Raw genomic sequence first — 70,312 nt, 5'->3', positions numbered from 1 at the left:
CTTGCTCTCCAGCAGGGTCACACCAGCAGATGGTCGAGGTTGACCTTCCATATCAGTTATACGACTCCTCAGCTCCTTCACCTTTCCAGCGGATACACACAACAGGAAGACATTTGCAAATCATGTCTTCCCCCAGTTAGTTACAATGACCTACATGAAACTGAGGTGCGTGTTTGCATACTTGTCTCTCTAGTGAACTCTTGTCCATCTCAAGGTCGTGTCTGCCCGAGCGCTCTTGCATCAGTTCAGAGCGAAGCTGGTCCACCTTAAAAGAAAATACAGGAGTTAAACCCTTCAAGACTGCAAAACTGTAGGAAAAGTAGACATGACACTTTTGAAATCCAGGTCCACAGCTATTCATACTAAGCTGTAATAAACTGTGAGAAAGCAACGGAGCCTGGAAGCACCTGTTCACGGCTGCGTGTGATGCGTTCATTCAGTAGCTCTACTCCACTCTTTTCTTCATCTAGCTCGATCTCCATAGTCTTCAATTTGTCCTGATAGGCCGTACACACACGTATACACGTACACACGTACACACGCCTATTACACTCTAAAACAAAATTTCTGCAAAAATATTATTATTATTATTATTATTCTCTGAAAAAAATCCCATACTCTGCCAATGTATGTGAACTTATGAGCCAAATTATAATGCATATATAATCTATGACGTGAAATGTGGGTAAGAGTGCTCAGAATTATTATAATGTCATGTAATGTCTAAATACTGCTATGTATACAACTTAAAATGTATTCCACCCTTTTCTCATATAAAAACAAGGGCCAGAAAAAAATTCACTACGTCATTTTCATGTTTTCCCATTCTTATCTTTGCACAGAGAAGACCACATCAATAATGAGCCTGCACTCTTCCCTACACCTTAAACATCTGAAGCCATCTGTGAAACCAGCAACTGTCCCTATATGGACAAAGGTGAGGAGGAATTGGAGGAGAGAGTGACACAGAATATACATGACCACACACATCCCCCACCTCTAGAATCCGGATCTCCCTGTTACGGTCCGTCTGGGACGTCCTTTCTGTGTCCAGCTCACTCTCCAGGTGTTTGAGACGACTGCTAAGTAATTCCTTATCCAACTGAGCGCTCTCCTTCTCCTCAGAACACGTGAGCAGCTCCTTCTTCAGACGAGACACCTGACACACACACACACACACACACACACAAGACCGTAAATAAACCTTTTCTACAGTATGTGCCAAAATTAATTAAAAGTTAGAGTTAAACTAAAAGTTCCAAGTAAAAACATTTAGATGAAAGGGGTTTTCAGCAAAGGTCTGTCTCTGGACTGAAACCACCATTGCACTGCCATCAGAAGGAGACTGACCCCAAAAATCAGAGAGCTGCTAAAGTGAGAGGAAAGAAAACACCTCCAAGAAACAGGGCCCACCATCAGCAACATTTGTACACAAACAGCACAGTGGATCAGGTCTGTAAATGGTCAAATCTATTACACATGGCTGCTATCTGCTTTTGTTAAATCCTAGGAGCAGAATGTGATTATTCAATTCAATTATTCAATGAGTGGGGTAGTGCTAACATTGGTTAACTAAGGTAAAATGTTGGCTTTAGCTAGCCAATGTTAGTTAACTAAACTGTACCATCATGTAAATGTTAGAAACTAGCTAATGTTTGCGTTATCAGTAGACACTTGCAAGAGACACTTGCAGTGGTATGAAAAAGTTTTTGCCCCCTTCCTGAATTCCTGATTTTTTCCATGTTTGTCACACTTAAATGTTTCGGAACATCAAACCAATTTAAATATTAGTCAAAGACAACACAGGTAAACACAAAATGCTATTTTTAAATGAAGGTGTTTATTATTAAGGGAGAAAAAATCCAAACCTACATGGCCCTGTGTGAAAAAGTGATAGCCTCCTTGTTAAAACATACCATTACTGTGGTTTCTGACACCTGAGTACACTGTCTCTAGTCACACCCAGGCCTGATTATTGCCACAGCTGTTCTCAATCAAGACATCACTTAAATAGGATTTGCCTGACCAAGTGAAGTCCACCAAAAGATCTTTAAAAGCTACACATGCCGAGATCCAAAGAAATTCAGGAACAAACACTTTTTTACACCACTGTAAGTCGAAGTGCATCAAACAATGTAGACAGCTAGCTACTTACACTAACCTACAGTTAATTAAGGGAGCCACCATCAGTGGGACTAGGGCAGGCAGACAAGACATAAAATGAAAAAAAATGGTATAGTCATCTTTATGGATGTCATATTACAAGATTCTTCCATGCATGAGTATTGTAATATTTACAATTACAGGTAATATGGATATATAAATCTTCAACCCCTACATTTGATTTGTTGATTTCACTAAAGAGTACAAGCAGGTGCAGTGGAGACGGAAAGTGCCATTATGTCTAGGAACCGTCTAATGTAGGACAGTCAAGGCTTATCCCCACCCTTTAGGACCATGGACAGGTGCTTGGGCAATGTCATAAAGGACAAACACAATGAGGCACCCTACCTCAACATGGCTTCAGTACATCAATCCAAAACCACAACTTTATTTCTTCACACATCCACTGCTGTAGACTGATAAGACCAAGAATAAGTGACAAGTTGACGCCACTGGAATCTCCCCAAGTCAGTTTAATTGAGAAAAGGTCTTTACGTCAGTGATGGCACCACGACATCAAACACACCAAGCTGTTAAGCAGCAAGCGAGGGCTGGACGAGCCAGGAGAAGGTGACCCCTGAACCCCTCACCTCTTCCTGCACCGCTTTGAGACTGCCCTGTGCCCTCTGCAGCTCCGTCAGACGCTCCTTGCTCAACCTCTGAGTTTCCTGCAGCTCTCGGCGAGAGCGATCCCGAAACTCTTCCAGCTGAGTCTGTAGTGCGTGCACAGAGAGGCGGGAATCTCCCATCATGGCCTCCATCTGAAAGGCACAATCAAATATTACTAACAGAACGCTGTTGTTTACAACAGACACCCGGAACCATGTGCACACCCGCACATGCTCACCTCCTTGTTCATCTTCTCCAGAGCTCGGTCGAGCAGCCTCTTCTGCTCCTCCAAGTCGGATTTGCCACGGCGCAGAGCCTCCCTCTCCTTCTCCCGCTCTTCCATTCTCCGACTGAGCTCCTCCTTCTCCTGCCCGAGCCGGGATGCAGTACGCCGGGCTTCATCCAGCTGAATCCGCAGGCTCCGGTTCTCCTCCTCTAGGACATCCGAATTACCGCTACTGCTACCAGAGTGCAGTCGGGACTGGACCAAGAAAAGAAAAAAAACAGGGGGGGTGCAGCCATGTGTTAAAAGTGTCTGGAGCTGTATTGCAGTTGGTTGCTCTTCACCTCATGCATGTGTTTTATTTTGCTTGCTTAAATAAGCGTTTAAGCTGGTATCTCCATACTGTCATATTGTCTTTACCACGCGAGCTAGTCTCTCTCTAAGGCGAGTGTTGGCCTCTTGAAGCTCCAGAACACTCTCACTGGTCGTGCCACCATCTTGAGCAGAGACTGGGAACTGGGGGAAATGACAAGGACAAGTTGGGGAGAGCACACAAAAACAGAAACAGAACTTCAGAGTAATTATACATTAAAAACTGTAACAAAAATCTGTTAAAGGGTTTCAGGTACATATACGATTTTTATAGAACTTCAATATAAAACTAACAATTACACTATGGCAATAAAGCATTTATACTGGTAATCACTCTCAACCTGTTGTGTCTCAAGCACTTTGGCAAGTTCCTCTTTGTTCTTCTTTGACTGGTCCGTCAGTCTTTCAATCTCGGCCTTCAGCTCCCATTCTTTGTCCTCGTTCGTCTTCTTCACAGACCTGAGCTCCTCCTCCTTCTTCGTCAGCTCCGCTTTTTGCTCAGCGAGTTTTAACTGTGCTTGCTCCAAATCCCTGCGATAGTGCTGCAGTTCCTGAATATAAAATACATGAAATTGTGACATTCAATTGGAAAAATCACAAGACTAAAATGTACATGTATTTAAAAGTACATCTGTTAAGGTGTGAATATGGGGTGAATCATAAAATCAACTTAAAGTGGCTATCACTATCAAGTATGTTTCAATACCAAAAAGCCACTTTATGTTATGTTTTAAAAAAATGTGTTCAGTTGAATAAATGCTGGTAGACTCAGTATGGTCTTAAATCAAAATGTCAAAACATAAAAGCAGAAGTAAGTCATTAAGTTTCCGAGTACTTCATCTACAACTATCAGTTGCTGCAGAAAAAGGCTGCCCTGGGCTAATCAGCAATTTAACATTTCAACATGGCCTGACTCTGTTAACCAATCAGAAAATGTTTCTACAAAGAGCCAGTCCCCAATCCCTATCATTTATTTTGCATGAGCACACAGGTAAACAGAGTTACATAAAGAGGTAAAGTAATCGCTGAGCTGTCTTTGGAGGGAGACTTTCAAAACAGGTTTGGGGAGGGAGGTCTCTATGACAGCAGCTTAATGTAAATACCTTCAAAATCAGACCCTTCCCAAACATCATAATATTTAATTTTCATAAAATTCCATTTTAATGCTCATCAGTACTGCTTTATCAAATGAATACTTGTTTTTTTATTAATTTTGTGGAATAGTGAATATACAATAGTATATTAGTAATTCCAATATAAAAAATTCTTTCCATCTTACCACATACAGTGTAAAATCTGTTTATGCTAGTCACTGGATACCAACCAGCAATTACAATACCATCCTTTGAACTTACTGGATATCTGCATACATGTACATTTCAAATTAACCAATGAAAATGTTCTGTGTGTAGGAGTGTGTGGTGTGTGTGTGGTGTGTTACCTGGGCTGATGAAGGGGCGTCTGTCTCACACGTCTCCCTCATGTGTGTAGGAGTGTGTGATGTGTGTGTTGGAGTGTTACCTGGGCTGATGAAGCATCTGTCTCACACGTCTCTCTCATGTGTGTAGGAGTGTGTGGTGTGTGTGTTGGTGTGTTACCTGAACTGATGAAGGTGCATCTGTCTCACACGTCTCCCTCATGTGTGTAGGAGTGTGTGGTGTGTGTGTTGGTGTGTTACCTGGGCTGATGAAGGGGCGTCTGTCTCACACGTCTCCCTCATGTGTGTAGGAGTGTGTGGTGTGTGTGTGGTGTGTTACCTGGACTGATGAAGGGGCGTCTGTCTCACACGTCTCCCTCGTGTGTAGGAGTGTGTGATGTGTGTGTTGGTGTGTTCCCTGGGCTGATGAAGGTGCGTCTGTCTCACACGTCTCCCTCATGTGTGTAGGAGTGTGTGGTGTGTGTGTTGGTGTGTTACCTGGGCTGATGAAGCATCTGTCTCACACGTCTTCCTCATGTGTGTAGGAGTGTGTGATGTGTGCGTGTTGGAGTGTTACCTGGGCTGATGAAGGTGCATCTGTCTCACACGTCTCCCTCATACTCAGCAGTTTCTCCATTTCCTTCTTCTCCTGCTGAGCTTGGAGCAGCCTACACAAAGCACACAGTCCAGCACCACAACACACGTCACGGGCAGTCACTTCAAAACTAGAGACCGCACGCACACACACACACACACCTCAGTATAAAACCTAGGTGCAAAAATCATTCATTGAAATGTATGAATCATAAGGCCAAATTTTGTTCTTGTATAAGAAATGAAATACAATGAAATATGCAAAATATAGAAATATTTAATATTAATATTTATTTAAATATTTAAATAAATATTATTTAAATAAACCATGATGTGTGTAACCATTAAGTTCACAAGTTACACTTCAATCATGTATGATTTATGTGGTTAGTGGTAATCAATAGTGATCATTTAATTTTGATTACATTTATGTGATTATAATTCAAGACTTCAGTAATCACTTTGATTTTAATTGATTCAGTTATTTTTTGTCAAAACCCAAAATGCTAAATAGTTATGTGATAGAAGCATTAATAAGAAAGGCCAGATTCATTCAAACCATATTAAAACTCAAACAAACTAATATCACAACCTTTAATAAAATCAAAAGACCTTCAACGGTCAAAGGTTGCATTATTATCTTTGTTAAAGGAGCAATACATAGCATTTTCCTTGAAAATATATTACACATGAAAGAGTTCCATATACCAAGTAATATTTCTGGTGATTCAACTACTTTGGTCAATGTGACTAGCAGAAAAGCAGACACGTGCTGCACTGGTCAAAGTTAGAAGCTAAATAAGAAAATATTGTATTGTATGTATTGCTTCTGTAAGGCAGTCAGGCCCTTCAGTGAATCTACAGATCTCACTTTTGAAACGCGCTGTGCTGCCCTCGCCTGGCAAACAGAAACCACAGGGGCATTAGTCATGCATTAGACAACAAACACCATGATACATTCAATTAAAAAACAGAAAATAACCACACAACACAAGAGACACCTGAAATTACTGGATAGGAAATTAAGGCCAATTCCCACAGAGCTGAAACACTAATGTTTGATGGTTTATTCACTCTCAAACATTTTAGAAAAATGCCTTCTGGGACTGCCATATTGGTAGGAATATTTTGCCATATTATTCTCCTTTTCATAGGCTGCTTTCATAGGCATAGAAGCCACATTTTATTATAAAGCTTTCAGATTTTAGACTGGCCATTATTCAAACAGCTTCATCTTGCCCCAGTCAACGGAGGGAATGTAAATTCGAACAGAATCCCCTTTAGAGAAATCAAATAATCTGGGTCTGAAAAGCTGCCTACTTAAGATTTTTGGGATATAAACAGCATTATTACTACAAACAATTAAAACCACTCTCTCATAGCAGCATCAGACTACAAAAACATGTTTGTGTTGAGAACGAACGGAACAGAGCTCAAATGTTAACACACATGAAGTAAACCCAATATCTGACAGCTCGGACCGTCTCTCTTCAAAGGATAGACAACAGTGACTAATACACAGGAAGTGCCCTACCAGTCAGTTGTGTGTACATATGATAACATTTATACACAATCCTAATAAGGGAAAATACCCACTACACCTTTAATAAACATTAGGCTGAACTTTGGGTGAGGATAGTATGTGTACGTGAAGCCAGACACTTTGCAACACACTTTACTAGCTGAACACATACTGCCCTGTCAGTATGAACCTCAAATTGTATATGTATATATGGCACCCAGTTAACATATGGTACAATAATTTGTGTGATTGCAAGACCAGTCTTGCAAGACTTGCAAGACATGTGGAGGTTTTGTTCCCCTTTATTTGCTACCATACCAAATAAACAGCAGCAGTTGGGCTCGTGATGAGGAACCTGAGCATTCCTTGTAGCATCTACCCAACACCGTGTGCTTGCTGCCATTTTCCCCCACTTCCCCCGCTGAAGGGTCCTCCCAGCTACTCCAACACTCCAACACGTGGTGTTTGTGCAGCGCGGGGACTCACTCTTGTTTGACGGAGGTCATCTGAGACCTCCACTGGTCGCCCTGTTCTTTGTAGCTGTCCAACTCGTCCTCCAGGGCCAGAATGGAGGCATTCACCTTCTGCCGCTCCTCCTCGATCTCCTGCTGGGACTAAGAGAGATGGGGAAGAACGCAGTGCAGCGTGGTGATCTACACCAGCCCTTATCCTTTCATTTTACTACAATCCACAACTCAAGAACAGAACTAACCTGACTCGTGAGTGCACTGTATAGATTTTAAATAAAGTGAACACTGTGGACTGGACAGGACGGTGTATGTGCAGCTATACCTGTGACACATGTTCCATGCTCTGCTGGAGAGCCTCCATATCTTGCCTATACTGCTCTCGCAGCGCCTCCATCTCTCGGTCATGAGAGGCCACCTCATCCTTCAGCGCCCCCTTCAGGGCGGTGAGCTCCCTCTCCCTCATTCGCAGGAGCTCCTCCTGCTTCTGACGCAGCATCACTGCCTCGGTCAGCTCTGCCCGAATCGCCATCAAGTCCTGCCGACGTGCACACAATGCTCAGTGACACAAGGCATCTGTAACATCACTCTGCACATCAGCTGCACGTCTGTGTACAGCGGTCTGCTTATCATTCACTTTTCTCAGTTCAATGCATGAGGATATTAAGGAGAAATCTGGATTATGAAATAATTGCATGCAACAAATATAGTCCAATTGCTGGGCATTTCTTCTGACGTCTGTAGTGATCCATGTGCTGTTTTGTGGGTATGTGGGGTGTGTGTTTGTGTGTGTGTGTGTGTGTGTGTGTGTGTGTGTGTGTGTGTGAGTGTGTGAGTGTACCGTGTGCAGAGTGTCCGTCTGAGGCGGGTTCTCCGACACTCTCCTGAGCTGCTCCTGCAGTCGAGCCAGCTCATCCTCCTGCTGATGTAAACGAGACTCCGCCTCCTCCTTCTCCACGCGCAGCTCCACCAGTCTGAACACACCAGAACATCACACACTTGTAGTGGATGAACAATTTTAAGAAAAATGCTACACAAATAGTAATATGTTATACAAATATTGTTAATAACATTCATAATTTCGATGAAATAGCTGAAACTAAGTGATATATCATTAAACAAACCATTTCTGAGGAGTTTCTAAAGAGTGTGCACATAGACACACACATGCCACCCACCTCCACACACCTCCCCACCTCCACACACCTCCCCACCCAAGTCTGTGCTCTTACTGCTCCTGGCCATGCAGCAGTTCTCTCTTGATCTGGTCCAGCTGCTGCTGTAGCTGTTTGTTCTTCCTCTCGGACTGGTCTGGCACAGTCTTCACACCACTCTCACCCAGTGTTGACTGCTGAACACACATACACACACCCACCATTCTTTTCAATATTCACACCACAGTCCATTTAGTATCACAAAATCATGCATTAAACTAAATATAAAAATGACACATAGGAAGAAACCAAAGATGCTTCCATGGACAAAAACAGGTGCAGTATTTGTGAATATAATACAGTAATTTGAATATTATTCTAGTATAAAGTATACGGGTTGTATAAAGTCTCATAGCTGCTATTATATCTAATAAATGTTCTGGAGCATGCATGAACATACATGCATAATTCAGTCAGCTGCCTCTCGATTACACCCTGGTCATCTCTACGGTTTCAGCGGGGACAGCTGGCTGGGCAGATCCTACACTGCAGATGTATGTTCTGTTGCCACTGCTGTCATAGCAACCACATTTGACCACTGTGCACCTGTTTTGCAGCAGGATCATGTGCTGCTGAAAAGCATCGCTCAATTGTTTTGTCAATTTTTTATCCAATAATAATCATTTTAAAAAACCTGATGTGAAGCAAAAAATTATGAGGTATGTACACTGACTGCAAAGAAATTACTGCTAAAAAATTAAAATAAAATGAAACAATGAGAGAATATTAAGGAAGTGTAACTGAAGATCGTTACACTCACAGAGGGTGGTTAAGCTAAGCTAAAGAAGCCATTACATAATCAGTTAATGTAAGCTGTTAACAGCCTAGCACTACAGTACTCGAATGACAAATCTCTGGGCCCAAACTGTTTCTTGCAATTTAATATTATCATGCAAGTAGCAGTCAAAAACTACCATACAGTGAAATGAGGTCTGCATCAGGACGTATCACACATAAAACATGAACATCTATCAGACTGCTAGAAGCAGCGGAGTTACTATATACTTCAACATCACTGGCCACAGTGATTAATTGTGTCTCCACTTCTTAAAAAGTAATATTTAAAAATGTTACAGATTTTATGTGTTAATTACAAGTAATCACCCAACAGCTAACCTTCACGCATTGCCTTTTGTCTATCAGACAAACTGTAGACTGTTAGAATACAAAGGAAATGTATCAGGCTTTGTGAAAGTAGCACATTTTTTGCACATTCTAAAAAAGTTAACATGGTTCTTCATTCAGGGGCAAAACCAGCCCAAAGAGTTAAGGCCTCCCACCATGGCTTCAGACCTTCACTCTGCTCCACGGTCACAGGTGCTGCGGTTCCTGGCAAGCATGTACTTTAACCCCAGAACTGTGGTGGCACTGTTGGGCAAAGCTACTCAAGTAGGAAGCCTAAAACTACTCTCGCCCACACAGTGAATGAGGAACAAGAGACGAATACCCCAATGTAAACACACACACACACACAGACACACACACACACACACTGTTAAACATCATGCAGCTGGTTAGAAAGCGCTTGTTGTTTTAAACAGTCAGAAGGACTGTACGGTTAAGGCGTGCCTCCATCACCAAACAGACGGCGTCACGGTTCTCGAGCAGCATGCCCCCTCATTCACGGGCCTTTACTGCGATCCCTCAGCCCAACCATCTACTCTTAACTACGTCACACTGGGCCGTGCGCCTTACGGCGGGTCCACGTCCACGCTCGGTTTGAACCAGGATTATGTCATCTAGAAGTGCATTCTGCTGTAGGTCTCAACCCCCACAAAAGCAGCACAGAGCCATGCCTGCAGGACGGAGGAGGCCAAGACCATGAGAGGTGCCACCCGCAGCGAGAGAGGCTGGCATGCAGAAGTCCATGTGGGCAGATGGAACACACTCCTGTCACTTTGCTCTTGTACATTTTACTCTTGAACAGACTAACTATGTATAGAGAAACAACGATTTAACGGATAACTGACGAGATGAAAGCCTGTCTCATGAAAACGCCCATGTGATGTCTTATATTCGCTGTGCTAATTCACCTCATTATGAGCCTCATTTTTCTATGCCTGAATGAACACCCAGTGCTTCAGAACCAGAACACAGGACAGCAATCACAAAGTCATTAATACTGCAAGATGCACACATGAGAACAGCAGCATGGATGATAACCAGTATGTGCTCCTGGTCTAACTCTATTATTGATGTAGCACAAGGACTCTAAACCAGCCCCTAATCAGCTTTCCTCATTAGGACAGCTGTTGCCAAGCTACAGTAGCGAGATGATCTGTATACAGGAGGGTTTATGAAAACAAATAGTGCAGAAATACCACAAGAACATTCACACGAAACACACACACACACACACACACAGACGTTCACTCACACACAGAGACACAACCACTGAGACATGCTGCTATTCTTGTAGTGTCCTCTTTCACGCATGCTGACAAAAGTGGCCCAGTTCCACTGAGCTCTGGAGAATGCCAATGACTCAGGTGAATGTGAGCATGCTAACCTTCACCCCACTGAGGCACTCCTGAATGAGACTGGCCTTGCGCCTCAGGAATGCGTCGCTCTCAGAAGACCTGATGGGGAGAGGTAGACAAAGGAGAAATGAATAACATATTGAGCCAAACATTTTCTCAAAAGGATACGCCATCTTTAAAAAAATAATAAAATAATTTTTTTAAGTCTTGGCCCAGTTGAAAGTGGTAAATTAACTGTGATGGAGAGGTACATTACAACATAGTAATTTACTGTACAGACAAGACTCCATTTGTTATAAAAACTTATTTGTCCTAAAGGAAAATATAACTAATTTACCCTTCTTGTAGGATGTTGTAAATGGCTTGTTTGAGCTGATCTTCCTCACCACTCACTGAATTGGTATTTTGACTTTGGCTCTTCAGACGTTCAGGTGCCATCTAAAACAGGAGAGCAGACACTTCATGGGTGCTAGCGCATTGCATGTTCACTATAATAGTGCATCACTATAATAGTGTCTTCATTAAAGCAGCTGGAGACAGCCCATGGTCTTTGGGGAAGTCCATTACCTTTTCAATCCAAACAGTTCTTAGGAACTTCCACCCGTAGATGGCATATGGCATACACGGAACTCGGTTATTAAAGTTTAAAAGGAAGTTCTTTCTGGGGTTGCCACCTGTACTTGAACTTATAACAGGGTCAGGACAAGGGGGTTGCTGTCAGCGGTTAGCAGGGTATCTAGATATTCTCTGCCATGGTAGCAGATTAGTGTAATTCGTTCTGTCCATAGTGTTAACAGAACATTGGCAGTGCCCAACAACTGTTTAAAGTTAGTTGCCTAGTTACAGAATGAATCAAATATATACAAACCAAAAAATATTTTAAAAACAAAATATTGCTGATTATATTTTAATGTTTACACATTTGCAAGAATATAAGCCAAGACATATTTAAATATTTAACCCAATTACATTCTGTCCATTTTATTTTGGAATACTTTGAAGGTGCTAAAAGGTGAGAAAGGCCATGATGTGATCTAAGGACCATGGAGTATAGCAGACCCATACTGCCTGCCAGCTAGGGGATATGTGGGGTGATGGCCAGTGATGTAGCTTCAGGAAATTCTTCAAAAACACTTCAAATACTTCTGTCTACAACCTACATTAACACATACCTGCTTCTTTGATATGGAAGGTGCTGTTTCCATGAGAACAAACGTCTTTGGTGATTGACTGAACGTAGGCGGCTTTGACACAGGAACCGCAGGCACCTTGGCCACAGATGCAGAACTCCGCCCAAGACTGCTGGAGGTTGTGGGTATAGGGGAGCTGAGGGTGGAAGTCAGTTTGGTGGCCGCAGTGGGAGCATATCGGTTTATAGTTGGAGATGGTGGTGGAGGATCTTCTCGCCCCTCCTTGCGGGAATCCAAGCTGCGAGAACGCGTTCGCTCTTCAAACTGTAGACGTGTTCGAACTCCAGAGCGGCCTCTAGTCTGGTTAGGCATGCCAGAAGTGCCATTGCTTGGGCTACTGCTATTGAACTTACTGATGAGTTTATTAATGGGAGCTAATGATTTGGTGTCAATGGCTTCACCTGGTGGCTCAGCATATGCTGGAGACTCAGGAAAAGCCCCTGCTGATGTAGGCTGCTTTCCAGTCCCATTCAAACCTGCTCCAGTATTACCAATCTGGCCAACCCGCCTCAGCCCTGCTTCGTTCAGGCCTCCAAGGTCTTGCTTCTCCAAACCACAGGCTGGAGGAGTTGAAGCGGGGCGTTCTACTGCACCTCCCTCGCCCTCCCCGTGACTCCCTGCTTGTCCATCACCAGGTGGTCTTCTCAAAGGGCTCCCAAACTCTGCAACATTTTCTTCAGCAGATGAACCCATTTGCCCAAATGGTCCATAAGGGTCCTTGGGAGTTTGGCTTCCATCTCTCTGCCCTCGCGGAATGCTGCTGAATGGGGAAGAATGTCCACTGGCTGGCATCTGGGCCTGGGGCTGTGTCTTTAGCTGTACCCCATAAGAGTCCCCTTTCTCCCCATCCTTCAACACCACGTAGGGTTGCCCCGAGATGCCCTGAACTCTCACTGCTACTCCGTACTTGGAGGACGGTGGGGTTCCGCCACCTCCAGCGCTTCCTCCAACACCCCGACTCCTCTCCACGTAGCCTCCGCCCGTATCGTCCAGGTCCTTGATGAAGCGGATCTGGACACCGTAGTCCAGTGGAGGCTTTCTGTCCGCTGAGAGGGAGCTCATTGTGGCCAGCTGTGAAGACAAGATTTTCCAATTAGACAAAACTCAGTGCCATTGTAGGTGGGTGGAGGCTGTTCTTATTCAGTCCCAGATAACGCAGGCTACATGCAAGACTGACTCAACTTAAAGGCACACTTGTTTAGGGCCATGTTTTTGAGACTACGGCCACTTTAAATACCCAAAGAACGAGCAGAAAACTAACGTAAACTGATCCCCTTGGAATATGAGACTGAACAGACCCCTCCTTTCAGTTCCAAAATGCAGCACAGGAACAACGCAATGCAAACATTTTTTTCCCCTCCGTCTCAGTAGTCAGCATACCAGCATCACCCAGACTCAAAAAGACGAGACACAAATGGGAATGAATTCTTGCTATGAAGTAGCATAACTGAAGCCAAAAAGCAACTATGGAAAATTGAAATCAACAACACTGCAAACAGGATTCTTTTACATCCAGTTCTCAGTGGAAGCCATCTGCTGCACACGTTTGAGCATTACGACTACTGTTCTAGTGGGTGGGAAGGAGTCCTCTTTTCCTGCAATGCCAGCTAGTCAAAAGATGCCTATAGGGCCATAAAAAAAAAGCAGCAGCATGGAACTGCGCTCAGCAGTTAGCACTTTCTCTCCTAGTGTGGTGATCCTCTACAACTCTGCACAGGCAGCAGTTCAAGAAGATTCAGCGACTGTCTTCGCAGGAAGAAGAAGCAGAATCAGGTTTTAACCCTGACCCTCCCAGACTGGTATCTGTCATGGAAGAGACCAATGATAGGTGATTGGTTATGAAGAATCATACCCTCTTTCTATTCCTATGTTTTTTGATACTCAGATTTTGTTTCAGATTCAGAATAAATGCATCTTTAAAACGCAGGCACACACATTTTACAAAATATCACTCAATTCATTTTCAAATTCATTATTCATTTCATTAATCTCAATTGGAATATGAGGCTCTTTTGAAGAAAGCACTTCCCTGAAGAACAATCATGAAATGATTTACATTCTTGCTGCAGCTAAGCAAAAATATCAATTATTTTTCTCACACACACACACTTCATGTATTAAGCTGTTCTTTGTCAAATCACTTTATTCAAAAATATCCCCAAATGGAGTCACTGGTGTGTATATGATGGTTTGGCTACAAATCCAACTACTGGGTTAACCAACAGCTACTGATGAATATTCAACTTCATTATGTCTGTTGGGAGGGAGAGAGGGAGAGAGAGAGGGGGGGGGGGGGGGCGTAGCAGCGGGTCAGATCAGGTTCTGGGATGTTCCCCAGGTCAGTTTCTTGACTGCAGCTTAGGTGTAGAATGCCTGGGAAATTGGGAAATACTTGCTGACCTAAAGCATCGGAGCAGAACATGTTTGTTGTTATGCACTGGGGGTCTTGAATACAGCAACCCCCCTCCAAACAACACACACACCCTATCTACTCTTCCCATTACACTTGTTTTTTGCAACCTGACCTCTGTCCTTGATGCATGCATGTGCGTTTGTGTGTGTGCTTACCCCTGTCAGCATTTGCTCTGAGACTACAGTTACAATGGCCTTCACAGAGACCAAGGCATTTGCTGAAATACCTCACAGGTATTTCCAAATCGATTCATTTGGCTGTCAATTAGTAACCAACTGTTGGTGGGGAGGAAGGCTGTAGCATTTCACCAGGGTGCTTTCTGTAGTGTTGGTGCCCATCAGCCTCACAGTTAGCCATTGTCTTCTGCACATAGTCAGAATTCCAGACATTCTCATTAGACATATACCGCTGCATGAGTTCAAGGAAGACAATTAGAAAAGTGGCACAGTGTCCTAAAAGAGGATGGACAGTGTGTGAAAGGACATGTTCCTAAAAGCATACAAGCAAAGATCACATCCATTCATCCTGGATATCAGCAGATTCCCCAGTCTCCAAATGTTATTTCCAAATCTCCAAACACAATGCTAAACTATGCAGTTCATCTAAATATCAGCAGGAATCACAGTATTAAGCATACAAGATCATAGTCACAATTTAAAGTCTCTTTAACACCACACATTTGTTGATAATGAACACTTGCACCCAATTGCATAAAAAGTAAAAGGTAGTGAAATATGTAAAGCTGACGTGGTATATTTTCCCTCCAGAAACTGAATTTGCCTCTTGTTTTGAATACATTAGCTGCCACCTGATTGGCCGCTCTGTGCCAATCTCATGATCTTTTTTAATGGGAGAGTTACCCTAGCTTGTGTTGCTGGTCCATCTGTGATTTTATAAGATCTGTCTTTTCAAACCTTTGGGAATATCTGTTCAGGTTTCTTGAATAGCCCAGTTGGTATTTACTTTTAATACAGTCGTTGATATGGCTACAAAATGTTATCCTTTTACATTAGCCTTCATCAGACTTTCACCACCCTGGTCTCACAGTCCTTGCACCAGATATGTCATCATCAGAAGGAATGTCATTGGACAGGAACATCAAGTCTCAAGCCCCCACCCCCCCCCCCCCCCCCTTACAAACAAAACACGTTGTGTGTTGATCTACAGGTCTAAACAACCACGTTTTGTCTCAGTGCACCTTAGAGCCTCATGCCTTTGCCTAACTTTGTTCCTTTTATATTCTCTGTGGTCTATTTTCTCCACTGTCAACGATAGATACCATAACGATATAATAAACTTTTGTTTGTGAATATGACACTGGGATTAGACTTTTTTACCAAGAACCATTTTTCCTGCAAATGTCTTTCCTGTCTTTCCTCCAAAGACTTTCCTGCAAATGCCTGATTCCTTGTTGAGTCTAATATTTCTGATATGTTTAGTACTGTTTCTGTTCAGAGCGTTTAGCATTCACATCTGACATAAAAAACACAGAATCAAGTTCAGGCCTGTGGACATGTATTGAATGAGTAGTCTAAACAAAGCAGACTCATTTGTCCTTCCAATATTCACAGGTGTAAACTATATAATCTTCTGATTAACATTACAATACCATTACCTAGTGAGGGCAACTGTAAAAAGTCACAATACTGTGATACACTGTCTCTGATGCTGCTCTCAATTATCGTATTAGGTCCACTAGGCATTTTACACCTGTAGGAGCAATTCATTGTGAGCACTGTGAATTTTAGTTTTTCATTTATATCAAATGCAACGTAAGGGTATTTTACGAAAATCTTGCTTTGCATATAAAACCTATTTGGAGAGTCAGCAACACTACTGCTACTTTAAAAACCCATCTAAACAACTCAAATTGTGTTCTTTATATGTGTATATAAAACCAACCAACCAACCGTGGCGTTTTAACCAACTCGGCTTATGCAACTATTTTAAAATATAGCAGTAATTAAGTGCATGTCAAAATGGTTTACAATTCTATTCTTCAGCAAAGCTGTCTCAGTTCAGCGAATGCAACTGTTTAAAATGCATTCTATGAAAAGAAAGTAGCCTAAATAATAACCACTTTCAGCAACAAATGTGCAAGCTAAAATCAATATCTTTGAAATACAGAAACAACTATGAGCTTCCAAAGAAAATGTTATATGGCTTAGAAGAAAACTATACGTCCTCGAAAAGACTTTTCCAAAACACTACAATTTAATTGCGTCATACCAATCCAGCAGGTCCGTCAGTATCGGTGGGAGCGAAACTCAATGCTTGTTTGAGCCTTAACCAAGAGTAAGAGTGAAACACTAGCTTATTCACAACAGCTTTAAAAAGATGTTTTAAACATTACTACTCCCGTGCGACAGTTTTAATGGACTAAATGTGTTATAAAATAGACCTGATTGTAATTCTACGTGACTATATGATTGTATGTACTGGCTGCAGACGGTCAACTTTAAACACGTAATTTCACTGGCCTAAACAAATGAGTTAATATTGTCATATGTCCTTGTCAGTGGGTTATCATTTTCAAAACATTACTTTACGTTACAGCTGTAGTTCAATGTTTAATGGGTTGTTAGACTTTAAACAATAAAGCCGCGCTGTTCTGAACCCCAAAGCGGAGTATTTTCATTTTCACTGGAAAAAGCTACTGGAAAGACATCCTCAAAGCAACAGGTGGTCAGTCGATCAGCAAATACACGTAAGGTAGATGTAACTCAGAGTTTAAAGGAGTTCTTAAATTACGATCTAGTGTCTAGAGTAAAGATGAGTTTTAGTTTGGACGTGTTACCAGGTGCAAACACAGACGAGACCACGTAAACCGTGCTAAGTAAACAGTCGCGTTCCATTTGCTTACCGGAAAAACAAAGCTATCCCAGTCTTCAAGTAATGGCGACCAGTGACGGAGTCAAGTTCCCCTTTAATGTTTCAACATGTCAATTGAAAATGTTCTTCTTGAAAGAGGATGGAGAGTTCATGCACCCCGATGTCAATCCAAGAAAAAGAACTCTAGGACAACCTGTTGCATTTGCGTAAGCTATCTTTTAACCCGCCTCACGAAATTCCCCATTGGCTATACATTTTTCAAAGACTGCGTGTACGCACAAGTTATTGGCTAATGGCCAATGCCACTCTAATACAAACATTTCAGTATTAATCCACTAAACGCTCTTTTCGTGTACCCGTTTTTTTATTTCAAAGTGATGTAACGACAATTTAAACTTGACATATACTTTCTGGTTTAAGATATATGCTAAGTAAAAGGTTACTAAAGACAACACATCTCCCTATTTCAGCTATAGCCTGAGGCCATATGTCATACTGCCATTTTTTATCTATACATAACCTAGGGTGACATAAGTTAAGCATCATAAGATCATAAGAAACGTAATGATCTTATTAGTTCAGAGCTTACAGTTAGTCAAACAGGAACACGGCATAAGTTGAATTCATAGGGTTGGTTTGCAGTTGTCTGGACCAGTGAGGATTTTTTAAAGGTGCCAGAAGTTTTGGTAATTAGGCTAGATTAGTTAATAATCTACAAGAATCATAACGAGTCACTATTCACCATATTAATCGCTCTTAATGTTACAAAAGAATATTTTTAGAACATATCTTTATCATTTTAAAGTTTAAATTTAAACTTTAAATTTAAACCAGTCTTCACCATCAAACCAACAGTCACCATATTTGTTAGATGCATTTATTAGAGTTATTATTTCTTTGAAATATTGGCACTCAAGTTTCGAGTGGTGAGGAACAGTGTAATTCTTTCAACAGTACTCAATTTCTAAATGGTAATGGGTTATGTTAAATCAAATACATTAATTATATTGGTGTTAGTCTTGCATCAAACTAGGATACTACAAATACACTACAAAAAATAAATGAACAGAGTATTAATGCCACATAAGAAATCTCAGGACTTAGGTTGTGATAAGCAGGTCAAGACCCTTTCAGCAAGACGCAAACCATAGCACCATGTAAGGTGATAGAATGGCAGCAAAAATGAGAAGAGAGCAAACATGGAGCATTGAGGAGCCAAAATGCCTTTTAAACATTTGGTCTATGGACCCTATCTGCATTGTGCCAAAGAAAATGGCATCAAAATGCATTTTGTGCAGTGGTTGAAGTCTTTGCACTGTGTTGCCTGCTTACTACACTCTGCCTGCTCTTTCTGATTTTTCAGCTGGTTAAGATCCTACCCCCACATACACAAACCCCACAAGGGCATTTACTCCAGCATAGAGATCTGCTTGTTTAGTTGCAGTCAAATTATTGCAGTACAATATACATAACAAAGGCTGTTTAATCAGAATGTATCATGACTTTTGTCATTTTACAGAATGCAATATGACTTTTATTTACATTTTTTGGGTTGATGGTAAATGTCAGCGTGACCGCTAAGTGAACCAGGACTAAAACGTAACGACAAAACTATACATATAAACAAAGACAATCCCTGAGTTTGGATTAAGTTATTGTTAAGTTCTGTCTTATTTATTTGTGCTATTCTTCGGAAAATACCTTTAAACTAAACTAAATGTTGTTAAATGGCAGGGGACCTTTTTCATTTGGCATTGGTTTTGCAGAATGTTAGGGACAGCTACTTTTGAAAGGTCACCATGCAAAGCCTCCCACAGTGCACTGCCAGAATTTCCATATTGGTGTTATAAATTAAATTGCAGTAGGAATGAGTACATGGAATATGACAGCTAAACCAGGGAGCTTGTGATCATCTTAGTCACTATAAGCTCCAGAAGCTATAGTATCACTTTTAAATGTTTTTAATGATTCTCTAATGGTTCTGAAAGAGACTAGTGCCATTCGGGAATACAGACACCATGAAAGGGTGTTCTTGGTCTGCAACAATGTTTAGGTAAGTATGTGTCAAAGTAATTTCACGATTGTCAGGACCAGAGGATTCCCAGCAGGATGTTGCTCAGAGCATCACAATGCATCAACTTCCCTTCTACCCATAGTGTATCCTGGTGCCACCTCTTTCCTAGGTAAGAAATATACACACTCATCTGGCTATTCACATGAAGAATAAGAAACTGCAATTCATCAGACCAGGTCTCCTTCTTCCATTGCTCCATCGTCTAGTTTGATGCCCACATGCCCATTATAGGTGCTTTCAGTGCTGGACTAGTCAGCATGGGCACTGTAACTGGTTTCCAACTATGCAGCCCCATACACAGTAACCTGCAATGCAATTTGTGTACTTTTCTATTATAGACTACATAAACATTTTAGCAATTTGCACAACAGTAGCACTGAAGCTTACCGGATTTGCATCCCCTTGGGCCCCCATTACTCTGTGGCCCATGTTTGCTAGGTTCTAACCACTGAATATCAAGAACACTCAAGATGCTAGCCATCAAATCAAGTCAAATTTATTTTTATAGCTTTTTAGGATCACTTATATGATCCCTGTGTCGACTGGGTTTCACACTTACATTGAACAGGACTTCTATGAACAAAAATATATTGGCCTTTATTTTGTTCCTGTTGTGCTGTCACCCAGAGGGTTAGGGGGGGTCCCTCCTCTCACGGACTCTTCCTCATGTTCTTAGGGAGTTTTGCCGTGCCACTGTCACCTTTGGCTTATTCAACAGAGAAAATTACCCAAAAGGCTTTAGTTTTTTATATACCTCCACTTGAGATATAAAGTGGAGGTATATAAAAACAATTCATTATCACAGGTCACATGACCAAAACCTGAAAACTATTGGTCATTAAACCTCTCATCAAGAAACCAAATCTTGATCCAACTGTACTGTCTAGTTATAGACTCATTTGAACCTATCATTTATAACAAAGATCATAGAAAAAGCTGTGGCCCAACAATTATGCTTATATCTGCATAGGAATCACATTTGAAAAGTTCCATTCTGGATTTAGGCCCAACCATATTACTGAAACAACCCTAGTTAAAGTAACAACTTATCTCCTTCTTGTCTCAGATGAAGGCTATGTATCTCTATTAGTGCTTCTCTATCTGTGTGCAGCTTTCAACACAATAGATCACAGGATCCTGCTAGAAAGGTTAGAAAACTGGAATCTCAGGTATTGCCTTTTTATGGTTTGATTCTTACTTACCCAATCTTTGTAGAACTCAATAATATTCCCTCCAAATGCACAAAAGTGAAATATGAAGTCATGCAAGGCTTCATCTTAGGACCACTATTATTTACATTATATATGCTACCATTGGGCATTGTTATAAACAAACATGGTGTCAAACCATGTCATGTGCCAAATTTGATGACAAATCCAGATTAGGGAAAATTGAGGCCTGCGTAAGATATGTTAAATGCTGGATGTCTTCCACTTTAATGGTAACAAAACAGAGGTTCTCCTTCTGGGCCCAAAGGCTGCAAGACAGAAAATACAAGATCTAATGCTAAATCTTGCAGACTACCCCATGAGACCTGGCTCATTAGCCAAACATCTCAGTGTTATATTTAACTCTGACCTATCATTTGATAAATACATAAATAATACTACTAGGATAATGTTTCTACATCTCCATAACATTGCCAAGCTAAGAAATGCATTATCCCAGCATGATGCAGAAAAATTAGTGCATGCCTTTGTTAGCTCCAGATTAGACTACTGTAACTCATTACTGTCAGGATACTCAAATAGGAATCTAAATAAACTTTAAGTAATTCAAAATGAAGCAGCCAGTGTTCTAATTAAAGCTAGAAAATTTGATCATATTAGCCCGGTCTACTGACCTACAAAGCACTGCATGGGCTTGCTCCTGATTACATCCAAGAACTTATCTCCAATTATGAACCCCCACACACACTAAGATCACAGGGTGCTGGCCTCTTATTACACTGCTCTAAAAAATAAAGGGAACACGTAAACAACACAATGTAACTCCAAGTCAACCACACTTCTGTGAAACCAACCTGTTCAGTTAGGAAGCAACACTTATTGTGACAACAGTTAGACATTTAGAGGCAATTAGCAAGGTTTGTTGTGTCTGTCAGCACAGTGTCCAGCGCAAGGAGCAGATACCAGGAGACAGGCCAGTACACCATGAGACATGGAGGGGACCGTAGGAGAGCAACAACCCAGCACCAGGACTGCTACCTCCTCCTTTGTGCAAGGAAGAACAGGAGGAGCAGTGCCAGAGCCCTGCAAAATGACCTCCAGCAGGCCACTAATATCCATGTTTCTGCTCAAACTGTCAGAAACAGACTCCATGATGGTGGTATGAGGGCCCGACATCCACAAGTGGGGCTTGTGCTTACAGCCCAACACTGTGCAGTGCGATTGGCAGATTAGCCATTGGCGTCCTGTGCTCTTCGTGGATGAGAGCAGGTTTCACATGTGACACACGTGATGGAGACTGGAGATGCCATGGAGAATGCTGCCTGCAACATCCTCCAGCATAACCAGTTTGGCAGTGGGTCATTAATGGTGTGGGGAGGCATTTCTTTGGAGGGCCGCAAAGACCTCCATGTGCTAGCCAGAGGTACCCTGACTGCCATTGGGTACTGGGATGAGATCCTCAGATCCATTGTGAGACCAAATGCTGGTGCAGTGGGCCCTGGGTTCCTTCTGATGCATGACAATGATAGGCCTCATGTGGCTGAAGTGTGGCAGCAGCTCCTGCATGATGAAGTCATTAATGCTATGGACTGGCCTGCCCGTTCCCCAGACCTGAATCCAATCAAGCACATCTGGGACATCATGTCTCGTTCCATCCACCAACGCCACGTTGCACCACAGACTGTCCAGGAGTTGGCTGACACTTCAATCCAGGTCTGGGAGGAGATTCCTCAGAACATCCACCGCTTCATCAGGAGCATGCCCAGGCGTTGTTGGAGGTCATACAGGCACGTGGAGGCCACAAACACTACTGAGCCTCATTTTAACTTGTCTTGAGGAATTCCCACTGTAGTTTGATCAGCCTGTCATTTGATTTTCCACTTTGATTTTGAGTATGATTCCAAATCCAGACCTCCATGGGGACTCAATGGGTTATTTTGTTCTCAGCACATTCCACTATGTAATAAAAAAGGAATTTTCAACTGGAATATTTTATTCATTGAGATCTAGGATGTGTTTTAGTATTTGTGTTCTTTATTTTTTTAGCAGTGTAGTTCCAACAATTAAGGTAACAGAAGGGGGAAGAGCCTTTTCTTACATTCCAGAATGTGTCCGGGACTCTGACAGTCTCAACCTTTAAGTCTAGGCTGAAAACGTACTTATTTACTATAGCATTTGGTAATTAACATGCCCCCTTAGATAAAGGTTACAAGTCCAGGGGTTCATGGACAAAAGGGTTTTATGGTAAATTGGAGCACTGGTGCTGTCATCCTGTCACTACACGTCAGAGGTGGGGACTCGAGTCACATGACTTGGACTCGAGTCAGACTCGAGTCATTAATATTAAGACTTTTGACTTGACTTGAAAAAATATTCAGAGACTTAGACTTGACTTGGACTTTTACACCAATAACTTGGGACTTGAATTGGACTTGAACCTGTTTACTTGCAAAGACTTGATTTTTTTTACCCCAAATCTAAATTTTAAAACGCATATTAATATTTATAAAGTGCGCCCCATTAATTTCATTTCCGTCCTTCTGACGCAGACCAGTCCTCTGCTTTTGCACACTCTGTACGTGTGTGTGTGCATGAGCTGCAGCACAACCAATCAAATGGGGGGTTGGCGAACGTAAATTTTTACCGGGCTTGGTGTAAAATGGACACAAATTAAGTATTATATTGCGATCGATCGATCGCCAGTGGTTGGTGCCAGAGCGAACTAGTAACTCATTGAATCATAGATGTGGATCAGAGGTAAATAAACTAGATTTTTTTCCGGCGTGAGAAATCGGATGTGTGGCGTGAGAGCGTGTGAAGACGGTCAAATGCGTGTGTCACACGCTCAATGCGTGAGAGTTGGCAACCCTGGGTTCTGTATCTGAATTCGGGGAAGAGAGCCTCTCTCTGTCACCATCATAATATCCAGTTCTATCTCAGCATGGATTGTGTATTTGAAGACATCTACGTCGAGAAAAAAATATATTGACAAAAGTGGAGCGAGTTTTCAGCTATGGGGACATCATTCATCGTGCACAAATGACATACAGACTTTTGGCCAGCAAATGCAATGCAGAATAGTTTACTGAAATGTCTAAAGTTGCAGATTCCTGTTAATTGTTCAGTTCTTATATTTGTTTGTCTTGTGTCACTCACACATGTTCTCCAAGAAATCAGATAAGAGAAGAGAGGGAAAATGCTGTTAAGGTTCTTTGTATTGTACTGTGAAAATATCAGCACTTTTTATTTGAACATGGAGTTCTACTTATGACTTTTTCACAGAATATTTATTTCTGGAAAATTGTAGTTTAAAGTATGAATATTTTTGCAGCTAAGTTTAACAAATTGAACTGTGCAATAAAGAGGTGTAATTTAAATTTTTTTATACTTCGTGTTTGCACATGTTTTATCAAGATTTGAGGAGAATACAGGTTTAAAAAAGAACGCATGTCTATTATTTACATTTAAAATATACCTGCAACATTGGTAAAAAAAAAAAAAAGACTCGAAAGGACTTGAAATTCCAAGTTTCAGACTTGGGACTTGACTTGACTATTGCCTGTCTTGACTCGAGACTTGACTTGACTTGAGTGTCTTTGCTTGAGACTTGACTCGGGACTTGAGGTATAAAGACTTGGACTTACTTGAGACTTGCAAAACACTGACTTGGTCCCACCTCTGCTACACGTGATCACTCAAGTTTGTTGACAGTGTAGTGAATTGATGCCAATCAAGTCTCAGGATGCTCCTAAGTCTGTGTTACCTTCTGGTTCTGCCCTTTTATTTAGGCTGTAATAATTTAATGCCGAAGTTGCTGCCACGCTCTAGAAATGTCAAAATTTCCTGTCCCACATATAGTCCCATACAGAGCTAATTGCCCTCTTTTCTTTTTCCAAATGGCTGCCCTTCTACCCGAGAAATACTGAGACGAGGCTTTCCTGCTATCCACCCTGGGCCAACCCAGGATCAACCCACTGCCCTGGCCCCTCTCACCAAACCAAAGTCTCCCCTGCTATGGCTGTATATCTGTGGCCCGACCATCAAGAAGTCTAGGACTGAATAAGAATTACATGTATATAAATACACACAAAGATGAAAAGTATTTATCATTCCCATCTTTTCTTTGTCTATGTATCTCTAATTGTTGCTATGGTGACCGGCGTCAGCCAGAGGAAGATAGGTTCCCCACCTGAGTTTTGGTTCCTCTCAAGGTTATTTCCTCATGCTCTTAAGAGTTTTTCCTTGCCACTGTCGTCCTTGGCTTGATCACTGGGGGTTTGGACTCGTACACTTGTAAAGCACCTTTGTGGCAACAACTGTTATGAAAACTGCTATATAAATACATTTTGATTGAATACGGACGGTTTGTGTTGTTCATCTTTACAGCTCTGACATGTTTGTTTTATTTGCATGTTACTGTGAAGATGATGCAAACACTGAACAAGATTAACTCATTGATGACAAAACATCGAAGTTGATGGCAGAAGAAATCTCTATGGAAGCCAGATCATCCAGCCAAAGAATGCAGCTCTACCACCCTGGACCCACTGGAATAGCAGACTCCCACTACACTGAAGTGGCCACTTGAAGTATGTGATAAAGCATATTGTACATAAGCTGGGCTGCCCATGAAGGATGTTTGCTTGATTCTTGGTCTTCCCAAGGTTTCTTCCTCAATTTCTTGCCACTGTGGTCTCTGGCTTTCTAATTAGAGATCTACACCCATACATCTGTAGAGCTGCACTGTGACACCTTGTGTTGTGAAAGTGTTACACACCTTCAAGCTGACCAACTTCCACCCTGCAATGTGACATGCATAATGTACAGCAATCCTGGCATGATGATAAACATCAAAAAAAAAAAAAAAAGTCTTGAGAATTTTGATTTAAATAACACCCCAATACTAACTTAGACTCACATTCTTATTATAAAACTGATGCACAGCTATGGCTTTAATGAATTTGCAATGAGAATGAAGACTTCCTCCAGAAATGTAAATGTGTGTATATTTTCATAGCTGTGGAATTTCTATAGAGGTCTACTTGATGCCTTTACTGATTTTACATTTTGTGAGAAGTGGATGCGCTACCCTATTAAAAAAAATCTACTGTTAAGATTTTTCTGTTTTGGGGTCTGACTCATCATCCTATGATACTATATTTAAACACTTCAAAACCCTGGAAATGCAAACACATTTATGTTAGTAAATGTGTTAGTAATTGTTGCAAAAAATGCAATCAGTTGTACATTGGAGAATACAAGAGAAGACTTGCTCATTAAGGAGTTTTCAGTGACATCCGAATGATGTATCAGTATTGCTGACTGTTGCTATGGCAGCAATGAAGTTAGGAACATGAGCAAACAGAACTGATCTACTCTAAAAGTTTAGGAGTCATGGAATGAATGTTATGACAAACATCTGTTATGAACATCAACTGGTTTCCATTGCTCCAACTTCAGAAGGAATTGTTTGTACAACTGAAGAGAGACCTCTATCTTTCTATCTATCCAAGTGTATACAGCGTGTATGTAAGCCTTGTCTACACATTTACAGCAACAGTGCTATGCTGATATCTGCTGCAAATTAGTGTTAGTGTACTAAAGTGTTAACCTGTTAATGATTGTTGAAGTTTGATAATGAGCAAGAAATTCTCTACACCAGCTCCACTGTACCCTACATTTGAACAAACAGACCAATGCATATGCCTGCAAGTTAATCAAATGCCAGGTTTGTCATTGAAAATAACATTGCTTTAAATGTCATGCCTTGGTTTAGTGGGTTGTCAAACCCAGTTTAATGCAACAATAGGCTACAAATTAAAAAAGCCAAGTTCACATACAAAAACATTTAGCTTTCAGAACATTACCTGACTTTTGCCCAACGCAAACGTTACTGCACCATCCTGGCCAACAGAGGGCACTAGAGTAAGCACACTGGAAAGCATAGACATCAGTACCAAGAAGGGGGCTGGGTTAATTGCTAAGAAAAGGCAACTTGGACAGAAATGTGGAAACAAGAAAATAGCAAACATCTTGCTCAATGACAGCAACAGAAGCTGATATTTGATTTCATTGTTATTTGGTCTACTTCACAGCCCAGAGGGGGCCTTAAAAACAAAGTAAAAGAACATTAAAAACGGCTGACAAATCACTGCATTGGTTCACATGCAATCCAAAGACTATTCACAATTGATATGGTCATGACACCACTACTCCCTATAGCCAACCATCAACACTGAAATCTCAGTGTTTAATCTTGTATAAAAAGGGTAAATGGATGTATATTAAGACAAAACCTGGAAATTGAGTAAGTAGAAATAACAGGGTCTTTGCTTTTACACAACTCTTCTGTATCCCAAGAAGACACAACAGTAACTAATATTCATTATCTACATGTGTCCATATTTTATCTCAGAGGTGAAGGTTCTAGTTTCCTTTGGATACACTGAAATGGAAACAATGGAAGTGAGAAGTGGTGTGGGAAATCCTCATTTTAGACTAGATATTAGCCAGTGCCCAAGCATCTATACCAGTCAACTGTCAAATTTGTGAGGTAGTGAGTTGTTGTCAGTGCTCTGCTGGTATATCAGCTGGAAACAATTGACTGGCAAATCAAAAGGCAGATGTTAAGTAATTGGTTTTAAATACAACATAAATTCTTGTGCACTTTTATTGTCATATTTGCATGTGTCTGATCTGAGCAGTTTAAAGATTTTTTTTCCCTGAACTCTGGCCAAATTGAACCAGTGATATGAAATGACGAGATGAAAAATGTGGAGATTGCAGTGGACTATAAACACCGTCATAGCATTCTTGAAAATTATGCTGAAAATTTGTTTGCCTGATAATTCAGGAATAGGGGCCCTAAAAGTGCTCATGTGGTTTGTGAGAACAACTAAACACAGGAAGTAACATTGAATTAGAGGCAGTCCTAGTCTTCCACTCACTTTCTCCATGGGTTTAATGTCTTTCCCTACATTCCCTACCCTGTTCCATTTCACCAGGTTATATTGTCTGTTCAATTTCAAGGCTCAAAATCATTGATCACAATGTATTTACTTATTTCTTCTTTTCTCTTCCTTTCCTCCCTTATTCCCAACACCTCATCCCTCATTTGCAGCCACCAGCTGTCCAAGGCTCTGGCGTACATACACAGCTTGAATTTCCTTGGTCTTGAGGCAGAAATCACAAGCCCATACTGCTGCACTCTCCCTGGTCAGCAGTCCATAGGCTGGTTCAGTCAGGCCTGTGCAGTCTCTGTGGAACCAGCGTTGACATGAAGCCTCACACAGAATGGCCTCCTGGTCGTCATGAACCTCTGACAGACAGAAGCCACAAGGGAACACCATGCCCCCTCCCAACTTTGGGGGTCCAGAACCTGGGCCAGCAGAAGGTGGAGCTTGGCCAGGGGGTAGTGGAGACTGTGTGTTGGGAGTGGGGGTCGAGTTGGATGGAGGATTGGGGTTGTTACCTGGAGTGTTCCCCCCACTGTTGTTGTTATTAAGGTTATTCTGATTGGTGCTAGGTGGCTGGTTAGGCATGGGACCACCACCAGGTGCATTGTTCTGCTGACTGTAGGGTGCAGAGCCTGGGGTAGAATTAGGTGGTGTTGGCTGCTGTTGACTGGTTGGAGTGTTAGAAGCAGGGCCTCCAGCCGAGTTGGGTGGAGGGTGCTGATTAGGTGGCACTTGTTGAGGTTGGGGACCATTTAAAGGACCAGTTGGGGAGGAATTTGGGTTAGGTGGAGGAGGAGCAGATGAGGGCTGCCCAGGTGTGTTGGGTGTTGTCTGCTGAACATCAGGGTGCCCAGGGAACCCTCCACCAGGCTGTGGAGGTCCTGAGGCTGGGGACGGACCTGGGGTAGCACTGTTAGAGGGAGGGCCAGAAGGGTTCAGGTTAGGTGGTGGTTGAGTGGGGCCTGGTGGACCAGCACCTGGTCCACCAACAAAGTTCTTGCCTTCTTCACTACCAGGAGTACCAGGCCCAGGATAGGGTCCATCTTGTGACTGAGGAAACTGCCCCTGAGGTGGTAAACCTGGGTGTCCTCCCACCATGTTACCTGCACCCATGCCACCCCCCATACCTCCCATCATATTCATTCCTGCAGGCATGGCACCCATAGGATTCATTGGGCCATGGGGAGGACCTCGAGGCCCTGGGCCTCCAGGCAATGGAGGACTATTGAATGGATGACCCCCCTGTCCATGCTGATGTTGTTGCATACCAAAACGTGGGTGAGGAGGACCACCACCTCCAGGACCACCACCCATTCCACCAGGTGATAACATAGGATTAAAGCCCTGTCCCGGGTGCATAGGAGGGCTGAAATTAGGTGACATGTTAAACTGAGATGGCCCACCCGCAGGAAAGCCACCTCCACCACCACCTCCTCCTCCTCCGAATCCAGGCATTGCCCCAAATGGTAATGCATGGTGTGCTCCCGCGTTGGGTGGAGGAGGTCCAAACGGAGGTCTTCGCCCAGGCTGTCCACCACCTGGTCCTCCAGGTCCACCCATGAAGCCCATACTTGCTGCCATTCTTCCAGGCCCCCCATATCCACCACCTCCGCCACCAGCTCCGGGACTTGGCAGAAAAGGTGCGCTTCCCGGACCCCCAGCTCCCCCAGGGCGTGATGGAAAATCATCATCAAATGGGTTGGAAGCCACCAAGTGGTCTACCATAGGAGTTGGGGGAGGTGCAAACTCAGAGAGCTGAGAGAAAGCGGCTCCCTACAAACACGAGAGACAAGAAGGATGAATGCTTGACCAATTATCCAGTTATAACAAGCTTGAACTATGTTTTAATTTGCTTTCTTTTACTGCATTTACCTGAGTGCTGGATTTCCTCTTTTTTTTCTCTGGGCTTTTCATCTGGGAACCTAAACAGCAGGGGAAAAATGAGGAAGAGAGAGAAAAATAAACAAGCTGTTAAGAAAAATATTTCTAGAACTAGTTTGTAAGCAACTAGTTCTTAACCTGAAAGATGTTAGTTACACAGAGTTCAAACTTGAAAAAACTATTAGATGTGTACGCTGACAGTCTATCATTTTAAGCTGCTTAAGACCACCAGTTATTGTGTGTTGTGTAGTATATAGTTAATCTTAACTGGGCAATGTTTACAATGTTAGAAACGAATGAAAACCCATGTTGGAAACCAGCGTCAATTACGCACACAACTGCGTATTCATTCCTAACATAAACCCAGGTGAGAGGCTTGGGATAAATGGCAAGTTAGAAAAAATATTGAGTGGACATACAAATGCGCGGGTATAGCCCAGTAAACAACCAGGTAAAGCCAAGCTGACATACAACTAGCCGGACAGGTGTAAAAACAGGCGCATCGTACATACAGTAACGTGCGGACAAGGAAGGACAGATTTGCAGCAAGAGCTGTTGCTTGCGCTTGGACACGGAGATGCGCTTGTGGACGTTTGCCTACCTTTGCCTCGTTTCCCTTGACCTTGTCCCGCCAGTAGTCTCCCCGATTCGGCAGCCATTAAAATGACTGTCGTCGCGGTGCCATGTCACCGTTCACATAGAGAAAAAGTGTATAATTGACGAATATATCCTTAGGTCCAAGACAAAAAAACTACAAGATGAACAAATAGGAGATCCCGACTAAAACAGGCTGTTCTCCAGATATTACTAAGAGTCTCAAACACTGTCGGGCTCCTTCATTCATTCGCCACGTTTCGTTACGGTTGTTCTTAAACAGCGAACATTTCCCCCTCTTCGGCACAGGGCACACGGATGATCACCACCAGCCTAATAGCGTCGCGATACTGACCGTCAGCTCCTCCCCAGGACGAGTGGACATCAACACGGAGAAGTGACGAGGCCTGCGCGGAAAAACCCCTCTTTAAGTTACCGGCCTGAGCCGAACTGATGTGCCCGCGGTGTCCGCGACACACTCCTCTTCCTCCTTATGATCACTAACAGATGTGTTAGCGGGCTGACGCTAGCCGGCTAACATCACATACCTGGAGGAATTACACGGAGCTGTAGCTACAGCATGGTCAAAGAATGGCCGGGAAAGCCTCAGTTTGTATGCGGCGAAAATGACCCGCACACGCGCGACATGAAACGCCGTCCTGTGTTGAACCAGGAGCCGCTTCGCACGTCATTTAACGCGCCGCGTGAACGAGCTCGAGACCGTTAGCCACATTCGCTAATTAGCTTCGTAGCTAGCTAACCCACTCGGAGCCGAGCAGCTAGCAAACCAGCTAACTCGGGTTTTGTAAGCGGTGTGTCGCTCACGCTAACCGTTAAAATGACCTAAAACGTTGCGTTGGTTCACATTTACCAATCATAATAAGACAAACAATCAATATCGAATAAACTTACAATTAAAATTTATCATCAAACGCGAAATTGGCCATGACTATTACGGCCTACAGTCGCTGCCGGACAAAGAGGGACAGCCGGGATAGACGCCTACACTGGATGTCGGAAAAGTAGGGGGGTGTCTAAGATTAATGTTTTTTTACTTTATGAAATGAATCAGCATATGCTTTAGAAAAAAATACTTTTCTATACTTTACTACTATAGATACTGTAATATTTATACTTCTTTACCAAAACGTAAGATAACGTGTATTGATATTGAGTCAACATTTAATTTATATATTTGCCATTACCCCACGTAAAATTTAGAATGTGGACTCGTCGAGATCAAACCATGACGGGCTATGGATCAAACTACTTTTGATTCAGGTGCAAGACAATGCCAGGGCGCGCAAATTTTATCTGTGTTTTATTCCAGGTGTTGTGTCTCTTTTTCAGTATATAAATAAATCACTAAATCATTGCTGTCTGTAGTAGTTTTAGAAAATATGAAAATCAGTCTACATATAGAAAAAGAGACTGAAGTTGTAGGATCATGGTAATGGATTGGTGTGATCAAATCATATTGAGACATGGTGTAGCTCTACTGTAAACTGTTATTATTCTATAATAGTGTAATTTCGCCTGAGTCTCTTGAGTTGTTAGAACTTGTCATTTATAGGCTTATCAACCCAAGCTACAGATTTATGTCTGCATGTATTAATGTATACACATTAAATTTCATAATTAAAGATATGAATGAAAAAACAAATAGAAATTTCAGAGGTCCTGACCTTGGAAGGATCAAATCTCATCATAGTCAACAGCTCTGCTCTAATCATCTGTACCAACCCCTCTAGAAGTATATGCACAATGACCATTTTACATAGTACACTACATATAACACATCAAATGTCTGTCCAAGTCTTGCTCATGTGTATTTATTGCTTTTCTTTAGTCACAAGTAAACAAGGAACAAATAAATTGCCTCTGAAACTGTAAAGCCTGTCATGAAGGGAACGACCCCTTAGACGTAATGTGGTCTGCCTTTGATTATCATTTGGTTTTGGTACAAATGTGAGGACATTTGGTGGCATTTTCTGGGCATTGATGGATGTGCATGTTGTTAGCCAGTTTGGAAATTTCATATTTTTGGGGGGAAAAACATAAAAATGTTGAGAGGTCTGCAGCAAATGCTGGTTATCTGCCAGCGGCTCATTTGACAGGGACACACAGATCTGCTAGCAGCAGCTTCATGCAAATAAAGCTGTTTTGCATGTCATACTGGGTGGAGTTGATTTGCATGCTTACATAGATGTTTGTTCTAATAGATATGCTAATGTAATGAGTGCAGTTTAATTAGTGAGGTACAGCTGTGTAGCCAAGGGACATAACAAATGCTAAAAAATACAAACTTTTTTTCATGAAAAATTTTTCACACAGGTTGATATCGAAACTTTGTTGGATTTGCCTGAAAGACACGATGACTAAAATAGCAAATGTGCAACAAGCTCTAAAAGTCTTTTTGTTCTCTTTCTTTTTGTGTGTGATGTGGAATGATGACCCTTTAAGTCCTAACACTGCTGAATTCCTCATAGAGACTTAACTGCACCTGCACTCTATGTACTTTACACACTGAACTTTCTTTTGCACTAATTTAATTTACCGGGCATACTGCAAATACTCCTACACTCATTTACATTCTCTTTTATACCCCCCCCCCCCCCCCCCCCGCATATTGTATATTATATTACACTATATGTTGTACTGTGTATACACTATATTTATTTCATCATATATATATATATATATATATATATATATATATATATATATTAGGGGTGGGACGCGATTAAAAAAATTAATCGAATTAATCGGAAGCTTTGTAATTAATTAATCGAAATTAATCGCATTTTAATCGCATTTCAGTATTTAACATGAGAAATATTAATTTAAGTTTGAATGATGAATGAATCAATGAACATAATCAAACTTCAACATCTTGTTTATTTTTCCACCAGTCTACTACACAGACCAATATATGAGTGCAGAAAACAGTTCAGAACATTGGAAATTCTGACCAAAAATGTTGTTTAATTTTGGGAGTTTTGCTCAGGATATTGGAAGAATTGAAGTAAATCAGAAGATGTTTTTTAATACCATTTTAGATGGTATACTTTTCTTAACTTTCCCAGGCCTCTGCCACAGGCATCTCCATAGTGCCTAGAAGTGGTCAAATGACTGGATCTTCCATTCATCATCTATAATATGAGCTGTCACACCAAGATCATTCTTGTTGCTAACAGAGGTCCAGTGATCCCCAGTCAGAGCCACATTTGTGGCGCTCTTCACAATAACCTGTTTTACTTCCCTTTCACGATAACCTGTTTTTTTCCCTCGTTCTTACGTACGAGGTTAAGAAGTACTTGGTGCTAAGAACGTTTTGGGAAACTCACCCCCTGGACGGTAGTTCATAACTTGCATCAGTTGACGCAATGTGCAGCGCTTCTTGTAAGCCTTTATCTTCGACCACAGAGAGCGAACAACACAAATAATATGACGCGTCATTTATAAACGCGTGCGGAGTCGCGCGCTACGGTCACTCGCGAGTTTAATCCAGTCTTAATGGTCCAATGAAGGTACTTTAAAAACCAGGACATTTCCTCACTTTAAAAAAAACCCGGGACGACCGGGACAGGATGTGAAATGCGGACGTTTAGGTCACCCTATCGTACTAGGAATACATTTAGCAGCTAAGTTATCATTACTGACCTGCGCGTTAAGCTGGGCGTACACTGTGCGATTTTTGGCCCATTTTCAGCCGATTTTTCACTCGTTTCGGCTCAATCGCGTGTCATGCATCGTATAGTTTACACAGGTAAACGAGGAGCGATTCACACCTCACGACCAACTCCCGATCAGAAATCGCAGCGTCGCAAGAATATCAAACATGTTTGAAATTCAAATCGCTCCTCGTGAGAGTATCGCACTGTTGAAGCAGCTCCACGAGCCGACTCTCCGCCACGAGTTAGTCGTACAGTTTGAGCTGGAGCTGAGTACACGATTTAAAATATCGTACAGTGTACGCCCAGCTTTAGCTGCAACATGTTTTGCGTTGAGGTGGTAACGAAGGGTGGAAGTGCTCCTGTGATAAGCGAACTCCTTCCTACATAAAGTGTAAATAACACTATTTTTGTTTGAACTTCCATCTGGAAGTTTCTTATATTTAAATTTCCCATCCACCAGCGTAGCCTCTTTAGTCATCTGCATCATGCTCATCTTATCGTGCGTCCATATAATCTGTACGCCTGGAACTCGTGCACTGAGAAACATTCCACGATGCAAAAGTGTATCGTGCGTTAAAATGCGTTAATTTTTTTAGTGCGTTAATTTTCCTGTAATTAATTAATCGAAATTAACGCGTTAAAGTCCCACCACTAATATATATATATATATATATATATATATATATATATATATATATATATATATATATATATATACATATTGCCACATATATTGTATCTACAGCATCCATGCTGTGTTTACTCTGCACTTTATGTATATAACACTGTTTTCCCTTTGCACTTCTGGTTGGATGCTAACTGCATTTCATTGGCTCTGTACTTGTACTCTGCATAATGACAATAAAGTTGAATCTAATCTAATCTAATCTAACACACAAAGACAATTATAAATAGTAAAATAATAAAAACATATATATTTTTTTTCAGTTTTGTCACATGCTTGATTTGTCATATTATATTTCACATTATTAAAGATGCTTTGTAGAGGTGATGGTGATACTCAGTGTTCCCCATTTTACAATAAACAGAACAGAAGTCTGTAATTTTTTGAGGCTTGTATGAATGTTCAACTTATATAGCACCTTTCTAGATACTCAAGGTCACTTTACAATTTTAACATAGGTACAACTCTTACAAACCAGTCACACACCAGCGAGAAGCGGCAGCCAATTGCGCACAGCATACTCTCTACCAGGATCCACAGCCCCCTGGGGGACTGAATGGGGTGCAGGAAGGGGAGAGAGGACAGACCCTAGTGACAGAGCACCATCCACCACTGGGCATACAAACACATTCATGCAGAGACACTCAGACAACTGCTTTTGTGGTTTTTTTTATTGAACATGAAGACACACAGACACACTCAGGGAGAATTTTTGTCTGGGAATCAGGGAGGCCAATTTACCTAACCTCCATGTCTTTGGACTGTGTGAGGAAACCAGAGATCCCGGAGGAAACCCACACAGACACAGGGAGAACATGGAAACTCCACTCAGATAGGGACTTGAACCCAAGACCCCAGTGCTGAGAGGCAAACGTGCTAACCACCAAGCCACCGTGTTGCCCCGCTTGTAACCACACATTGAATGTCATCTCCATAGGTTATGATGACTCTTGAGTTTGGAGACCAAACATTTTGGTGTTGTGTCTGGAGCAGAGAGACATGTTACTCATGTTATGATATCAGAATTACTTCTTGGGTGCATGGACCCCATTCACAAAAAGAGAATATCACAGGAGTTTCACATTAGTGTTTTAAGGACTGAAGTGGTAAGCAAAAGATGACAGTTTCTTGTTTTTCAGAAATGCCCCCTGTTCTATTTTGGTGTATCTGTACTAAATGAAATGTTGTAAAGTAGTACATGGGGCAGTCATGGTCTGGTGGTTAGGGAACTGGTCTTGTGACTGGAGGGTCGTGAGTTCAATTCCCAGGCTGTAGGCTATGACTGAGGTTCTCTAGAGCAAGGCACCTAACCCCAACTGCTTCCTGGGCTCTGGGCTAGGGCTGCCTGCCTGCCCCCTAGTAATCACTAGTGTGTGTGTGTGTGTGTGTGTGTGATCACTGCACAGATGGGGAAATGCAGAGGACAAATTTCAATTGGGGTGAAAATCACATTTGACAAATACAGCACATTTATTTATTTGTTTATTTAGTAATTCAAAAACAAAAATCTGGCTCCCTCTCGTGGCTGTTCTGTCACACTTCATGTCAGGTTCCATTGGCACTGGAAGACAAAGCAAGTCCTTGAGTGTGAGAAAATCAATATAAGTGTAATTAATAATAATAATAATAATAATAATAATAATAATAATAAAGAATAATGATAATAATAACAACAATAATAATGAAATATAAAGTAAGATATAGTGGATATTTTAATAGCCACTATTTGTGGTATTTGTGGTTTTGACATTCCCTACTTACCAGACAATAAAACAGGAAATGATTAATAATAAAGATTAATTTAATGTGTAAGGATGCATGCAGGATGAGACACAAACGAGTGCAGACTGTATCACTGGTGAATTTCTTAACAAATGTGTGGCCAAGGCCAGAACCAGAGAGCAGGCACATTCACTAAAGCCAATCTCATTGTCAAAAAACAGTCAGAGTCCAGGTAATCTAAAAAAAACAAACAGCCAGGCAAAAGTACATATAGACAGAAATCCAAAGAAAGCATGCGTAAAACAAACCGGGTCTAACCATGAAGGAGGCATGAAAAATGTTTGGTATACTGATCAAATACATGAGGCAATACTTCATGAGGAACCAGGGAAGATAGTGTCTTTAAATGTATGTGTGGTAATGAGTGACAGGTGTAATCAGTATTGTAGAGATGAGGAAAATGTTGCTGAGATGTCTGGGAGCTATAGTCTCTATGACAGGGCTAGGTATCTTTTAGTATTCTCTTTTAAAAACTGCTTTGATTTCCAGCTCTGCTTTGATCTCCACCTCCACCACACATGAAGAATTTAGCTGCAGTCAGTTCCCAAGGTATATGTGACATGTCTTCCATAATTGCAGTAAACATCTCATTGCAGTAAACAGCCTTCCTGAAATGTACATGTATCTGGTGCAAAGACACCAAGCACCTGTCATTGACTTGTTGTATCTTACACTGGGGTCTAAGGTGCAACATGCATTTCAGAACTGACATACCGTGATCACAAGACATTAAAGTGCTTAGACCTAAAGACCTAGACCCTTACTTTATTTTCATTTCACAGCCTTACTCTTGCTTATAATAAACAATTTGTCTTCATCAAATGCTGAAGAGGAACATAGGTTGCTAGTGTCATTATGGGTCAATGCAGCTTTCTAACTACATTATAAGAAAGAGCTATGTGTGCATCACTACAATCTACTTTCTCTCAAAGCCATATCACAATACCCAATCCTGATTATTTATGTCTCCGAGTGCTTCATCATGATATGACAGATTGCCATTAATGCAAAAATTTCTTCTGGACTTCAAAGAACAAAGTTAACTTTATGTGTATTTGTACCTGCAAAACCACACGTGTTTCAAAGACCTAGAAGATCACATTCCGATTCCAACAGAGACAGTCCGACCTGTCAATCAAACTGCTAGCCTCTCGTCACCACTAGTCATTAGTTATGAATTATCCAGATGATGTTACCTGGTGTGTATATCCCTATCAGTCATAATTAACCATTTCTGTGCACTTAAACCCTCATTAGGGTTCATTTTAGCTGTGGAATTGAGTAGCTGTCTGTATTGTCTAGATGGCAGATTAAATGTTAATCTCATGGTCAGGTTAAGATCACAGTTAAAGGTTAGGGGAAGGGGTCAAGGAAGTGATGTGGCTAATGACTGTTAACAGATCAGATGTACACAGAGGATCTGGGCCCCAAGGTGGAGGCCAAGGTCATAACAGCATGTGACAGCTGGAGTCAAAATCACAAAGTGACAGTGACATCATTTCATTAGAATTGACACTTAAAATTAAAGGAAAAAAGGAACTGACACCACACCTCCCTCTTTTAATCAATCTACTAAGCTCCCTCTCCCTTTACCATTCTCACTTCATCACTATGATAGCCGAGTGCGATAAGCGGTCTCTTGTGACTCTTATTATGATTGCATTCAGGTATGGAGCTGCATGACAGTGAGGAAGGGGGAGCCACAGTCAGCCTAAAACACCTTGGAGAGAACTTGTTCAGTTACTCAGTACTTGTTAACACAGGTTGCTTAACCACTGTTTGCCCGGGCAGAACTGTTGGGCCATGTGGGTCATTGGAAAACCCCTTTGTCAAGTGAAAGCAGTCTGCAGCTACTGAAATCATCTTGGAAGACTTTCACAAGGTTCTTGTTGTTAGGACTTTATCATGTGTACAATATTTTACTCAGAATCTTTAGTGATATTATTATTAATCAAATGACAGGAAACCACAAAGGGCGCACATAACTTCACCTTTATATCCACACTGTACTCATATGTAACAAATATAGTTTCAAATGCTTGAGGCTAACATTTTAAATTAATCTGTGCTGTCAGTTCAAGTAAATGCATAAATCTAAATACCATTTTAATATGCTGTATACTTGTTTAAGCAAACACAAGTACAGGTTCGACTATATGTTCATTAATGTAGGCATACACAAACTATTCAGACCTGTCCTGTTTATTTGTCAAATGTTATATTATGTAAAAAAACAGTTCACTCATGAAAGGGGTTCTGGAAACATCATAACTGCAGAAAACAAGATAAATTTGCATCAGATTAGTTCATTCGATTAGTTAAATTCAGAGTACATACAACAGAGAAAGAACAGATAGCTACCAGAAGGGTGTTCTTAATAGGGCTATCTACATCACAGTCCATATGACTTATATGTGTTTCATGGCTGCTGTCAGCTTCAGTGTGCTCTGGTAAGAGTGTTTGCACTTGGGTGACCTGTTTTAGTCCAAATAAGTGGTGTCCTATACACTCTTCTCTACAGAGGTTCCTGTGATAAGGAAATCTTCATCTTGTTTTGAAAAACTACAATCTCCTCACGTCAGGTGTATTTTGTTAGCTTCTATGAGCCACCAATGCCTGTTGGAGTCTTACCCAAGAAGGCCCTTATCATGTGCATTCTTGTGCAATCTGCCATTTATGTACAGAAAAGCCTCATCACAGTGCCAGCGCGGGGCCCATCTTGTCTGTGATCTGTGCATGCTGGAATGGTGGTGTGTTATTTTATTTTTGCCTCCTCCCATACGGCCTCTCTTCATGTTATACTGGCAGGAGTGACACCCTGAGCTGATGTGTGTTGAGAAACATAGACAGCAGGCTAAGGTGTCTGTTTGGCCCACTCCAGACGACTTGGCCAGATAACAGTGACAGGGGGCACTATGGTTACCGACGGAGACAGACGACACCACTCTGTGAGAGGAGCACCGACACACCTGCCGCAGGCTGATTGGTGGGCTGAGCCCCAGGATCTGGACCAATGTCCAGGCAGATGGTGGGGCGGGGGTGGGGGGGGTGTGTGGGGGGGACGGGACATTAGTCCAGGCAGATGAGAGATGGGACCGCATCTCTCCAATAAACACATACCAAATATTCAGGCTACCAATACTCAGACCCCAAATACACACACCACAAATACATTGTTACATTGCAGCATGCCTTAAAAAAGCCAAAAAAAAAGCCAAAAAAGGTGTTTTCATTGCAGGCAGCATGTTCACAGACTTTTAGAGCAAAGAGCTGGCATGCTGGGATTTGAAATAGTCCATGGCGTAAAAGGAAAGGGAAAGATGAGAATAACCTTCATACCAGGAATGTAAGAAATAGCTTACGTATGACGGTATTAGGAAGTTATGATGAAAATGACCATCCTCTCAGACATAAATGATTGCGCTTATGAACTCATGTGCACAAACATACTTGTACATCCACACCCAAGCTCACATTCATATGTAATCTCTACTTGAATCTCTCCTTCTCTCTCTATCTCTCTCTCACACACACACGCACATATATGTACACACATGTGCACATGCACGTGTGCACACAGCACACACAGACACACACAGACACACACAGACACACACACACACACACACACACACACACACACACACACGCACACACACACACACACACACACATTTTATTGACTATTCAAGCCATGTTAGCTTGAATAAGATTCTAGCCACAGAACAGCCATGATCAGAGTGCCGGACTCCTTCTTTAACTCTCTTATTTGTTCCCTTTCCTAACTTCTATCACCTAGGGGTAGACAGGACAGGTCTGACAGGAAAAGCAGGATGTGAGGAAAACCCAGGATATGCTCCAGCAAGCAGCTTAAATTCACGCACATACTCAGAATGACTCTACAGTCCCCGTGCAGTCTTGTCATCACTGGGAATGCATTTACGTGAATGGATAAAAATAGGGGCCCAGGTTGTTTATGGTATTAAAGAAACGTTGAAAAAAATCTACGTTTCCATGAAATTTAAGCTCTTACCAATTCTGAATGAGGTGCTTCCTGAATTTGCATGTTTAAATTATGTCCTACACTGTAAGTAAAAAAATACGATTTTACACCAACAGCATTCAGAACACTGGTCATGAATTTACAATAACTTCCTTGAAAGTGTACTGTGAACATGACAGGGCCTGTATTTAGGGCCTGTATTTTTAATGATATTCTTAACTGCTCCATTTGCAAAAAAACTTGCACCCAGCTCTGTCAGAAAATAGACAGAAAATCTTCCATTGCCTTTTGGCACACATTGTTTTGGACAATTAGCTATGCTCGGCCAAAGGCAATATAGCTATTTGGGTGGCTAATAAATCATTTGACAAACATAGCGGTATAACAAACCAAAATGTTCTCTGACTTTAAATTTTTATAATTAGAGCAACAATATTTATTTGTCATTACTTAGTCTTTTAAGCTAATAAAATGATCCTTGGAATTTTTTTTCTGATAATCATATTGATGTTCACAGATTTATTATATTAATTTTTTTTGGGAAAGCAGAACTTTAAAAAAACAACATTAATGTTAAGTTGTATAATCCATGTAATCCACGTTATTGTTGAAGTGAACAAGAGATATTAACGTTGGCAGAAGGGGATATGAGTGAGCAGTATCACTTTTCACAGAACCATGTTTGTGAGTAATCTCAGGAATTCAGAACCATGTTTGTGAGTAATCTCAGGAATTCAGAACCATGTTTGTCAGTAATCTCAGGTATTCTGAATTGTTTGTCAGTAATCTCAGGCATTCAGAACCATGTTTATCAGTAGTCTCAGGCATTCAATCAGCAGTTCTTCAGCCAGAGATATTCACAATACACAAAGATGTGAGTCCACTGAGGATCAACACTTGTTTATTCTTATGAGAAAGGTGCTTATTAACACTTAACAAAATAGGCTACAAAATAGGTGCCAAGAAAGAAGACACATTCAAATGGTCAACACTGATCATTAATGTTAATATTGTTTACAGGGACATAATGTACACTGTTCCTATTTTGCTTGTTTTGTGCATTACATTTTGTGTTGTTCAGTTGTTTGCACTGTTAGGAATTTAAAGCCACGCTCTGTGATTTTAGAAATAAAGAGTAAGCCATTTTCTGGTATAAATTTTCTATTTCATTGCAAACAAAGCCATAACAGCTTCAAGTGAGGTTTCTCAGGTTACTGAATCTTGTTTATTTGCAATTTAACTGTCCCTCTATGAAACTGAGGGACCTCAAGTACATAGAGAACCTTACAGAAAAATAAGTGGCAGATGTCACAATTGTTGTTCTGAAATCACAGAATGTACCTTTAAATGGAAGACACCTCTCCTAGTACCCTAATGAGCATTCCCTTTGAACACTTTTCTCATCTGTTTACTTGTGTAGAATATTAGGGTGGGGCAAACATGTTTCTGGCATTACTGAAAATGCACCTGTTCATGTCTTCAAGACACAGCATAATGACAAGCTTGATGATGGATAGATTCAAGTAAGTAATAGTTCAGAAGAGAGGGATCTTGTCCCAGACCTCAAGGAATTAGGCCTGTCACTCATGATTACAGAAATGGGTGAAATGATGAACTCTCTTCCTTGTTCTGTCTTCTCCCTCCATGGCTGTCTCCACTCCCCTCTCCTCCCCCTCATTACTCTTTCTTCTCTCCCTCTGCTGACCCCGACTTGACGTCCTTGTTTTTAGGGGGCGGGCTGTCGAGGAAGAAGTCATTGCAGGCCACGGTGAGCGCCCCCATTAGGATAATGAACTCGGTGAAGTCCACCTCACCGTCGTTGTTGGCGTCCAAGTCGTTCATCACCCGCTCCACTGCATCTTTATCTTGTGCGTTCTTTGGGGAAGGGGGAGGGAGGGACAGAGGGCAGTGTTATCTGGGTGTGCTGTGGATGAAGTAGATGTAGCTGCAGTCTGAACATAAGACTAAGTGAATGTTTGGTTTTTGGGCATGTGCTAGTGTGTGGAAGACTGTGAATGGGAGTGAGTGCTTTTGTATAATACATATGTCACATTATAAAAGTATAAACAAACATATTGTTCGTCTAGGAGATGATGAATGGGTGAAGTATTCATGTGTGTGGGTGTGTGTGCCTCTCTAGAGAAGAATTCAAAGTATTTATCCTTAAATGTAATCGAGAATTGTGGCATGCTGTAACACGCAGAAGTCTGTTTAACGGCGCTCTGTAGTAAAACGCTACTTACGTATTTTATCCTCCATTATTCATTTAGCAGCTGTGTACATTACTCTGAGTATTTCTGCCTTCACTGTGTTGAAAGTTGGAATTCACATGCAAGAATGAACCAGCAGATGAAAGACTAAAAGTTCAGTCTAGCGCTAAAAACAGCTCCCCTGAGCAGGGCGTGCTGCACACAGGCTGCATGCGCTTTTCCTCACCCCTAAGTAGTTTCCCAGCTCCTCTGTAAGTAGTTCTCTTAGCTCCCCTCGGCTGAGTGTGTACTTGTCTCCTTCCTTGCCCGAGTACTTATGGAAGGTCTTGATGAGCATCTGCATGGCACTCTCCAGGTTGGTGCTTGGTTCTTTGGACATGCTGAAATGCATTCACAAAGGTCCAAAATGAGAGGGGGCCCATGGTGCACCCTTACCTAGCTCCAGCCACATGTGTGGTCACATGACTGGCATGGGTGGAGCTTTAGCTCAATTGAAATGGCACAAGCACAAGGGTTGAATGGCAGGGAGGAAACAAAATGGTGTCAATTAGTAAAATTTAAAGACCTAACCAGAGTTTTAGATCACCCTTAAAAAAGCCAAGTGACAAATCATCTCCATCATTCTGCAAAGGCTTACACTTTTTCTCATTTGAATTGGGGGGGGGGGGGGAGTGGGGGTCTGGGCAGAAGTTATGAAGGGGTCACTTGAAAAGCAACATTCTTACACATCACATCGTGAGCGTGGCATCGTGGATCTTCTGTCTCCAGGGTCGCCAAGCTACTGTGATTTTAAAGACAGACATAGTCATTGACCAAATTTAAAGCAAGACCCAGAAGAACCCATGGAGGATGAAAAGAAAATGATGAAAAAGAGGAAAGGAATGGAACTCACAAGTTATAAGATGTTTCTGATCAGAGTGATTTGCTTTGTTGTCAAGGTTATCAAGCTAATTTAACTGCAATGTCTAAAAAATCACAAAATCCAGAGCTCATTAAAGATTTAAGAGATTATTCTGAGCTAATGAACATTGCCTTGTGCATAATAAAGTCCACATCATACAATAACAAACTAAGGGAAATGCAAAACTGACGAAACATTGGAAAATAAATAGATAAATAATCAGACGCAGCCAATGAAGACATGCACATCATGAATTAATATAAAAACTAATGATAACATAGAATTATTATATTAATCATATGACCCACCCTACTGGTCATGTAGAGAAATTCAACCAGCAATATTAATGCTCATGAAGGTGAAGGTTTCGTTCAATTTAAGCCACCTACAATAATTTGACTTAGTAACAGATCTTTGCATTCCTCCCTTCTGTATGTGTTCCAGAAGTGAACTGATTTCCTTGACGTCAAACCCAAGACAAGGTTACTTTACAAGGGTGCTCAGGACCGCATGTCTCCATTACTCATTTCAAGTGCTACACTGTCTAATTTCAATAATTAATTCACATGAGCATAATTAGGCAGCTCAAATTGTAAGGTACATGTCTGGAACCAATGTCTTCATCCACCGTGACCCTCAGCTGAGGTAGCAGAACACCGGGTTAAGGGCTATTAAGGTCATGCAGTCGTTTAGCAGATGTGGCACAGTCACACGAAAGAGCTGTAAAATGGCCGTACTGCACAATGATGACTACTGCACACCATTCTAAGTCCTAGCAAAAAGATGAAATATGGCACATTATTTTAAAAGACATGAATTAATAAAATGTTATTTTAATTAGTAAGAGTGGAATATAGAGGCTGAAACACCACATTGAGAAACCACAGCAATCAACACTTGGACAGTAACATAAGATGGTGGCCTAGTTACTGGACAGAACTGGACAGTTGTTTGACATACATAGTTAACAACTTGGTTAAAAACTTTTTATACACTAACCTTGAAGTCTTTTTGTTTGTTAACCTTACATTTTAGGCAATGAAGTCCCAACAAATGACATGGGGTGAAAAGTCATAGCATGTCTAAGAAATGCCTGAGGAAAAGAATATAAAGAATATCTAAGGAAAGAAATTCATTGGGCTGAAACCAATACAACACACTTTCAAAATGTGAAACATCCCATATACTTAACAATCAAACTATTATTAAAACAACATTATAAAGACCGATCTTTTAAAAAGGTTTTTAAAAAGATGCCAACCCAATATTTACAATCCAAAGACTAGACTGATATAAACTAATCTAGCCTGACAAGTCATCAAGTAAAGGCTACAAGAGAAAGGTGCCCTGTCTCTCTTCGGAGACGTCTGTCTTACCTGAGTACGTCTGGAGAGCCTCCTTTGTCTGTGGTGAAGAGTGAGAGATGGATGAGATAGTGAGAGAGTGGAGGTACGGCTGAGGAGAGAGTATCTCCAGGGTTTAAATATCACTTGCCCCTCCACCCTACCCACCCTACACCTCCCCCTCTTTGCACATCACCCTCGTCTTCTGTTTCTCCATGGCTCCGACCTCTCTTCCTCCTTCTCTCCAAACTCTCCTGTGACCTGCCTGCTTGATTGCATCAGCACAAGGAGATGCTCCTGACCCATAGAAACCCAGCAGGCCTGCTGAGTTAGAGCAGATCGCTGCAGATCTTAGATACAGTTCCTATATTCCTAGAGCATGTGCCTTGTTAATGTGCTTAGAGTTTCAGGTTAAAAACCTATAAGCTAAGGCCATGTATTTTTTACACGTGACATGCCATTGGCCACACTTTCATTTACTCATCTAGAGATTATCCTACAGTGTTTAAGGCATATGTGCCAAATGTGGAAGGCAATATTCTAGAATATTCTTCTTCATTTATTAAAGTTAGAAACATCTTGATAATCTTCTTATGTCTGTCGCCCCAAGTCGCACTTCTAGGGAAGAGGAGGGAGTTTCACCTTTGCCTAACAATATACTAGAAACTATATTTCCACTTGAATATTTAGCAGCGGTGCTGTGGATAGGAGCTAGCAACCCTAACCAGTGGGACACATAACATTGCAGACCTGACCTGGCTACCTCAATGTACATTTTTAATGGTACTATAGTATGACCTCTAAGTCTGACCTTTCATACTTTGAGACTAAAGGTATATTTTAGGTAGAAACTGTTGTCCATCTCTCTGCATGTATAGTCCTTCTGAAGTGGCAGACTCTACATTAACCATGATGTGGCATTGTAATAACTATTTTACACATCAGGCAGTTGTGTTGCTACAGCTTGTTCATGTGTTACTGTCACAGCAGGACTGAAAATGATCTGCCGTCCAGTAAAAGGTCAAAGTGACCACTGATGCTTTGAAGGATGGCAAACCGTTTGTTACAAACAAACAAATGAACTTTACACTTTAATGGTTCACTAGTTAGTTTCCAAATAATAAATGCTACTAAAAAGTGTGGTGTGAGTATAAGCACATCAATTTATAAACATAATCAGGTGTGTGTGACGTTAGCATGGGGCTAACTCCACCAGGCTGGCATGATGGCACCCCATATCACCTTCCAGAGTGACAGCACATTGCTAATGCTAGCGTAATGGAGCCCCACGTCATTGGGCACTGTAAAGACCCAGACACATCGAAAGCCATTGAGACAGTAACATAGCCTTTAGAGGTTGATTTACATAGTCAAGATATGATCTACCTGAATGTGCTTGTTTGGTAGTGCAAAAAAAATTATAACAAGGGACTGGGGAGTCCTGAGGATGCATGTGTAAGGAGGAGTATTGCTGTTACCATCTCATCTGTGTATCTACAAGTGTGCATCAAAGTGAATGTTTTATACCATGTTTAAAATTCCATGTTTGTAGAATTTCATGTCCCCTGCTGAGGACTAAACTAATCATACCAGCCTCATTCTGTGTTTAAAAAAACACAAATTATGTAGACATGTACAAAGCATAAAAATTACTTTTTTATCTGCTAGTATACAAAAGGCAAACGAGATTGAGCCTTCAATGACACAAAGTCTAAAGCAATATAAGTTTTCTAATTTCATGCTTTTGATACATCTTCAGGTAAAAAAAGGAACTCAATAAAATATGTAGTCAATACAGGGTATAGTATAAAAAGGATAGATACTATAATATATTACCAATAATGGCTAATGGTTTTGTTTCTTCAGATACATACATAAAAAATACACACTAAACATTTAGTGGTTTCAGAGATGCTGCATTAGTATATTAAAGCTCCAGTTAGGGCCATTCTGAAATACAGAGCTGTGGTTGCAGGAGATGTGAGTTCATTGTACAGCTACAAATAAACTACCAGAAATATAGAAGTTAGCAGGGACAGAGAACTGAAGTAAGGATTATCTGCTCACTTTCCATACAGCCATAACATCTTTATTCCCACCTGCACAGCTCTTGATTTGAAAGTCTTTGAAAAAACTATGACCTGTTAGATTCAGTGATGACTTTACATTAGACTTCCCCCACCCAACATCCATTTGGACTCAAGGCATTCACATTAGTATTCTGTTTGTAATACTTTGCACATACACAACTCGGTGAGTTTCTAATGACCGGTCAACTCTGATGGCATGACCATTTCCTCTACACACTCCTACACTCATATTACAAAAGAAAAAAAGACCAGAAGCAACAAACAGCACTGCTAACCAAAATGTCAATCAAAAAGCATTTAGCATAAGATATAAAATTTGAAATGTGGTGTAAATGAAGTTTCCTTCGAAAGTGTGGATATTTGTGGAGGTGTGCTAGCTGTTTTGGGGGCCTCCCTTGGTCAGTGGCCCAATACTGCTGGACTATTTTGGGCTCTGATAGGGCCACGTGGGTCTACTGGTGTAGATTCCATCCCAAAGGCTTTTAATTATTAAGCTCCATGTCCAGTCATTATAAGGACACCAAGCACCTGATATACCAGTTTTTGAGACAAAGCTAGACAAAGTTAGCTAAGCAAAAGAGCAAAGATGAAAGTAAGGTGGAGATGCATATAAAAGACAGAAAAATGTTTGGGTCATGAAGAGGAAGCATTTAAGCTTTCATAGGATGACATCAGACACACCAAAGAAGAGAAATAAAAGAGCATACAAACAAACATGCTATTAAACAAAATTCTTAAAGACAATATTTTTATTGTCATGCAAATATAGCTTCATTCATATTTGGCAGTGGTATGTGAATTAGGGCTCAATAGTGGTCACCGCTTGGTATGAAGTGGTGAAATAATGTTAGCATGCATGTTTAGCAATTTAATGTGTATAACGACAAGACAAACATTTGCACATATATAAAAAAAAAAAAGTAATGGCAGTGGTTGTGTTCATGAGGGTAACATGCACATGAGTGAATCACAGATGGGTATACAACTGGCTCATAAGTAATACGAATGTCTGTTAATTATACATGCCAAAAAAGAGTGCCACTTGTAAACACACTGCCAGAGATACTGCATTGCATATTTATAGATCCATAATGCATTTTTAACGTAAATAAATCTTTAAATGGCAAAAAATACAATATAGATCAGTACAAATGACAACATAAGGTTTGTAAGAATGAAGAATATGGAGTGGTTTATACTGCAACGCAGTGGTAAACGATGTAGTTGTAGTGTGGCCAAATTTGGTAGGCTATGTAATAAAATATGATATTATTAAAAATATGAGATTGAAATACATGTGAGTATACACAAGGTTTAGAGAAGTTAGTTGAAACCATCTCAAGCTCTTATGAAGTCTCCTCTGTTTCTGCCACCACTTCTACCTTCTCCTCTTCATCTTCCACTTCCTCTTCTTGCACTTTGGCTACCACCTCCACTTTAACAGGCTCCTCCTGTTTGCCGTCTTGGGGCTCCACCTTGGTCACTGTCGGGACCTCAGTTGATGTCTCGTTGACTGAACTTGCCACCTGTGCTCCGCCACAACGCTGATCACTCAATGACATTGCTAAGTAGCCGACCAGCTTCATGTACTCCTCAAAGCTGACTTTTCCATCCATGTCTGAATCAAGGCCCTGACGCATGTTCTTTACAGCTTCATTGCTGTCTGTGTCCTAAGCACCAAAAGAAAAATGGTTAACTATATGACCCACAAGTTAGACGATTCACTGAAAAGGCAATAAATAAAGGTTAGGAACTTGGATTTTCCATGGTAGTTGCTACTTAGTTTTTCATCAATACTTTCTAGCTTAAACATTATAAGAATATCATAATCTACATGTATATTATTCAAAATTAATCTGAAAAAAGAAAAAAAATTAAGATTTATCTGATCTACTAAGGCCTGGTACACTGTGAAAATTCCCTTGGCCATAGTAAATATTACCCTTCAATTAAACTTTGTTTACTCCTTTCAACCGCTTGTGAGGCTGGTGTTGGCAATCACTGTACAAGGACAGCACATCCCCACCTATCATACATAACATGTAATCTCTTGCCTCCATTACCTTTGATCTCCTCCTATTTTAATTATGTAATAGTGTGTTTTGCTAAGATGTTATTGTTTGCCTAATTTATGTAGGCATATGTATCTTCACCACAAACATCACAGCATCACAAACACAAGCAATGTTTCCATTCCTTAGCTTTGTCATTTTCTAACTGCACTATTGATATAGTTTTGTCTACTGAGCTCTGATTAACAGGAAACTCATTTTTTACCATGTATAATGTGAGACTGTCACATGAACTTTATGACCCATTTAGGTTAATGCTGTAAAATGTTCTACACCCCCCCCCCCCTTTTTTTTGGTCATGAAACATTCCACACACTGCTTTACACTTTATCAGGTTAACAGACCCTGGAAAACATAAATGATAGTAGGATCCTTATCAACTGAAGAGCTTAGATTCTCTCATGAGGTGATAAAGCATATGACTGTAATTGTGGATACTGTGGATACTGATCCTAACCGTCAATATGTTCTTCAGCTGGTTCTTCACTAGGGATTGGAAGTCCTTCTCTCCAAGGTTCTCCTTGCCTTTCGATGACTTCAGGAAGACTGACACAACTGTTTTGACTGCTGTCTCCATGGCCACCCTTTGTCTGCACACAAGAATGAATGAGGGCATACTTCAGGAAGAAACTGAAACACATCACTTACTAAAAACTAAACACTGATTTGCTGAAGGTTATAAAAGAGCAGTTGTAACATACATAGTGTCTGTAGGTTATTCAAACACAGCATATTTTATTGACCTAAATCATTTTCTGGAGATATTGAGAACTGGATGCAATTATCTACATCTAGAATGACGTCCCCTCCCCCTATATCACTGAAGTTATATTATGATATAAACTCCAGAAAGTCATCAAGTAAATTATAAATATTATGTATCCCTGCAGGCTCTTTTTGCAAAGGACAATGTGTCTTCTTCTAAGTGTGTAGCCTGGAAATGGCAGGGCTAGAACTGACAGGTGAGTGCAGATAAGGGATGAGAGAAGAGGACAAGTTGCCACAACGGCTCTCTTGATCTTTGATAGGTCACCTGATCTCCTGCAGGCCTAACTGCACCGTGGGTTCTTGTTACCTGAGGAACTACCACTGCCCAAACCATTTTACCCTTCTGTCCCTAACTCATTCCTTTTTGCCCACACATAAAGAGGACACCACTGTTACACATGTAGTCCCTCCTGCCTGTGTCACTGCACTGACCCCTGCCTTCAAATTAACAAGGGCATTTTAAACATGCTGACGTGTTCCCCAGACCTCTTCCACTACAAAATGTGGCCAGTGTATTAATACTACATATAATAATGAGTACACCAATTAAAGATTGATTTCCTGTGTATGTTTGGTATAATGAGCAATTAACCAAATGCAATTCTGGCAGTCATCTTCAATACATGTGAAACTTATCAGTGATGCATGAACAACAGGCCAGAAAGCTGTAGAACAGACAGATGCAAACAACAGAAAGCAGCCAATGACTTGTTAGTATGGAGATTCCTTGCATTGCTGTCCGGGTTAGTCATACCCCGTTGACTGGAATGTTAGCATTGCCGCTGATAGTTTACTTCACATTGTTAGGAGTTTCATTTTTGCACTTTTAAAATAGAAAAGAGAAATGCAGTGGCTTTTTAAATGAAATAATTATTGACGGTTGTTATTATCCAAGGTACTCTGTCCAAGATAATGAATGAATAAATGGATGTCCCACTCACACACGCGCAATAAGTAACGTACAGGTAGTAGCCATAAGGGAACACAGCTATTAGTCTAATTAGTAAGAATAATTAGTAAGAACCAAGAACAGAAAGAACAAGCCAAGGAAGTAGAAGCTTATTAAAGTATTTGGTTTCACTGGTTCATAGGCAGTTTGACACAGTGACGGCATTACTGTTAAAATCTCCATCATGCTTCACAGGAAGGTGTTCTCTAGGTTGTCCTATGAAACCTACACTCTTCAGAGCAATCAGTAATGTTAATGTTTTCATTTCTTTTCCAACCTTAGAATTCGAATTTGAAATTCACAACGCCGCGAAAGTTCGCAATGTGTGCTTGTCAACAATCTATGTATAAGCGCGTAAGTACCACGGTCCGGATCAGAGGGGCGTGGTTCTGTCTGGAACAACGAACTGTTGTCACAAGCCTTACAACTAAGTTACAGCTAAGCTTCGAACAGCACTGTTACCAGGAGACCGTTTATACTGGCTCTTGCACCCCAAGGTCGGCGACCTGGCAACTGCCATTTCAGTCGTAAAGTCAAATAAATAATTGAATGCTTGGTCAATAACAGCGGGCCATCGTCTCAGCCCCATAACTGTGAATTGCTGCCAGTTTATCAGTGCTCCCCCTAATATGTACGTTCATCATCATTGTGACTTCTTTCATGCACTGTTCCTATGCACAGCTAATTCCCATTATTACTTGCAAAAGACAAAACCGGCGCATTATATAACCCCCACGAGCTCCCGTTTCTCTCCAATGCGCAAAAGAGATTGGGGGTTTGCGTTTCCTAACTGGTGAACGTGATACGCGTTCTATCTGAGTAATGACAATACCGCTCCTCCTGTGTCATGAAAAATTAACAGAGGAACAAGTTGGGCTGTCTATAAAACCACCAGCGAATTTTCACAGGACTCCCGCTGTTTTTCTTTATCGAGCGACTTTAGTAACCCAGCTCGATGCAAGTATCTATAGCTACCACAATAATTATTTTTGTTAGTAATTTCAGGCCAATCCGTGCTGCTGCTTCTTTTAAAAAGATTCCTCGTTTAGACTTTGTATTATATTATTGTATTCACATAAACAGGGAGAATATTTATAATTATACAACACTAATCAGGCCGCAAAACGTTTAATATTTATACTAAGAAAGTTTAGAAAACTGTAAGTGTTGAAAAAAGCTATGAATTTCGAGCCCATAGTATGCAGTTTAACAACATCAAACCATATCCATATGGTTCAACTTATGTCGAGTGAAATCCTGAAAAAAGGTAAACGACGGTTGCAACAGGAGCGGTTTCGCGGCTACCGTCCATCAGTACGAGGTTTAGAGTAGTCCCGCACTTGAAGGGTGAATCTAAAACGTGGCATTGAAATGGCGATTAAACAATTCTAATAAAACCGCATAAATCTCTAGCAAAGTCAAAAACCTAAAGCAACAGGGATCTGGTGTACTTACCATAAAACAGGGACAGAATCGACTGACAAACAGTACTTTCCGTTTTCCCGTATCTTCCCCCCTCTTTGCAAGCAAAAAAAAAAAAAAAAAAAAAAAAAAAAAAAAAAAAAAAAACTTGTCAAACTAGAAAGACCACAGAATCTCTTCCGTGATTTAGTTTTTTTTCTTTAAACTTTTTTTTTCTTCGCTGACAAGCCAGAGGGCGTGTACGTGGGAGCAAGTACGTGGAAAAGATATGGGACAAGCGTAGGCTTTAGGACGGGGAATTTTTCAAGAAAACTTTTAGATGAATCTTGGTTGTCAATCTTTCCTCTTTCGTTTGTACATATAGTACTAATTGCGTATGTCATGCGTAGCTTTATGCAGATTCGGATTTATGTTGGAATACATGGCAGATTGCGTAGCGGAGGGATTTGTCTGAGGCTACAGTGAGAGGACAGTGCGTCCTTACTCGAAATGGTGGTGTCAAATGTTTCCCGAATCTGTTGCGTAGTGCCAGTCGCACTTCAGGTGCAACTGGAAATGCCATTGTTGGCGTTTCACACGAAGGGATTTTTTCCCCATAAAGTAGCACAAGAATTTGGGGGCAGGCTCACATCTTTTTTTAAAAAGACAGGCCTTCTTTGAAGTCTGCGGTAGCCATTACTTCATTTACTACCTACTCGAGTAAACGAATCAGACCTTGGAGTTTTTTTTCCTGTGTGTACACACGCCGGAGGGTGGCACCGCCCTTGTAACGTGTGACTGCACCTTTCTGTGTCGGTGTGTGCAAACTACAGTCTTTTGTCACACCTCTTATTTTGTTTGATTAGGCTACAAAGTCCAGAGGAATGAACAAATCATCATCCTACTTAGTCCTCTAATCTCCTAAGGATAAAATCAAACTGAATCATAAAGTCCATGATAAATGAACAGATCTAAACACTTAATGTGAAAATGTGTCATTAAGGTTTGATAAATTGATGAAGATAAATTTTGTAGTACTAAAAGAGTAGCCCAGTTATCCTTTAACCAAAAACAAACAAACCTAACAAACATTGTTTTACCTAATACATTTGTCCCAAATGTCGAACCACAAACAAAATAAGGTATTGAGAAGTCAAAGCCATCACCACTGTGACATGTAACTACTACTATACAAATTTTAAGGTTTATGCATTTATTCTGAAACTGAATATAGCATTACTATTGGATCTTTTACATAACCTAACAGTTTTGTCCCCAAATCAAGCACTAATTTCAGTGATTCTATTAATTTTGTACTAAAATCTAGTTATCTGGCATCTTTGATAAGACTCCACTGGAAATTAGGCTCTGTTGAATAGAATATATTAGACCAGGTCTATTGTGTTTACTTTAAATAGACGTTCAGAAGTTTGTTGATGCATGCAAGTCCCATGTCACCAATTCAGTTGAGTCAATCCAGTGGGTTTGCATTTCAAGTGCAAAGAATCTAGAATTCCTAATAGATCCTTACAAGCTGGTAAATTATAAGGAACTTTTAAAGATCCCAATAGAAATGCTACAGTTCAGTTTTTATCCCTGCAGAGGAACTATTGAGTTGAAAGCAACACTAAAAACCAAGGCTTTTTAATGACAATGACAAGCAGTGTAAAAAGCTCCCTCTGCTCTCTGTGGGTCATGAAGAGCAGAAACCTTGCTTCAACTACACCACAATGCAAAAGGATGAGTGTATATTCCTGAGGACTTGAGGTGGCGTATACTTTTGCAACTAATATTACACTAATAAATCATGAAAGTTCAGCTGCCTAATGACTCAGAAAGGCAGAGACTGTACATAGTAAAATCTGAATGCACCTCAAACTTCAGTCTAAACTGAGGCTGTCAGGTGTGTAGAAGGTCCACAAGGCAAAAGGGAAGACACTCTTGGGAATAAAACAATAGCTTCTTTTATTTCAAAATCACCTGTCTTGGTCAATGAATAACCAACCAAAAACTAGGTCAAAAATGCACAAGGTTAACCTGAATGCTTGAATACACAAAACGTATACGTTTTGAATAGTTTCCCTGTAACTTTATTGGCTAAAGCCACCTTGTTTGCTTGCTAACTTGCCAATCAGCTGCCAGAATTCTTGAAAAGTCAGTTCTCCATCATTGTTCTCATCCAATGAGCCCATAAGTTGGTCAATCACAGCTGGATCCGCAGCGTTCTGCAGGTCATCAGATAGGGGAGAAAGAAGTATTTACGTATGGTTCAAGGCAGACGAAAAACAGTTAAAGACGTTAGCACCATCTGGTGACAATATAAGGTACTGCACATTAATTTCAAATGAGAAAGTACTCTGAATGCCTATTTTCATGCTTTGTCCAGTTATCTAATGGATTAAAGCAAAATGTAGAAATCAACATGTATTGACTGTTACATGAGTGCTGAAAAAAGGATTTGTATGGTCAGATGTTTATTTTATGAACAAAAAAAATCTCTTACGATGCATACATGAATTGCTCTTTCTAGATGTATAGTACACTCATCACACTCATGACTAAAAATCTAGAAAGAAGCAACATCTATACATATCACCACTCAAACAGATTTAACAGACAGGTTTAAATAAAAGGAAAATCACATGGTGACTGAATGACTGGTTTCCATGTAGAAGCCAGAAAAATACACATTACCTAAAACAATACTTAATTGCACACAGAACCTAAAGAACCGAGTGATGAGGAGAATACAAGCTAACCTTGACAAAGTTTGGCAGTTGGCATGCTACTAGGCTTTGAAATTCTTCTTTGCTCAAGGTGTTTGAGGGGCCATCCTTGCCAGCATAAGTCTTGAACTGGGAGACCAGTACATTAATGGCAGATTCCATTGTGACAAATCTGGTTGCTTTAGAACAGAAAGCAAACGTTTAGCAATAGAAAAGCATTACTGTTTATTAAGTGCTGCACAAAACAAATGCAAAGTATTTTAATTAATCTACCAAAATCTGGTTAGAATTCACTAGTGAAATATACCCATCAAGTTTGTTTCTTCAGTTTTTTTGAACAGTATTAAATGAAATGTACAATGAAGAGTAAACAAATAGGTTTTAAATCTTACTAATTAATTGTGACCTCTTTCAATCAACTCAATTTTGGTTAATGTTTATAAGCACAAAATAACCGAAATATGGTCTAAGTGTAAAAACGAGAAACTTAGAGGAAGAAAGCATTGTTTCCACTGTACCTGAGAGTAGTGTTGTATGAGAAGCTGCAGTAGTCAAAGTCACATTTCGTCTGCTTTCACCTCCTCTTTTATTCCATTCACCTTAATGCACAACTCAGCGGAAAACAACATTTTCCTCCAAAATATTCCAACACACCCCGATTCCAAACAGTCAGATTCTCCTATCTGCTTTGCAGATCTTTCCATTGCAAAAAACACTCACCTTTACCTTTATAAGTAAATGCTAGCAGTAAATACTTCAAAAATATATTTAAAAACACCCGATCAACAATGGTCTGTATTTATTAATTAAATTGGCTTTTCTTTAAATTAGATACTATATTTTAATCAGGAGTTCCATTCAAAATAACAAATCATCTTTATGATGGTATCTCAGAACTTTTATTAAATATTTAAAAGTTCATACTTTTGTTTGTCCGAATCTAGCCCAGTCATTGAATTAAATTAATTCTGAAAAGAAAAACATTAGCAATAAATAATTTGTTTTTTGGTCAACTGTAAGTGCCAAATTTGTATTAACTTACATCAGATTTTTTTTTTCTCATATTTACAGATTGGCCAATAAAAGCCAATAATGACCCCTTTAAAGTGACTTAAAATTTGAACTAAGTCAATAAAAATCACTATTTTCCTCAGGTAAAAAGAACAGAAAAACTAAATCTACAAGTCCACTATACTGAATATCGACTAACATACTCTCTACCAAAGGCACATTATCAAACAAAACTCTTCAAATAAAAAACTTCAGTTTCTTTTCCTCAAGTGATTATTTCTATAACTTAGAATGCACAAAAATGTCAATATGGATAAAATTGTGCAGTGCAGTATATCATATATGTCCTGTGAGACATTCTGAAATCTGATGAAATTAGTACCATATTTCCCCATTACCAAACCTTTATAGATTGTAATATGTTACTGTTATCTCATCCACCAAATCAAACTAGAAGTCTTCCTCACAAACATAATTAAAAATTTTCACAAAACCAGTCAGATGGATCAGAATGCTCTAAACATCTTACTGAAGTGGTCATATCTACACAGGGCACAAACCAGTCTGACACTCAAGCAGTCAGCAATATTATAGTGTGAGTGTAAACAGGTACATACAGGCTCTCTAAAGCAGCAGGTACAAATACACAAACATGCCTCAGCTGGCTTACTTCTTCTATTACAGCCCAGACCAAAATGAATTAATTCCATTCCCTAACAGAATCAGAGAAACCTTTCTGTTTTTAAAGATTACTTGATTTAACTTGACACTAAGAGGCAACAACAAACTCAAAGTAACTGATGAACAGCAAGCACAAACCAGGGGCTTGGCACTACAGGGGTAGCTCACAACAGGGACCCCAATGTACTGGAACTTCACTAAATGACAAGACTCCAGAAAAACACTCCTTTCACAGAGTACAGGCACACTAAAGTTAGTCCATATAGCCTGGGGAAAGAAAAACTCAATGTCTGTTCTTATTTTGGTGTGGTAGTCTAGTTTTCCTTCATATGGCTCTTTTTCAGTCCATCTTTGTTCTGCAAAGCTTTGCTGCTCTATGCAGAAGGGGCAGCAAATTTCCACAGGGCCTCCCTCTCAAACTCTTCCATCTGCTCCTCCAGCAAGTCATCATCGCCTCCTTGCTGCTCATCGCTGAGAATATCTGCCAGGTCCTCCAAGATGTCTGCCACATCTTCAACAAAATCACTGAAGAGCATGCCTTCATGAGAGAAGACGCCACCTTGGAAGAACTGGGCCACGAGACGATGAAGAGATTCTATGTTCTCCTCAGAAACCCCTTCCAATTTGCTCAGGTAGACTTCTAGGAGGGCTTGAAACTCAGACAACTGAACAGGATTGAGCCCCTCTGCATCAGCACAATCCACCACACCCTGACAGCGTTTAGGAGGGTGCCGGTTCCTTCTGAGCTTCTCCTCTTGAAGTTTCCAAAAGCTTACAGACTCCTGTTGGAGATGGTGTTGCTTATGATGATTATGCTGGTGGTGGTGATGATCAAGCTTGACCTTCCATGGCCTCTCCTGCTTTCTTTGCTCTCTTTCTAGTCTCCTCTCATCTTTCTTATAATCCCACTCCTCTTGATACTTCTTGAAGTGGTCTTTGGGTTTTCTATCATCATCATACTTCTCTTTGCCAAGCATCCATTCCTTTCTCTTCCCAGCCTCTTCCATTTTCTGGTGGTTACTCTTCTTTTCACCCCATTCCTTTTTTGCCTCTTTGTGCTTGTGCTTTCTTCTCCACTCATCCCTCTTACCCAGGTGATCCACCTGTTGAGAGAGCCTCTGCTGCATTTCAACCAAACTCTCCCTCACTCCCTTCTTGTGCCAGCCCTGTTTCTTCATTCCTTCCAGCCTCTTTCGGCTCTCTTCCAAAAGAGTCCTTTGTCTCTTGAGTTCATGTTTCTTATCCTGCTGTGCTTCAGGCCCAGATGAACCTTGACTGTCTCCAGGAACAGCATGTGAAGATTGGACAGAGCTGGCAGAAGGTTCAGAGGCTTCCTCAGCTAAAGGGGTCAAAACAGGTATCATCAGATTTCCCTATGTAATATTTAGAATTATTATGAGACAACAATAAGTCCAAAAACCTTAGGATCCATGTAAACTTAAAATGACATTATAATTAAAGCTTTCAAATCCAGAGGAATACATTTAGTTAATGACTATAGATTATTAAAGCATATAGACATTATCATAATTACATTATCATTTATTTTAATCTTATTTAGTGAGAGTCCCAGAAAGTCACTCAGAATTTATTGTGTTTTTATATGTAAAATTGTGCAAAAACACACACAAAATCAAGGAACAGAATAAGATAAATGTCATTTCTATGCAATTTCCGAATGCTTAGTTTGGTTCATAAAACTGCATAAAAATCTTTTAATGACTTTACAATTATCATTATTTGTACAATTTCAGTTTAATCAGGATTGTTCTGAAAATTGATTGCCAATATAATTTAAAAGATGGCTAGGTTATGTCACGGTACAGCCCGACCCTCTGACACAGGTTACTTTGTCCACATTTCATGGCAAGATCTGACTGTGCTTGGGGCATAACAAAGGATTTTTACTTAGCATCTCAGGACATGGTTTGAATGTTTATGCACAGTGGTAATAAGTGAAGGTTTGCGCTGTCAATAATTTATTCACCAAGATGGGTTATGCCAGTCATTGGTGATCACATTTTTAATACACCTTCCTCCATATTCTTCAGTCCACTCCATTAAAACATGTTTCTATTTCAGCAGGTTTTCTTTATACTGATGTAATGAAATGATGATTGGTGTATTCCCTGTATGCATAGTTTAATATTTTCTGCCACAAAAACACAAAGTTTCTTCTGTATTAAACTATGCATACAGGGAATGTTAATGATAACACTAAATGAGTGGAGTATTACAGTTCCTATTTCATGAAGCCTGGTTGTACAGCAGAGTTTCTACATTATAACAATACAAGTATAGGTCACTGTAAATGTTTCATCACTGTCTGGAAAGTGTCCTATTATCTGCATTAGGACTGGGTAGTCATCAGCAGAAGAATGCTGATCAACTCATCATGGTCAAATCAGTTTTATTTAATTAAAAATGTTTGTTTTCAGAACAGTGAGACTTGATTGTGATTTGATCACAAGGAGTATACCTGCCCATCCACACCCACACCCAGGCATCGCATACATAAACGGAACCGTTCATATTCTGAAAGATTAAGTCCTTCTTGACGGCAGATAGCAAATTTCTTGTTGATGCTGCATAGTTGCAATTTTATAGTAATTATGGCACTCCTAATGTCATTACCTTCAACAGTCATGCTGCAGGTTTTCCTCCATTAACTATAATTAGAATTAAACAGGTTTTACATAAAACCACACAGTAACGCACTCTAGAATGAGGCCAATATAAGATAGCAGACCAGACCAGTGAGAGATAACTGTTCATTATTAAAGAAGTTAACATTACTGTTTTATGCATTGCCACCAAACAGACTGGGACAAAAATTAAACAAGTGGTCATGCCTGTTATGTTGTGAATATTACATTGACTTTCTTGACCTAATTGAGCTAAATTTGTTACCTGCTCCAATACACCTAAAGATTTTAAATGAATTAAAAGAGCTTGATGGAACTAAAACAGTTCCAGCTAATAGCCCTCAATAACCAGACTTAAGCATGCCTGATATAAACAGATGCAATTTAACATCCTAACTACTGGCAGCACTAAATCTATTTTTGCATTTTTCCCCCATACAAGATTGGATACACACTCACAAAAAAATTATTCTCAGTCACAACAAACCCTACATTAGTTAGGAGAAATTTGACATTCTTGTGGTTCAGAAATATTATTCACCACCAATGTGGATTTTTATGGAAGACAAAATCTACTGCTTCATTTCTGACATCGAAGTAAAACCAAAAAAATAATGAAAAGCATTTCTGCTGCTGCATTTCATGTTCCTATTTCATGTTCGTTATCTCTAACAATAGTTTTCTTTGTAATTATGATGCTCAGAGCCAAACCTGCTTTATAAAAAAAAGTTGCATGGTATAAGAATTATTGTTATTGTTTTATTATGCGGTTGTATTGTTATTGCTAAGTTTTATGACTTGGAAAAACAGGTCACAGCATATTTTGTAATTGCTAGACACTTTACTGACATTAAGTTAATTCTGTTATAATTTTTTCTGTTATAAACCAGTTTCACAAGGGATGCAGTTTCCTGTCGACTCTAGACGTTTTAAAAGATAATTTTTGCAGTAGGCCTACATAACATGCTGACATTTCAGACTTTTCAGTCTTTTAATTTCCTTTTCCGAACATTTTATGATATTCAGAATAAAAGGTGATATAAACCTTTTATGCAGTGATGACAGATTTGTTTATGTTGTTTAATCTCATGTTTTACATGCTCTCCTTCCAACCATGTGCATGGAAGGGCTGGTCAGATTCAGATGATCGTCAACTGCAGGTACCATTCTGGTTGATCAAAGCTTATATACAATTAGAGGCATTTTTTTAAGCAGTTGGCCAAATGGTAAAGTTGTCTGCACAGAAAATCTTTTGTTTTCATACAAGAGTTAATTCAATAATGTCTCATACTCATTCGTTTTCCATACCTGTGAGCTGGGTGAGCTCGGTGACCCTAGCTCTGAGCACATCCAATTCTCGTTTCAGACCAGGCAATGTGGAAAGTTCTTCTTTCATCCTAGCATTTTCTTCATCAGTAGTACCTTTATCAGCAGCCAACCTCAGGGCCTTGTGCAACTCCTCCTTCTGGGACTGAGAAAAGGACCACGCACAGTTTATTTCAACCTCAGATTACCAATAGTGTATGAGGTATTCACAAGTATATAATTTCATTAAATGTATGACATTAAAATTTAAGTTTTACAAACTTAAAGAGCAAATTATTGTAACTACCATTATCCTTAAATGGAGGTCAATGGTAGGCCTATAGAAGGTAGCTAACAGGAGCCTGTTTCCATGGCAAAGAAAAGCAAAATAAATCCCCTTACAGAAAATTAGATGCAAAGTATAACTTTACAGAAAATTATGTACAGTAACATCAGTTATCAGCTGGACAACAAATGCCAATCATATTCAGCAGATATATGAATAATTATTTACACAAACATTCACTCCCCACAAATTATGGCACATTTACAAATTTTTGGTTAAACATTTTGGTGAACTTTAAAGCTGTTTGATTTATTGTCAAAATTGAAACAGGTCACACTTGTCACATCTGCTAAAATAGTGCCAATCTGCTACTGTGAAATGTCACCCAGTAAAACATGAAATGTAAATGTGCCATATTTGTCAATTGTGATATTTCACCGCAATCATGAAATTTTGTGGTGAAATTTGTCCTCCGCTTTTACCCATCTGTGCAGTTAGAACTCGAACACACACACACACACACACACACACACACACACACACACACACACACACACACACACACACACACACACACACACACACACACACACACACACACACACACACACACACACACACACACACACACACACACACGATTACTAGGGGGCTGTGGTGCACATATGCCTAGAGCGGTGGCCAGCCCGAGCAGTTGGGGTTAGGTGCCTTGCTCAAGGGCACCTCAGTCATGGCCTCAGGTCTGGGAATCGAACCCACGACCCTCCGGTCACAAGACCAGTTCCCTAACCACCAGACCATGACTGCCCCATTCAAAAGTCAGATCTGTCGGGTGTGGTGGAGATTTTCGGAACACTTATGATGATTTGATCACAGCCTGAGTAATTTCAAATGGCAAATACATACACATACACACATTATATATATATACACACATATATATATATATACACACACACACATACATATATATATACACACACACACATACATATATATATATATATATATATATATATATATATATATATATATATATATATATACACACACACATATACATATATATATATATATATATATATATATATATATATATATATATATATATATATATATATATATATATATATATATATATATATACACATACATACATACATACACACACTAAAGGGAACCATTATTATATCCTCACCTGTATCTGGGCCTCCAGTATGGAAATCTGTTTGTTTTCTTGAGCAAGTTTTTCAAGCAGCTCCTACAGTGGCAATCAGATGCAGGGGTAATTTATTAATTTTATGGTAAAACAGTCTACAACAGTAAGACACAAGCTTTACGCACAAATTGTTTTTAAAAATATATAAAAAGCAACTAACCTGGTCACTTAGCTCAGAGCCATCAAAGTCTTCTGGGTTGAGAGGGAAGGAAAGATGGATAAGGGAAAGAACAACAACAATAAAAAATAAATAAAATCAACCATGGAGTTAGTTATAGGCCACAGAAATGCAGGGGTTCCGAGCAAAGGATGCAACTAAACATAGGGCTATAATATTTAATTTCCATTTTAAAGAAAGTACACACCTGAAAAAAGGATGCATGTTTACTGAGACTGAAATCCTACATAACAATGCAAATAATAATAACTGATAATAATACAAGTGTGTAGTTAGAACTGTTCCAATTTTCTAAGCAAAGCTACTTTCACAATTCCATTATAGCGAATGGCTCAGTGACAATCTACTACTGTTGTGCATATATAGGTGCTAAGCTTTTAATGATTTATGAGAAAGTGAATACTAAAAGTGACACACTGCATTGGCAAAGCTGTGAGTGGCAGTCATCTGGTTGCTGATTAGAAGAGGTTAGCAGCACACGGGTGCAAGTAGAAGTGACCCTCAGCCTGATCTAGAAAGTTTTTTTTTTTGCATTTAAATTTATTTTATATAATGTAATATAATTTATGCATAAATATACATAACATAAGCAGCATTTGCAGCCAGGAACATGGCCCTGTGGTAGTGCTGAAGGGAAACTCCTACACATCAACAATACATAAGTGTATACTGCCATCTAGCACTCCCTGTGTACCTACCACCAGCCTGGTCAACCATGGGACCTGGAGGCACAACACAATTTAGTACTGCAACTGAAACACTTCAAATTAAGTGTTTCAGTGAAATTGAGCTCTAGGCCCTTGCTGGTTATAAATCAAAGTCACTCACTGATCACAGATTAATCATTTTTGAAGCGTTTTCATTTAGCCTTTAGCATATTCCAGAAGAATACTTTAGCATATTCCAGAAGATACTGCTAATCAACTAACCTGAGAAGAAAAGTGCACCGAGACACAAGAGCACCAGCGCTCCTACGATCAGATGATTTAGCGAGAAGCCCGCTTTCTCCTCTTTCCTCTCTGGTAACTTAAATTCCTCTTCTTCCTCTTCCTCGTCCGAGCTCTGCCTCTCCACCTCAGTGTGTGACACATGACGGAGTCGCAATCCATCTCCCTCCCCTGGAGTGCCCACTGAGACATCCACGCCATCAGATTCTGCACACACCACAACCAAGCAAGGGAGATCAAGACTAAAAGTGAGAGGGTTGGAAGGCATATACTGTTGCGCTCAGCATTCCTTCCACACTGTACCTGTCTCCATCATGACATCCATCAATTTATCTGCAGACTCCAGCTCTTCGTCTTGTATTTTAGACTCCTCCTCTTCCAAGGCAGATGAAATGATTGTTTCTGTATAAGGGGTCTGAGGTTGTGGGCTTTGCGCTACTGAGCCTAAATCCACTTTGGACAGCAGATCTGGAGACGAGCTTTCGGGACCAGGAATTGCCTCAACATTAATATCTACTACAGGGCCTGCAGATGTCTGACTGATGTCAGAGACCAGGCTAACACCTGAAGATATAGAAGCCAGAAACTCAGGAGAGGGGCTTATTACTTTTGGTTCAGGAGTAGTGGTAATTTCAGGTATAGGTTCAGGGGCAGAGCTTTCCTTGGAAGGAAGATAAAAGGCAGGCTGTACATCAGGAAAGTCCTCTGCATAAGCCTGTTCATCAGGAAAGGTCTCTCCATAAGGCTCTTCAAGGGTGGGCTCCTCTGAAAGCAAGAGGGCTGACTCTGTAGTTATGCTAAAGGGAACCGCACCAAGAAGATCATTGTCAGGAGGGGAGCTAGTGATGGTATCATGGATGACAGGGGCACAGATCTCAGGGTCAGTTTCAATAGCTGCAAGGCCAGAGGCTGTCCCTTCATCAAAGAACTCTGGGGAGGTTTCCTGGCAAATCTGTAGATCAGGTAATAGTTCACATTAATGTTTAATTATATTTAGTCATCTATTTATATGAATGAGTCACTAAATAATATGTCAGTAACTTTCCCTATCAACAGATATGAGACATTATACTTTGCATTTGTGTCACAAAAGGTGATTCACTTTATTAGGTCTTTATTAGGTGTAAAAAGACACAATATTCACTGTTAGGAGCATATTTCTGAATCTGTTCTAATTGACAGATTACTTGGGAGGAATATAGGTGACAAGATGATCACTAATGTGCCACATTATAATACACTTACCTGGTGGCCCTCTTCCGACAAGATGGTCTCCAGTGGAATTTCAGTCTCACTTGCCCTCACGTCCAAAGAGCTTGCTGTGGGGGAAGTGAGTTGTAAACTACAACATGCAGATGCTACTCATTTTTCAAACTGATGTTTCTTATCAATAAAATTAACCTCAACTGAGAATCTGAGATTGTGATATAAAGAGACACTATAGAATTGAAGAGGTAACCTGCAACTTCTTCTGAAAGGCTTGGTGCATCACCAATGCTCTCAGTTCCATCATCTACTAGTCCAGGAGCATCAATGGCGGCCTCCTGAAAATAAATAAATAAATTTTCTTTTTAAAAAATAAAATACAAAAAGGTCTACACTAGACTACCAATAAAACATTACTCATTCTGTTTTAGCAGCTACAATTTGCATGTCAATTTTTCTTTGAAGAAAGCTCATTGTGTCAAATTTCACATCTTTCTGAAAATTCACTGTGTCGTAGTTACCTAAGTTGAAGAAAATTGTTTGTGGGTGTAGGCAAGCTGTGTTATTGTGATGCCCATGCAATAGAATTAGATATTTTAAGCATCACATTCAATGTCATCATTATCATGAGAGCTGCAGACAATGGAATGCTGCTGGAATACACAAAATCCCATACTACGACAGTTAGCAAAACCAAGGTGAAATGTGTAGGCACACTGAAAAATCAACAGACCCGAGAAAAATAAAAAAGCTGAAGCCATAGCATCGTCATGAACTAGAAGTGTAAGATGCCGACCTAAGTATACTCAAGCCGATTTTACGCCTAGCTCACAATAACTGGAAAACTGTTCTCATACAATATATTTTCCACCACTGGAAATGCCTCATTTTGAATAAACTCTGCAAAGTGGATAATTCAGAAAATGTAGTTTGGTGTTTAGAAAAAAATTGACATCAGGTTGTCATATAACTGCCACAGTTCCAAACTGACAGAACCAGTTATATTGTTGTTTACTCCAGAATATATTTGAATTTCATGTTTAGCTTCTCAACTTCAATACATGTTCCATACATTTGGGCCAGATGAAATCATAATTGGTATCAGATAAAGGTAAATGTATGCCAACATCAGCTGTGCATGTTTATGGTAAACTTCTGACAAAAGTAGGCTACTGTTTATTCCAATGAACTTTATAATGTTGCTTAGGAATGTCTTATAATGTGCACCGAGCTACACTATATTGCCAAAAGAATTTGCTCACCTTTCATCACTCACACGTGAGCTTAAGTCAATCAATAATTTTTTTTTTTACATAGGACTTTTTACAAAAGTGGTCGTCACAAAGCAGCTTTACAAGTGTCCGAGTCCAAGCCCCCAGTGAGAGAGTCAAAAGCGACTCCTTAAGAAAAAAAACTCCTTAAGAGCATGAGCAAGAAATCTTGAGAGGAACCAAGACTCAATGGGGGAACCCATCCTCCTCTGGCTGATGCCGGGTCACTATAACAACAATTAGAGAGATACATAAACAAAGAACAGATGGGAATTTATATTTATATACACATGTTCTCTATGTAATTCTTATTCAGTCCTTCTTCTTGATGGTTGGTAATAGTAGTCCAGGGCCGCAGAGATAGCAGGGGATAATTCGGGGTGGTGAGAGGGGCCAGGGCAGTGGGTTGATCCTTCATCCACAGCTGGTTAGGCAGGAGTTGGCTGGCCCAGGGTGGAGAAAGGCTAGTCTCTCCTCAGTATTTCAGTATTTCTCAGGTAGGCAGGCAGCCATTTGAAAAAAGAAAAGAACAACTGTAGCTAGAACAGCTTCAACTATTCTGGGAAGGCTGTCCACAAGGTTTAGGAGTGTGTTTATGGGGATGTTTGACCATTCTTCCAGAAGCACATTTGGGAAGTCACATACTGATGTTGGACGAGAAGGCCTGGCTCCAAGTCTCCGCTCCAATTCATCCCAAAGGTGTTCTATCGGGTTGAGGTCAGGACTCTGTGCAGATCAGTCAAGTTCATTCACACCAGACTTAATCCATCCATGTCTTTATGGACCTTGATTGTGCACTGGTGCATTGTTGTGCATTGGAGAGCAGGATAGATAGTAGAGCTGATCAGTTGGGATTGTCTTGTGTCTTAGCATGGACTCCTGCTATTAAAGCATGCTTCTGTTTTGTGATTCATCACATGCTTCAGCCCCTACCAGCCCAATCACTGGCATAAGATGAAGTTGAGGTCTGGGAGCCCTTACCAAGCTGAGGTTGCATAAATGTCTCATGAGCTCATCATCCAGGATGGTTTTAAAAGTTGGTTTCTGGCCTGTATCAGAGTCTAGTGTGGACAGACACGATCACTGCTTTCTTTGAGTCTCATGTGTTTGAATTATATGGAGGATTGTGCAACAGACATACTAGACAGAATGCAGGCCACAATGAGCACCTTTGATGTCCAGAGTAGCTGCTATATCCTAGTGCATGTACATCTTTGTCATCTTAAGTCCACCTATGTAGTAGGAATAGCTTCTATGTTTTTCTTTTTTTCTGCTACGCTGTTAATTTTGCCTTAGTCCCACCTCTACAATACACAATTAACTGAAACTGCAGCTACAAGACTGAAATTGACTTAGCAAAGAAAGTAGTAACCAAGAATTGCATAGGCTACCTGACCAAGCAGAGAACTCACAAGCACACAAGGAACCCCCAGTAGACTCAATGCTCCGACAGCATTGTGTATTCTGCTGAGATTGTCACTCAGTTATGAAATCTGAATAATGTTAGCTACAGATTTACAACATCCAAGGATAAATACAAAAAAATATTTTGAGTGGTTTCACCAAAGTGATTGTGAGGGCAAGGCACAAAGGTCAGCAAGTCTTTCTGAAGTATAATTTGTTGTTATTATTAACTTGACACATTATACTTGATAAAATGCATGTTTGTATACTTTCTTTGTCATTTCAGAATTCCATAAAGTCAGGCTTTCTTCTATAACATAAATTGTATTTATTTTACATAATTGTATTTATTTTACACACCAGTAATGCAGGAAAGAAGACTTCAGATTCAAAGAACAGTTACTAGCTACTGTAATATTATGATGCCAGAGACTGACACCTTAATTGGAAATGGTACTTTTGGAATCTCAAAAATAGCAAAGCACTGCAGTTGATGTTATGTAGATAGTAGTTGACAGACATTGTGAAAAACAGCTTGTACAATCAGGCAAAGAGGTAAAAAAAAAAAAAAAAAAAAACACTGCTGATCAGACACTGACACCAATTGGCCAAGGTATGAACTGAATCGAATCAAGACATGCAATTTTCCAGTAAATGTTAAGAATATATATATATTTTTAAGTTATACAGTTATAGCAGCTAAATGGTCATTACAGAGTACCCAAATGTAACCATACACTGTAAGTTTAGGCCCAAGGTGACAGGTATTATTAGAATTAATTGTTCAGATTATATAATTGTTTGTTGCATCTTACTGTGCTTCACAGTTCGAATATGAATTTTACATAGTAAGTATATTTGCTATAACAACACTTTGTTAATGTGTTGATCTGTATATACCTTTCTATAGGCTGCAATAACCAACATACCACCCACACCCAAATATGGTTTCTCATGCATTCAGTGCAGCAGCAGCTTTGATTTGGCAGGATGAGCTAGCTGGGTGGAGTCTAGCCACTGGTCAGCCGGCCTAGAAAGCAATTCTAATCCTCTGAAATGCTGGTCAGGAATGGCACAGATCTTATGAGGACAATGTGCAAAATAAACAATATCTCAGCTACTTCATAGAGGTTTGCATCCTTAGATTATGTAGTCTTACCCCTCTTTGTTAAGTTGATAAAAGTACATGCCCAGTTAAAATCGTAAATCTCAGCTGTCAGACTGAGATGGGAAACTATACTGTTTAAAAGCAGTTCTCCAAACAGGCTCTCATGTTGCACGAAATGTAATTTTTGTGGTGAAGAAAAGACTTTTGTTTTTCTTACTACTCCTCTTTGGTCAGTAATTAGTTTGATAAGCTTGATTTTGAACTCTGCACAATTGTGCCATGTTTCAAGTGGCCATTTCACATAAATGCATACATTTTTGTTCATGCTGGACTGTTTGCACAAACAGTATTTACAAGTGCATTGACAAATGTAAATTAAAAGTTATTCAGGCAACACCTGCCATTTTGCTATAAATTTACTTGGAGCCACACTACAAGCATTTAAATGTATGATGTCTCGAACATACTGGGCAAACAAGTCACTTATGAAAGGCTGACCACACTGGATATAGTAGATTACCTGTCTATCGCTTAGTAGTGGCACCACTAGTGCATTTCAGTTTAAATATGCTATATCGCCAGACTCAGGTGAAGCTATATAGTATGTCTGATAAATTGATTACTTAATATTTACACATTTCAGGGAGAGAACACTAAACATGTACACACAACCATGAACAGATGCCCAATTGTACAGGTTGATCCTTTTGTTCTTCCATTCTAATGAGACTGTTGCTTGTTGCATTCTTTTAAGCAACTGTTACTACACAGCAAACGACTTCCTGTTTCTATTATTTACCTCAGGAGAAAGGAGAGTCCAGCTGTTACTGGAAGACCCACTGCTGCCGGTGCTATTATCAGACATCACAGTCCTGTGGCTTAGCACCTGCAAAAAACAAACAAAATGTGTACAGCTCTCGGTGGGGACTGAAAGACCATCACAACTCAAACGCTTAGCCCAACCCTATCGTGAGGAGGCAGTGTCCTGTGATGACAGATGAAATCCTACTGAACGTTAGCGAACCTGTAAACATTGAAATAAGCCTTGCTGAAGATGAACTTATTTTATCGTATTGGGCTCTAAAGTCAAAATACACAGGGGAACGTTAGTCTTGTAAAACAAAAAATGTATTGCAGCCTTCAGAAAACATAACAGAGACTGAGTTTTGTAAATCACGTTATTCCACCGCTTTTGAGAAAAGGTATTGGTGAGGACGCAGCTACTGGATGTTACGTAATGGACAGCACGAATACAACAGTCACAACACAGAGATTTCGACTAAAGATTACAGATCCAAAAAGGCATTACAATGTCTCCTGAATTACATGTTAGATGTACTTCGCCCTGCTCTCTATAAAGCGACTCTCAAATGTGCCCAAAAATGGTATGACTGCAGCTAGCTAAATTTGTATGCTAACAACCCCACACAATAACGTCATTCAAACTGCGTGCTGTAGACTGTGATTTTGTGCAAGGTTCAAGAATGGCTACTGTCTGACAGGGCTGAGAAAGTACTAGCCAACCAATTAAAAAGGCTACTTCAACGCTATATATCCCCTTATTGTAAAAATGACATGCAGGAGGGCAAGCAAACTGTCCCATCTGCTACCACCAGATACGACACACAAAATTAGGCCTCGCGGGAGAAAACGTTCCCGCTAAGCACTGTCCAGTTATCTGTACATAGCAGTCATACCGTATTTAGAGCCCCGTTTTAACAGTCCACCTCGTTTCTCTTTGATTCCTCAATTTGATGATGCGTACGTGCTTCCAACTTCGGAACTTCGCAAATTCTAAGTCGCGTTCCGTCTAGCTACGCTGTCCCTTCCTCTCCAATAGGATGGCGACGTGGATATGTTATTGTCCTCCCTCAAACACTAGATAGCCAATCAAAATTTTAGTGTCGTGTCGACCAAGCAGATACTTTCGACGGTGAGTGACAATGCCAGGTGAAAGCGACAATTTATGCTGCTCTTGTCTTATCACTGACTTGAGAGACTGTGGTGAGGTCTGATGATATCCCAACATGCATGTAGCCTATATATAGGGAGCAAGAGAGACATGTTCTTCAACAGTATACTGACACGTTTGCTTAGCAAGGACTACATTTGCTGGGGTTTCCCAATGGACTTCCCCATCCAAATTATATTGACTTCATATTGCATCACTATCCCTTTTCATTAATTCACAATAAGTGCAATATAAGCAGCCATTCCTTTATTTTCTGCAATGTATCATCATTATAAAGATTACAGTAAGAATCTCTATAACCT

The 70,312-nt window shown here is 40.4% G+C and overlaps 6 protein-coding genes across 24 annotated transcripts in view; all 6 read right to left on the bottom strand.

Annotated features, from left to right (window-relative positions):
- The window catches only part of cgnb (cingulin b), a 19,699-nt gene extending 1,996 nt beyond the window's left edge, over positions 1-17,703 (bottom strand). For 3 of the 8 annotated variants that reach the window (XM_077009640.1, XM_077009636.1, XM_077009634.1), the window contains exons 1-18: positions 17,528-17,702; positions 12,234-13,322; positions 11,399-11,499; positions 11,091-11,160; positions 8,600-8,718; positions 8,209-8,341; positions 7,693-7,905; positions 7,387-7,514; positions 6,250-6,276; positions 5,362-5,509; positions 3,709-3,918; positions 3,416-3,511; positions 3,011-3,253; positions 2,754-2,924; positions 998-1,159; positions 408-497; positions 182-265; positions 1-81 (exon numbers count right to left, since the gene is read on the bottom strand). The exon at positions 1-81 is cut by the window's left edge and continues 38 nt beyond it. In XM_077009640.1, the coding sequence (XP_076865755.1) occupies positions 1-81; positions 182-265; positions 408-497; positions 998-1,159; positions 2,754-2,924; positions 3,011-3,253; positions 3,416-3,511; positions 3,709-3,918; positions 5,362-5,509; positions 6,250-6,276; positions 7,387-7,514; positions 7,693-7,905; positions 8,209-8,341; positions 8,600-8,718; positions 11,091-11,160; positions 11,399-11,499; positions 12,234-13,313 (3,156 nt within the window). In that variant the 5' untranslated portion in view covers positions 13,314-13,322; positions 17,528-17,702. Of the gene's footprint in view, positions 82-181; positions 266-407; positions 498-997; positions 1,160-2,753; positions 2,925-3,010; positions 3,254-3,415; positions 3,512-3,708; positions 3,919-5,361; positions 5,510-6,249; positions 6,277-7,386; positions 7,515-7,692; positions 7,906-8,208; positions 8,342-8,599; positions 8,719-11,090; positions 11,161-11,398; positions 11,500-12,233; positions 13,323-17,527 lie in introns of all 8 variants that reach the window. The other 5 variants (XM_077009642.1, XM_077009641.1, XM_077009635.1 and 2 more) reach the window with 4 other exon arrangements.
- Positions 17,704-26,505: 8,802 nt separating this feature from the next.
- On the bottom strand, positions 26,506-31,171 carry pygo2 (pygopus homolog 2 (Drosophila)). Of its 6 annotated transcripts, none has more exons than XM_077009632.1 (5): positions 30,719-31,167; positions 30,526-30,577; positions 30,178-30,243; positions 29,568-29,617; positions 26,506-29,468 (listed from the first exon to the last, which is right to left on the bottom strand). In XM_077009632.1, exons 3-5 carry the CDS (start codon positions 30,233-30,235, stop codon positions 27,843-27,845), a joined length of 1,734 nt encoding a protein of 577 aa, XP_076865747.1. In that variant the 5' UTR covers positions 30,236-30,243; positions 30,526-30,577; positions 30,719-31,167; the 3' UTR covers positions 26,506-27,842. The 6 variants fall into 6 exon arrangements, with proteins under 6 accessions (XP_076865747.1, XP_076865748.1, XP_076865745.1 ...); XM_077009633.1 differs by having other exon boundaries at positions 31,083-31,148; XM_077009630.1 differs by having other exon boundaries at positions 30,178-30,577; positions 31,083-31,171.
- Positions 31,172-40,891: 9,720 nt separating this feature from the next.
- On the bottom strand, positions 40,892-44,928 carry s100s (S100 calcium binding protein S). Of its 4 annotated transcripts, XM_077009623.1 has the most exons (5): positions 44,805-44,872; positions 44,428-44,521; positions 43,253-43,308; positions 42,754-42,907; positions 40,892-42,192 (listed from the first exon to the last, which is right to left on the bottom strand). In XM_077009623.1, exons 3-5 carry the CDS (start codon positions 43,273-43,275, stop codon positions 41,995-41,997), a joined length of 375 nt encoding a protein of 124 aa, XP_076865738.1. In that variant the 5' UTR covers positions 43,276-43,308; positions 44,428-44,521; positions 44,805-44,872; the 3' UTR covers positions 40,892-41,994. The 4 variants fall into 4 exon arrangements, with proteins under 4 accessions (XP_076865738.1, XP_076865740.1, XP_076865739.1 ...); XM_077009625.1 differs by lacking the exon at positions 44,428-44,521 and having other exon boundaries at positions 44,805-44,928; XM_077009624.1 differs by lacking the exons at positions 44,428-44,521; positions 44,805-44,872 and having other exon boundaries at positions 43,253-44,128.
- A 1,479-nt stretch (positions 44,929-46,407) lies between these two features.
- s100u (S100 calcium binding protein U) lies at positions 46,408-52,189 on the bottom strand. The gene is made up of 3 exons (XM_077009622.1): positions 52,106-52,189; positions 49,391-49,523; positions 46,408-48,531 (listed from the first exon to the last, which is right to left on the bottom strand). Exons 2-3 carry the CDS (start codon positions 49,508-49,510, stop codon positions 48,208-48,210), a joined length of 444 nt encoding a protein of 147 aa, XP_076865737.1. The 5' UTR covers positions 49,511-49,523; positions 52,106-52,189; the 3' UTR covers positions 46,408-48,207.
- A 1,803-nt stretch (positions 52,190-53,992) lies between these two features.
- Positions 53,993-56,214, bottom strand: s100a11 (S100 calcium binding protein A11). The gene is made up of 3 exons (XM_077009621.1): positions 55,296-56,214; positions 54,811-54,956; positions 53,993-54,276 (listed from the first exon to the last, which is right to left on the bottom strand). The coding sequence occupies exons 2-3, from the start codon at positions 54,937-54,939 to the stop codon at positions 54,142-54,144; spliced, it is 264 nt and encodes an 87-aa protein (XP_076865736.1). The 5' UTR covers positions 54,940-54,956; positions 55,296-56,214; the 3' UTR covers positions 53,993-54,141.
- A 153-nt stretch (positions 56,215-56,367) lies between these two features.
- On the bottom strand, positions 56,368-70,031 carry pbxip1a (pre-B-cell leukemia homeobox interacting protein 1a). Of its 4 annotated transcripts, none has more exons than XM_077009617.1 (11): positions 69,736-70,031; positions 68,838-68,924; positions 64,509-64,593; positions 64,295-64,368; positions 63,353-64,001; positions 63,032-63,256; positions 62,801-62,824; positions 62,085-62,116; positions 61,904-61,966; positions 60,423-60,585; positions 56,368-57,808 (listed from the first exon to the last, which is right to left on the bottom strand). In XM_077009617.1, exons 2-11 carry the CDS (start codon positions 68,901-68,903, stop codon positions 56,844-56,846), a joined length of 2,346 nt encoding a protein of 781 aa, XP_076865732.1. In that variant the 5' UTR covers positions 68,904-68,924; positions 69,736-70,031; the 3' UTR covers positions 56,368-56,843. The 4 variants fall into 4 exon arrangements, with proteins under 4 accessions (XP_076865732.1, XP_076865733.1, XP_076865734.1 ...); XM_077009618.1 differs by having other exon boundaries at positions 62,085-62,113; XM_077009619.1 differs by lacking the exon at positions 62,801-62,824.
- Between the last annotated feature and the right edge of the window lie 281 nt (positions 70,032-70,312).

The sequence above is a fragment of the Brachyhypopomus gauderio genome, chromosome 6 (genome assembly GCF_052324685.1).
Source record: "Brachyhypopomus gauderio isolate BG-103 chromosome 6, BGAUD_0.2, whole genome shotgun sequence".
In the NCBI taxonomy this organism is placed as follows: Eukaryota; Metazoa; Chordata; class Actinopteri; order Gymnotiformes; family Hypopomidae; genus Brachyhypopomus; species Brachyhypopomus gauderio.
Note: the sequence above shows the minus strand (reverse complement) of the source record. Positions and strands in the feature narration are given on the sequence as shown.

Bases quoted from the DNA above. Each gene is read 5' to 3' on its own strand.
- pygo2 (XM_077009627.1), bottom strand. The intron at 29,618-30,177 runs GTAGGCAAACGT...CCTGCTGTTTAG, and splicing joins TCAAGGGAAACGAGGCAAAG to GTTCCCAGATGAAAAGCCCA. The intron at 29,469-29,567 runs GTAAATGCAGTA...TCGTGTTTGTAG, and splicing joins AGAGGAAATCCAGCACTCAG to GGAGCCGCTTTCTCTCAGCT.
- s100s (XM_077009625.1), bottom strand. From the start codon at position 43,275: ATGCCACGCTCACGATGTGATGT. The intron at 42,908-43,252 runs GTAAGAATGTTG...AATGCATTTCAG, and splicing joins CCACGCTCACGATGTGATGT to CATGTCCAAAGAACCAAGCA. The intron at 42,193-42,753 runs GTGAGGAAAAGC...CCTTCCCCAAAG, and splicing joins AGCTGGGAAACTACTTAGGG to AACGCACAAGATAAAGATGC.
- s100u (XM_077009622.1), bottom strand. From the start codon at position 49,510: ATGGAGACAGCAGTCAAAACAGTTGTGTCAGTCTTCCTGAAGTCATCG. The intron at 48,532-49,390 runs GTTAGGATCAGT...TTTGGTGCTTAG, and splicing joins AGCTGAAGAACATATTGACG to GACACAGACAGCAATGAAGC.
- s100a11 (XM_077009621.1), bottom strand. From the start codon at position 54,939: ATGGAATCTGCCATTAATGTACTGGTCTCCCAGTTCAAGACTTATGCT. The intron at 54,277-54,810 runs GTTAGCTTGTAT...GATGACCTGCAG, and splicing joins AACTGCCAAACTTTGTCAAG to AACGCTGCGGATCCAGCTGT.
- pbxip1a (XM_077009617.1), bottom strand. From the start codon at position 68,903: ATGTCTGATAATAGCACCGGCAGCAGTGGGTCTTCCAGTAACAGCTGG. The intron at 64,369-64,508 runs GTTACCTCTTCA...CTTCCCCCACAG, and splicing joins CCTTTCAGAAGAAGTTGCAG to CAAGCTCTTTGGACGTGAGG. The intron at 64,002-64,294 runs GTAAGTGTATTA...CCTGATCTACAG, and splicing joins TGTCGGAAGAGGGCCACCAG to ATTTGCCAGGAAACCTCCCC.